Source organism: Castanea sativa, chromosome 2 (genome assembly GCF_040712315.1).
Source record: "Castanea sativa cultivar Marrone di Chiusa Pesio chromosome 2, ASM4071231v1".
Taxonomy (NCBI): Eukaryota; Viridiplantae; Streptophyta; class Magnoliopsida; order Fagales; family Fagaceae; genus Castanea; species Castanea sativa.
Genome location: NC_134014.1, coordinates 43973669 through 44045757, shown reverse-complemented (window position 1 = coordinate 44045757; position 72089 = coordinate 43973669). Strand labels below are relative to the sequence as shown.

At 37.0% G+C, this 72089-nt stretch overlaps 5 protein-coding genes across 5 annotated transcripts in view; all 5 read right to left on the bottom strand.

Moving 5' to 3' along the window:
- Positions 1 to 1578, bottom strand: part of LOC142623659 (pentatricopeptide repeat-containing protein At5g39350-like) — a 7462-nt gene extending 5884 nt beyond the window's left edge. The window contains exon 1 of the mRNA XM_075797097.1: positions 1 to 1578. This exon is cut by the window's left edge and continues 2368 nt beyond it. Within this exon, the coding sequence (XP_075653212.1) occupies positions 1 to 1511 (1511 nt within the window). The 5' untranslated portion in view covers positions 1512 to 1578.
- A 1419-nt stretch (positions 1579 to 2997) lies between these two features.
- Positions 2998 to 7951, bottom strand: LOC142625820 (putative calcium-binding protein CML20). The gene is made up of 7 exons (XM_075799544.1): positions 7801 to 7951; positions 6866 to 6986; positions 6748 to 6784; positions 6636 to 6663; positions 5943 to 6095; positions 5751 to 5853; positions 2998 to 3448 (listed from the first exon to the last, which is right to left on the bottom strand). The coding sequence occupies exons 1-7, from the start codon at positions 7801 to 7803 to the stop codon at positions 3384 to 3386; spliced, it is 510 nt and encodes a 169-aa protein (XP_075655659.1). The 5' UTR covers positions 7804 to 7951; the 3' UTR covers positions 2998 to 3383.
- A 4725-nt stretch (positions 7952 to 12676) lies between these two features.
- Positions 12677 to 19589, bottom strand: LOC142626472 (abscisic acid 8'-hydroxylase 4-like). The gene is made up of 9 exons (XM_075800300.1): positions 19402 to 19589; positions 18883 to 19204; positions 17537 to 17686; positions 17162 to 17410; positions 16968 to 17057; positions 16775 to 16853; positions 13991 to 14097; positions 13711 to 13829; positions 12677 to 12979 (listed from the first exon to the last, which is right to left on the bottom strand). Exons 1-9 carry the CDS (start codon positions 19587 to 19589, stop codon positions 12862 to 12864), a joined length of 1422 nt encoding a protein of 473 aa, XP_075656415.1. The 3' UTR covers positions 12677 to 12861.
- Positions 19590 to 36747: 17158 nt separating this feature from the next.
- LOC142626315 (red chlorophyll catabolite reductase-like) lies at positions 36748 to 52948 on the bottom strand. Its single transcript, XM_075800138.1, has 2 exons — positions 52543 to 52948; positions 36748 to 37455 (listed from the first exon to the last, which is right to left on the bottom strand). The coding sequence occupies exons 1-2, from the start codon at positions 52870 to 52872 to the stop codon at positions 36841 to 36843; spliced, it is 945 nt and encodes a 314-aa protein (XP_075656253.1). The 5' UTR covers positions 52873 to 52948; the 3' UTR covers positions 36748 to 36840.
- A 15065-nt stretch (positions 52949 to 68013) lies between these two features.
- On the bottom strand, positions 68014 to 70794 carry LOC142626309 (red chlorophyll catabolite reductase, chloroplastic-like). The gene is made up of 2 exons (XM_075800131.1): positions 70375 to 70794; positions 68014 to 68775 (listed from the first exon to the last, which is right to left on the bottom strand). Exons 1-2 carry the CDS (start codon positions 70726 to 70728, stop codon positions 68164 to 68166), a joined length of 966 nt encoding a protein of 321 aa, XP_075656246.1. The 5' UTR covers positions 70729 to 70794; the 3' UTR covers positions 68014 to 68163.
- Positions 70795 to 72089: the final 1295 nt, after the last annotated feature.

Sequence of the window (72089 nt, the reverse complement as noted above, 5' to 3'; positions counted from 1 at the left end):
ACAGCCTGTAGCTTGGAGCAGGCAGAAAGAACACTAATAATGGAGACTGCATCTGGATTGCATCTAGCTAACTGCATTTCACGAAATGTGGCCAAACTTGCATACCATTGCCCATTATGCACATAACCAGAAACCATAGAATTCCATGACAGGAGATTTCTATTGGACATCTGATCAAAAAGTAAGTACGCTGAATTGACATCTCCAAGCTTTGAATACATAGATACAAGGGCTGTTAACACAGGAAGTTGATACCCTGACCCATGCTTTATAACACATGCGTGAAGGGATTCACCAAACCAAAGGCTATTGGAGTTCTCACAGGATGGGATGATGGACACAAAAGTAACCAAATTAGGCTGCAAGCCAGCACGGATCATTTGCTGGAACATCTCAAAGGCATCAAAATTGTTTTGCCTCAGTGTATATGCAGATATCATAGCGTTCCAAATAGTAACATTCTTTTCCAGTATAGAATCAAACAAACTTCTAGCAATCAATAAATCCATGTCAATAGCATACATTGAAATTAAAGCAGGCACCAAAAAATTATTTGAAAAATATCCAGATTTGACAGCAAATCCATGAAGACATTTACCAATATTTAAACATCCCAAACGAGAGCAGACAGGAATTATGCTGGCAAAAGTGCTGACATTGGGCTTCAAACCCATCACAAGAATCTGCCTGAAAACCTCCAAGGCTTCCTGATCAAACCCATTTGAAGAATAACCAGCAATCAATGCATTCCAACAAACCAAGTCTGGTTGTGGAATTCTATCAATCAGCTTACATGCGTTCCCCATATAACCAGACTTCGCATACAAATCAATCAAAGCAGTCTGTATAACTAAATTTTGTTCAAACCCAGTTCTCAAAACAACACAATGAACCTCCTTTCCTGTCCATAATGCATTCAAAGCCGAACACGCCTTGATGACAAATGGAAAAGTGAAGTCATCAGAAGGACAACCTGAAGCCCAACACCTCAGATAGAGAAATAAGACTTCTTTATATAGACAATTATTGCATAGACACCTGACCATCAAATTCTGCAAGACCAAGCTCGGCTTTTCAATTCGTCGGAATAGAGAGAGAGATATATCTGGAGCACCCAGATAAAAGCAAGAACTAAGGAATTCTCCTATGATAAACTCGTGCTGAACTAGACCCTTCACGAATAGAACTGACATCATAGGCTTCAAGTCTTCTACGTTTCGGCAAAGCCTTATCTGACGAAGACATTCGGTTCCTATGGGATTGCTTGCATTTGCATAATGTAAAGGAAAGTTGTTCACGGATCGTTTAGCTCTTAAACGAGAGAGTTTTGAGGGAGATAGAAGCGTGGCAAAGAATCTGAAAGAGGGTGACGATAGACTTGGAAGAGAGAGTACAGGAAGAAAACTCAATGGAATAAGGGTCAAAACCAAGTTCACCTTTGCTGTCAACCATGGCATATGTTTTCTGGGTTTCCCACCATTTACTGTCCTTACCAACTGATACCTAAACATTTGCAATTTGCACTCATGGAATGGAAGAGTGGCCGCCAAAGAAACAATGTGAACTGTGTGAGTTTGTTTTATTTTTCTTTCCTTTTTTTTTTTTTGGGGGGTTAATTTAGAGGGCCATTAGAGTTCCCCATCTCTTTTTATATATCAAGAGGGATTTTTATAAATGGAACAGTGACTTTTCTCTTTTTTCTTTTTTTATATATGGATGGAACACTGACAATTGGTCCATCCTTCCAAGTTCCAAGTTGGCTCTTCATCAAATAGAAAGAAAAAAAAAATCCAAGCACCACCTTCTTTTATCCAATATATAAGCACCTATCTAGGTTGAGGAGTTTTGTTTTGGGTATTTGGGTTTAATTGGAACTTAGAAATCTAGCATCAAATTAGATTAGTATACATAACATGTTACGTAGAATTTTGCTTTAAAAAAATAGGGGCAATTGTTTTTGTTTATTTGTCGTTAATTACTTCCATGCAATTTAGTAGAAGTTGTATAATTGAATTAATCATTAGTTGAATGGATATGAATCGGGACAAGGAGTAAAATAACGTTGAGAAAATTTGTATCCTGAATTAACCATCTTTGTGGTGTACATGCATGTAAGGTATTTATTACAATTTCTTATCAAGATTGTTAAATACATTTTCTTTGTGTGGTTATAAAGATAGCATAGATGAAAGTTTCAAAAGTTAACGGACATTCCATGGGAAAGGGATATGGGAGTTGTAGAAGGCATTTAATTCCGAATAAGAACCAAGCCATCCAACTTAAGAGGTTACCATCACTTCAAAGAGTACTGTAGGATTAATGTAGACAAGAATTCACCAAGATGACAAAAAACTTGGAATCAAGAGAGCCTATACCATCATGACACAACACAGGATTTAAATCAACCATTACTTAGCTAACTTGTCAAATATTGATAAGGCCTCTAAGCAAAAAAGGGAAATTTAAAAAAGGGAAAGAAAAAAAAAAAAAAAACTCCAAAACCCCCCATTTGATTTCTCTATAAAACATTAAAAAAAAAACCCTAAAATTTTGGACATTACACTAAACCCCATATGTCTTGTTTTATGTGTAAATTGTTAATTGTGCTGCACTTGAACTCTATTAAGGTTATTGAGCGTAAAACAAGACAAATACTCCTTACATTTTTGTTTGTGAAAATTTGGACCTACATTTCACATAAAACAATATCACATAGGTGTTTGTGTTCTGCTCAGAAACCTTAGGAGAATTAAGTTTTATACCAGTGTCAACTTTGCATCAAACAAGTGAGGGTTGAGACCATACCCACAACCAATTGCTCTAGTCAGATTGCTTGCTCCATTTTTAAGGATTTCATAGGTATTAAATCAAATTTATATATATATATATATATATATATATATATATATATATATATATATAATGCATGATCTCAGAGGTTCTCTTAAACTCTCAAATTATAATGCCTAAGTACTAAACTAATTACCATATCCTGTCTTTGATTAAAATCATTCATTCAAGAAGAAAGACAAACAAACTGTCAGACAAACAAATAAAATGGCTGTTTAACAACAACAAAAAAGAAAAAAAAGAAAAAGAAAAAGAAGGCTTGGTCTACTTGACATTGCTAATTTATCAAATGTCCCGGAAGGAACTTTCATATTGCTAATATAAATTACACACGGTTGTAAATGATAGTCTGCCGTACCCATAATAAGTCTAATAAACCTTTTTTTCTTTTGAAGAGGGAAGGGGTCGAGGGGGGGGGGGGGGGGGGGGGGTGGGCGGGCTATAGTACATAAACAGCGACAGCATTGTCCAGGAACAACCCTTCTGCAAAGGATCAAACTCTCAACACAATCTCCCAACAATATTCTTGAGTTCTAAGGCCCATATGTAGTTCTCCTCATAATCCGCATAAACTCCTCAACACTAACTTCTCCATCACCTGTACATTTTAAAGGCCATCACATCCAAAATCAGCATTTAATAACAAATTCTTGAAAACAGAAATTTGACATTGTTAAATCTACAAAATTTCATAGTCTACCTTACTGTTCCACACTTCAAGCTCTTGCAAAGACAAATTTCACCCTTGGATTTTTATGTGTTATAAGTATAGAGTTGGTTCTTGCATTTTCAATTAGAATAATTAGCCCCTTGGAGATTATGGTTCCTTTCTTTTTTTTCAATTGGTAACACACCTAATGGATCTTGAATCTACAACCTTCCCTTCCGTTCCATTGTAAACAAGGGAGGAAGTGCCATTAAATCTTAATGGCGTTAACCACATTATATGTACATGAATTTGCCGTATCACTCATACTTCTTACATGATATTATATTCTAATTATCAAACCCATTTAAGTACCCAAAAGAGAGGAAGGGGGGGGGGGGGGGGGGGGGGGGAAATGGCACATAATTTGAGGGAAAAAAACATATGCAATAATTGATGCCACTTGGGGAAATTACGCTTCGTTTGTTTCAACGTAAAATATTTGCAAAGGTAAAATATTTTACATGCTAAATATTTTCATTTTACCGTGTTTGATTGCATTCTTGAAAATACACAAAACAAAACAAAACAAAAAAAAAAAAGTACATTGCAGCAAAATGAAAGAATTATACGATCTCACAAGCTCTTCCTTATCGATTCCCAACTCACCCATTCACTTTCAGGTACACCCAATAAATTGATTGTTAGGCACTGTGATTTTACACCCCATATAGAGCACTACAAAGTAATTGACAATACCAATAATTCATTCGAACAATTTCAATAATTTGACCTCCCACTAAGGAGCTGTGCTATCCATCAATTTAAGTTAATTGGTTGTGCCAATGGCTTATTCTGCCTTTTAAAAAAAGACCGCTTTGTACTATGGATCCCCTCTATCTGAAAATCTTTTACCCATCCTAAGCCTTCCATTAAGGCCACCCAACAACTCAGCCATCAATGGACCCACAAACCATTCCAGCCACCCACCGTAGCTCAAAAACCCAGCCACCCACCAAAACCATAAACCAGCCAAAAAGCCGAAATCAATAAACCCATGCAGTGGTAAAAAAACCAGATCTGAGAACCAGTGGGTGAGTTAGTGAAGGTGGAGGTAGATCCGGTATGATGTAGGATAAAAGAATCGGTGGAGTTAGAGCCAGTGTATGGTCAGACCAAAAACAGAATTGGTGGATTTGAGTGGTTGAACCAAGAATCGGTGGGTGGAGGTGTAGAGCCGACGATGGCAGAGGTGGAGTAGGCGACGAGACCCGTCGAAGACAAGTGGTGCCGATGAACCTGAGAGTAACTTGGTGGCTCTGGTTTGTAGGGAGGGAGAACTTGAGAATGAGAAGGAAGAGAGCGTGAAAGGGAATGACGTATTAGGGAGAGTGAGAGTATCGGGGTGAGAGCTTGAGAACAAAAGTAAAATATTTTACCAAAATTTTAAGTGTAAAATATTTTATATAAATTTGCCTAGTTGATTTGGTTGACTGAAAATATTTTACTGCAAAACAAACACGGTAAAATGGGAAAATATTTTTCTGAAAATATTTTATGCCAAAACAAACGGAGCGTTAATTTACAAAAAAAAATGCCCATGGGAAGATGCAAGGACTAAATTGAAGTTCAACATAAAGTCCGAGGAGTTATTGCTCAAATGGAAATATATGGACTAAATTGACATGATGACACTCACATGAAATCCAGGGGCCCCATATGATATTTACACAAACTAGAAGATCATCTTTTATATATAGAGATGTTCAAGTTATACCTAGTGTTCCTATGAACAGGGCTGTGTTATTTTTTTAATAAAATCTTTATGTTACTTATTAAAAAATATATATATATATATATATATATACCTAGTGTAACTTTCGCCAATATTACATCCCTTATAAAATTATATTGAAGGTGTCAAATCCACTGTTTGATATTGTTTCCTTATGCCATCCATTTTTGCAAATTATCAAAATTTAATAACTATCTCATCTATAAAATATTTATATTAAAATTTTTTTGTACTTTAAATTACACATAAAAAAATAAATTTATAGATCGGATGGTAAAGAACAACCGATTAATACTAACTATGACAAAAATGTTAAGACCAAAAAGAGCATGTAAAGGGTGTAGCATTATCAAAGAGTTACATCAAGGGTAACTTTATCTAGACCCTACAAATCGTAAAGCAAAGTGGTAACTGGTAATCAATAAAATCTACATCCAAAATATAAGTATGCAAACTTACGATCACGGTCAGCTGCATCAATCATCTCTTGTATATCATCGTTAGTGAAGTTCTCATCCAGCTCCTGTACTATGCGCTTAATGTCTTGGACAGATATCTTGCCCTGCATGCAAATGGGAAAAAGAATAAGTTAATGACAAGATGAAACAGAGAATTTTTTTTTATATATATAAAAACAGAACAGAACATTACATTGTTATCTTGGTCAATAATGTGGAATGCTTTCATGAGCTCCTCCTTAGTGTCCCTTTCTCCAATTTTGGCTGTCATCATGTGCACAAATTCATCAAAATCAATTGCTCCACTGCCATCCTTGTCCACATCTGCAATCATTTGATCGATTTGCTAGAATGACACAATACAGCATTATGTTAGCCATGTAGTCAAAACTAAAAAATCAAAATTTGATAGAAAGATGCAATATATGGCTATAATTTTATGGGCCTTTTGGCTAAGACCAAATGTGAGAGAAAACTATATAGTTCTCAATATAAGTCAAGAACCCCTCAAGCAACATGCAGAGATTCTCCTAGGACAACCTAAGGAGAACTAGATACATCACATTAGCACCTAAGAATCACCCTAAAGAAGGGAGTCCAGCATATGCCCCCGTCTAAATCAAGTATACTTACTGCTGCAACCAAAATTTATCAAAAAAGAGCAAATAACACAACATACAAGCACTACTGCCACAAAGAGAGAGAGTTTCAATGTCACCATTTCTAATCACCAACGCCTGTTTTTTTCTTTCTTCTAGAACTGTCCTTCAGATATAAACAAACCACACTGTTCAAAAACACATGCAGACACACTTGTACACAGACACATGCACTTGACCACACAGGAAAAAAAAAACAAGGGAATGAACTGGTGCAAAGAAACTACCTCTTCTGTCATTTCAAAACCAAGAGCCCTGTCAAAAGAAAACATCTCTATTGTAACGTTTCATGAGGAATCAACTTGAAAATTCTTAGTAAATTTGACATGAACGTCTTACCTCATGGCAACATTCAGCTCCTTGGCATCAATAGTGCCTAGACAACAAGGTCAAACAAAAATATTATTGGAAATTAAAAAAAAAAAATTACAAACACGACAACAGATAATTTCAATACCTGAGCCATCAGTGTCAAATAACTCGAATGCTTCCTTGATCTCTTGCCTTTTCTGCTGACTTAACCCATGATGGCGTCCTCTGGGTTTATCTTTCCTAGATGCCCCTCTATACTGAGTTGACTGATGTAAAGATAGAATATTTGGGAAAAAAAGAGTATCATTAACCAAGTATAGGTCTCTATAAGAGATCAAGAACGAGGTATATGGCTTTCTTAACATTTTAATAGCAAGTGTAATGTATGTATATCACACATGATCCAAAGTGACACCATGTTTTCAAAAAAATTTCTCAACATTCATCTCCTGCCTTCATGTGATCCTCCACAACTAACTAATACAAACGCAGTAAACTGAAAACCAAGCAAAACACAGTACCTTACATTTATTTATTTATTTTCTTATATAAGCAAAGAAAATGAAACCGAGAATATACCAATCAATTAGCAACTCCATGTCCCTTAAAATATCCTAAACATATTCGAAAAACAGCCAATTTCTTAATATATCATGACCTTATGGATTTCCTATGAAATTAAACTTAATATATCATGACCTGAAGGATTTCCTATGAAATTAAACTGACCCTACCTTCTTTCTTCTGATTAATCCTTGTTTCAAATGCCTTTAAGAAAAAAAAATCCCAATTGATAATTTTTTGCTTACTAATCCCAATTGATAATTATATCATATAATTACACTGCTACACATATGACCATATAAAAAATCACTTCAAAAATATTAGTCTATCAAGTAATTATCAACGATCAGAAACCAAAATCTAGCTCCAGAAATATTAGAATCATTAAGATTGACGGCGAGTATGGAATAAAATTCGGAAAGATCAAAACTTTTAATCTCGAAATATGACATTATCAAAGACAAAATCATTAAATTGGGAAATTAAACTAGGGGTTTCGTAAGGAGAACTACTTACCATAGTTTGGGTCGGTGAGTTCGCAACGCGTTAAGGCTGTCAAGGATAGTCCCCGAAGAAACCTGGGAAATCCAAAAATATGTCAAATGTCAATACGTTCTTCTTCGCTTTGAAGATTTTGTATATTTGGGATCAAATATAAATGTGTTCCAATTTTTTATAAATAAATTTTTTTTTAAAAAGTGTTGATTTGACGGTGACCTTTGACAAGTGGGCTCGAAGTGTTTGTGGACTTGGGTCATGGGCTGGGCCTGGGTTTAGTAAGTCTTTTTTGTTTTTTGAGTAACCGGGTTTTGTAAGTTTTGGACTCAGGCCTAGCCGGGTTGGTATAATGGCTTCTCCAAAAGCACAGGTGCACAGACCACCACCAACCACCCACAACCAAAAATTCAAATCATAGAGCCACAAAATAAAAAACTCCATGTACCCAGATAGGAAACCCAAAAAAAAAAAAAAATGAAACCCAAGAAACAAAGAACATAGGGGAAATTACACTTTACCCACCTGGTTTATTCAAAAAACACTTTACCTACTTGTAGTTTAAAAAATGACACTTTACCCACATGTGGTTTGATCTGTTAGCAAAACATTACCCACCTCTAACCCTGCCGTTACTCTAACACCAATTCACTCAAAAAAACAATAGCAATTGAATCAAAACTCTTTCCTTTGAGAAACCATAACAGAGCATGACTTGCAATTTCATAACAGAGCATATCTTGCAATTTCCAAACCAACCTTTACACACACAGACACTGACACAAGAAAATGTATAGCACAGATAACAGCAATAATTCTTTTTTCGTTCTTGGCAGAAAATGTATAGCACAGACCCAATTTCTCAACAAAAAAAAAAAAATCATTAACATGCTACACATTGAGATAACAACAATCATTGATTTACTCTGTTTTTGTACGTGTATGAAAAGTCAGAAAAGGTTGTAAATATGAGAAAGCGCCTTAGAAATGGAATTAGATGGTGAAGCACGACAATACGTGGTGGGTGGAGCACAAATATTGGATCAAAACTCCAATGAGAAGTTTGCAAAAATATATAGCACAGAGCAAAAAAATGTATAGCACAGACCCAATTTCTCAAAAAACTTTTTTTCATTAACACGCTACACATTAAGTAATCTACCACAAATTTAAAAAAAAAAAAAAAAAAAATCTACCAACAAATACCAAGACAAATTAACAACGTAATCTGCCAGTAAGAAAAAAAAACTTCAAAAACGTGATCTGCCAGCAATAAGCTGCAAATCTTCAAAACAGAACTTCAAAATAAATCAAAATTGCGGTAGAAATCTGCCAACAATCAAAAAAAAAAAAAATCTACCAGCAATTTTTGAAAAAGAAATCAAGAACCCTAATTATGAAAAATGTACCTGTGGTTTAAATCAAGAGAGAAAATCTTGAAGATCCTTCACATGGGTTATGATCGGGCTGCCAACTTCTCTTGATGTTGAGAGTTTTAAGTTTTTATCTTGATAGAGTGGACCACAATCTGGAATAGGGAGTGTACATGTACAGGGAAGTTTTTTTTTTTTTCAAAGGAAAGAGTTTTGATTCAATTGCTATTATATTTTTGAGTGAATTTTTGTTAGAGTAACAGCAGGTATAGAGGTGGGTAACGTTTTGCTAACGGATCAGACCACAGGTGGGTAAAGTGTCATTTTTTAAACCTCAGGTGGGTAAAGTGTTTTTTGGGCAAACCACAGGTGGACAAAGTATAATTTCCCCAAGAACATAATTTGAAAATCTAACCCAGCAAAGGCAAGATTAGGTAGCAACCAAAAACCCAAGACCATCAAAACTCGTTAATCGAACCCAAGGGTGATACAAGAGAGAAGAGAAGATGGGTTTGTGCAAGGAAGAGGCATAATGAGTTTGGTAGCGCCGGTGATGGTGGTTGACGTCGGTTAGTGGGTGGTCATCGGTGTGAGATTGGTTGTGCAAGATGGGTGGAGATGAGAGGGTTGTGGCCTTGTGAGTGAGAGAGCTGAGAGATGGAGAGGGGGAGAAGAACTCGAACATGGGAAGGGTAGAAACTGAGAAAATTTCGAGGAGTGAGGGGGAGAAGAAAGTGTAAAATGATTTTCAGTTTTTTCCTTTCACTTAAATTATTTATATACTGACCAATTATTTTAATGCAAAATAAACATAGTAAAACATGAAAAATATTTACTTAAAAATATTTTACATCAAAACAAACTGTATATGAGATTAAATTATATAATGGTCTAAAACTTAAGTTTTCGATACCTTGCAAAATAATAGACAACACAACCATATTTAATTAATTCTAATACTTATTTGAAAAATCAATTGTACTGGGAGTTTATTAAGATGTTATTAGGTATGGTAAGATGTATTAAATTTTAAGTAAAAAAATTGATATGACAATCTCTTATTTGATGTTGTAAAATATGAGTTTTACACTTTATTCCTACCAAATTCGAATTCATCATATATAGGACTCAAGTAAAAAATGTACTAGAACAGATAGTCTTTATTATTATTATTATTATTATTATTATTATTATTATTATTATTATTATATTTATTATTATTATTATTATTATTATTATGTATTTAAGCATACATTGTAAAGGACATGTATGGTCCCTTGGATAATTCATTTTTGTATTCTTGCATCTCTTTTTTCTATAAATGAGATGTCATTCAGTTGTATCAGATTAATTAAATGAGATGTCATTCTCTAAAAAAAAAAAAGATTAACGAATAATAATAGAAGCCTTTCAACAGTTCTTTTTCACTTTTCTTTTGTAATCCTCCAAAATCAAGCTCTTGGACTTGTTAGGAGATTGTTTCCTTAATTTGGTATGTTGATATATGAGGGTGAGTCAGTCACATTAGACATGATAAACTTGTGAGGGAAATATTGATCGATAGAAAAGAAGATGCCTTTGGGTGCATGGTATTGTTATCTAAGACTGAATGTCTGTCAAAGAGAAAGTAATGTAGACAGATGATCAAACAATGTCTAGCCACTGTATACCATGGACCATGGTGATAACCTTGGAGTTCCCCTAGGCTAGGGTTTAGGTTGGTATTTACTTCGAACTTGGTGTGCCTCATCAGGCCTATCCCATGGGGACCCAAGAATTGGGTATAGTTACTGCCCCTAAAGCTCCTTGGGACCCAGTCTTGGGCCTGCTAGGCTCAACTCCCTCTAGGCCTCCGCAATTGTACCCTGCCCTTAAGTCAAATGTTCAACACAATTTGGTAATAGTTGTTGACATAATAAATAAATCACTTTTGAGTTTATCACCTACAAAATTTTAGTGAATCAATTTAATTAATATAAAATTTAGGGAAAATTAAATTATTTTTTTATACTCAGTATCAGATTAGTTCTTATATTTTTACTTTTGTTAACTTAAGTCTTAAACTTATGAAATAGTTTCTATTTGAATTTTGAAGTATGTGCTCATTGTTATTACTCATTTTCGTTATTCTAAGCAATAATGCGGTAGAGAAACCCAAAAAACTAGTGGTGAAGCCTAATGTTTCACTTAGATAATAAACTTCTTCTTCTTTTTTTTGTTTTTGTTTTTTTTGTTTTTTGCAATTACTTTCCCACTATAAATGAAGTTTTTTTTTTTTCTCTGAATCTTCTTGCACAAATGGTTACCAGATTGATTTGTTAACAAGCAAAGTCAGATGCAGAATTTAATTCATATTTTCCTCTTTTTCTCAATTTTAATTTTGCTAAGAACAACATGAATTTGAGACTTTAATTAACAAAATTAAAAAGTTGGGACATAATTTGAAATATGGTATAAACTTATTGTCTTTTTTTTATGTAATTTTTCTAATAAATTATTACGTCCAATTGAGACTTTGACCATGACGTCATGTGAGAGGAGGATGGATTCTGCCAACTCGGCCTAAGAGTTTCACAAGCAATATGGTTGAAATTTATGAAACTTTTCTTGTGGTTCATTTGAAATTTGGTAGATAGTGTTATATTATTATTAGGTAAATAACATTACCAAAAATGAGATGGAATATATACAATATGAATTTATATATATATATATATAGACACATTGAGTATATTATGAATTTGAATAAAAAAAATTGGGATTAAAAGAATGGCAATATATATGTTATCTTTTTAATAACATTCCAAGTAGTAGCACACTTAAGTTAGCTTTATTTATTTTATAAGATATTATTTAAACTCAATTAATATTTTGTTTTTAAATTTTAGCTATGTTTTCAAGAAAAATAACAAGGGATGAAGGTGATGTTTAAAATAACAAAAGTATTTATTTTAAAACTGGTTTTCTTATTTTATTTAAATTCTAATATACATTCATATGGTATATTATAATGAAATCTAATCGTTCAAACTATAGAAAATTCTAAATAGATTACAAATTTTCAAGGTTATAATAAAATTATGAAAATGTTGATGTCTAATATTAAGGTAAATTACACCAACCTTATTTGAGGTTTATAAAATGACACACTCCCCAACCCCAAAGGCAAACATACAACAATTTAATTTTCACTAATGAAATACTCTATATTTTAAAATATTCATATAAATTTATAAATACTGCATACATAAGAGGAGTGTGTCATTCAACCACAAATCTTGAGGATGTGATTATCATTTGGTAAATAATTTAATATAAATCTTCTTTCAAATGAAATATTCCGTTTAATAACCGTTTGGTTTGAGAGGACATGGACTTAAACCTTTAACATTTTCCAATAAAGAAAATATTTAAAGTGTGCAAAATAAATACCTATTTAAAAATCATCTACTAGCTAGGCATACTTATTACTTAACCATCATATGTACGTACAATGAGTCGTTATAAAGACACAAACTCACTGCTTGTTACTTGCAAAAAAGGAAATCAATGATCAATCACTGTTCGTTGGAAGAAGATAGCTAGAAACTAGATGAGCTGTAGTAAAAGAGATAGCAGCATTAATTGTTGGACCCCTAGATATGGATATATGATCAATTGAATTAGAGGGGTCATGGTGTACAAGTGGTAAATAGTATATTATGCATGTTTAGTCTTGGCCACGCATATTGGCCGAAGATTCTTTCCAAAACTTTGCGGGAAGTCCTTGCTCAGGTACTGGAAATGGGGCATATTGTACTCCACTGCTAGACACCGCTACTTCCCACCTGCAAGTAAGACCATCAAAATTAGAGACAATGTGCATTTGGAGAAGTTGTTGCACAAAACGACGTTGTTTTGGTTTTAAAATGAGTATATATTAAAAAAAAAGTTATAAAGAGTTGTTGCGAAATAAATTTTCGAGTTTTAAAAACACTCTTTTAAGTTCTCAAAAATCAAAATGCCTAACTAAAAGGACCAAATATGTATAAATAATACAATTATATCGGAAGAGAATACAAGAGTCATCACGTGCGGATCATTGTTTTGTTATTGAAATATCCGAAATGCTCTATGTACACCAAAAATCTCCACAAATTTTTTTACTTTTACTTACAACTTACAAGCGTATCATAGTGGGATTTTTTTTTATATGAAATTTTAGTGGGATTTATCCATTTAGGTGTGAAGATTAATGAGAGAATGAAAATTTCGGAAAATTTACGTTGTGTAATATTACTCTCGAAATTTCTGGAAATATTGTTGATTTCAACCACTGGCAGAATAATGAATGGAATGAGGCAGAAAGAAATAATTAATTTTTTTAAGAAGGAAATAATTAAATTTTTTGTTTGCCATATATTGAGGAGACCAAAGACGTATTAAGGATAACAATTAATCATTCATGTTCACAAATCTTGTTTAATTATGCTATTATGATTTAATTGATGTCTATATCTTATTTCATTACTCTTTTTTTTTTTTTTGGTCTGAATTTCTTATTTCATTCCTTATATACCTGAACTTGTTGACCAAGTGGTGGATCAAAATGAGCATTTCTAGCTTGGCGACTTCATTTCCAGGACATGCATGAACTCCAATCCCAAATGGCATGAATGTATTGTGTTTTGGTCCAACCTTCATGCCAAAAAAACAAAACAAAGACACGCAAATTAAGACTTAAATCAACAATTTAAAAATAGTAACTGGAACTATAATATAGCTATATACACATTCAAAAACCTAATTATACAGATCAATAATCTTTACTTAGGATATAAATATAAACCGTCTCATACCTCAAACCTTGAAGTATTAAATGTTTGCGGCTCGGTAAAGAAATTTGGATTGTGATGGATATTGCGAAACAGAGGCAATACCTTCCATCCCTTTGGAATTAGGTATCCTGAAGAGTGTCCTCAACACTAAGTGAGTCTCTTTTTACGAGTAAGTCACAAACATTTCAAATAAAAATATCGTCAAGTCTATCTAAAACATTTTTAATAAATTTATTTTCACAAAATTTTTTCATAAACCATTCACCTGCTATAATCTGATCTTTGTTGATTTCAAAATTTATTTTTGGATTTGGCAAATTTAATAGAATAAAAAGGATGAAGATGAATATTTATAAATTTGATCTAAAAACAAATTGGGTAAATTGCATTTCAAACCTCCTAATTTAAGGACTATTTCAAATTATGGCTCCATTTGGTTTGTGTTTTTGATGGTTTGCGTCGACGTTTGGCTTCATTTTTTTTTCTTCTTTTTTTCACTAGTGCCGGGTGCAGTATTCATGGGACATGAACAGTGTATCAAGGCAAATGAACAGTATTTTTTGTGTTAATGGTAACTGAAAATTATTTTTTTATTGTTTTCAATTTTCAGCAAAATAAGCAGTATTCAAATGTACACTATATATCACATTTTCAAAATTTTCTAATTATTTCCTACCCTTTGAAAAATAGTTCAATTCAAACAAAAACCAATAACGACTAATGTCAATGCAAAAGACTTGAAAATTAAAGATGTTGTATGACTTAGAGTGAAATAATATCCATATATTATAGACATGTTAAAACAACCATGCAGTGTCATTTTGTTTAGGCATGTTTTATTTAAGGACTGCACCTAAAATGTACATATATGGTTTGAATTGAAACGATATTGAAAATGTATGGTTTAATTTAAAAGTTTTAAAATCATTTGGTTAATTTGAAATTATAGCTAATCTATAGGATTCAAATATAATATACCCAAAAAATCTGCAAAAATAATAGTAGTGCTGTAGAGATCAAATATATAAATAAAAAAGTTAAACTTTTACATTAAACCTTGTTTCGGATGCAAAGATGTGGTTCTTATGAAAGAATTGAGATCAAATGCAATATTCTATAAATGGTTGAGATTGATAGTTGCAAAAAATAACTCTTAATCTCAACCATTAATTAAAAAATATTATGAAAAATTTTATGAAAAGTAATAAAAAAAAAAAAAAAAAAAAAAGTAAAAAAAGAAGAAGAAAAAAGTGAAAATTTTTTATGAGACAAAGTTGGTAAATTGCAACCGGTATAATATTCTAAGTAGGACAAGGATTTCTTGCACACAAGTGTGGAGGAGTTGCTGCAAACAGGGTTAGGTGGCAACAATCTACAGTGACATTTGTCCTAGTATCATGTGAAATGCACATGGTTAGATTTTAGTTAACTTTCTCCATTAAAATTATAGCAGCACACTCTCTCTCAAAATCCAAATTGACTTTCTTTTTCACCCATCAAGGCATCAGATACCTTTTCTCTCTTCACCTCCTTCGTCCATCCCTTCTCTCTCTTTGCCATCTCAAGCGTGATAAATCTACCTTCATCTCAAGAAGCTTTAAATTAGTTTCATTCATCAAAAAGTACATTAATTTCAGTCTTGAATATTTTCTTGGCATCCAAACAGCAAGAATCCAAAATCCCAAAAAAAAAAAATCCCCATAAAACCCAATTGATTTAGCACCATATCTAAACCTCGATTTCCAAAAAAATTGCACATATCAAAGCCAAAATCCTCACTATGCACAAATCGATACATTAATTTCAGTCTTGAATATTTTCTTGGCATCCAAACAGCAAGAATCCAAAATCCCAGGAAGAAAAAAAATCCCCAATGATTTAGCACCAGATCTAAACCCCAATTTCCAAAATATTTGCACTTATCGGAGCCAAAATCCTCATTGTGCACAGATTAGATCTAAATTTTGGGAGGATTCCTTATTGCATGTTGGATCTTCGGTTTTAGGTGGGATTGGCAGCAAGAGTCTTTTATTATGGGTTGAGGTGGTTGTCGTTTCTGATGAGAGGAATGAAGGAGGAAGAGAGAGGAAGAAAGATATATAGAGAGTCTAATGATTTCGAAGTGAGAGGGGAAGAGAGAGGAGAGAGAGTGATGGTTTTTTTTTTTTTTGCTGAATGAGACTCATTTGGGAGAGAGGGGAAGAAAGAGGAGAGAGAGTGATAGTTTCAGAGGAGAGATGGATAAATTTTTGCGTGTTTGACGTTTGAGAGAGAGAGAGAGAGAGAGAGAGAACGTTGGTTAACAGAACATACAAACTAAAACTAATCATGTGCATTTTACATGATACGAGGACAAGTGTCACTATGGATTGTTGCCACCTAATCCTGTTTGCAGGAAATCCTTGTCCTTCTAAGTGTTGCATTGAATCCTAATCGCGTAAGGTACAAGCCTGCTTGTGGCCTATAAATACAGCCATAATTGGGCCATGAAAGTTACTGTGCACGACAAACCTATCTAGCTAGTTGATGAAAAAATAAAAAATAAAAGGAAACCATCGGTGTGGTCCTAGGCACCGAAGTTCTTGGACTGTCCTCTAACATTGGAGCCATGATATACGTTGTACGTGCATGGTTACCTTGGCTAGTTGGGTTCAGCTAGATGTGACGTTGCTAATTTTGAAAAGCAAAATTGTTATATAATTTGGCAAATTGTATTTCTTTTTAACGCGTTATTAAAAAGAAGGTTGAATAAAAACTGTAACCAACCGATTGAACTAAGCTTTTTCCATTGCTTTTATGACTTACCATTATATTCGACATCAGTAACAGCTTCCCTAAAGGTGAAAGATATGATGCTTGCCATCCTCAAGCTCTCCATTATAACCTGAATTAGTTTGACACTACCACTTAGTTCTTATGGTATGTATGAATTTCCTAAATATTTTGTGTGATATATACAATGAAATTTGTGCTTATGTGCATTGTGCATTGTGCATACCCTATTGGTAATAGGCATATTTCTGGTCTGAGCCCATGTCAAGGGCAGGTTTCCTCCATTGTTTGCTTCAAAAAATGGTTTTTGTTCTTTCTGTAACAGCAAATTGTTATTAGCTAGGCATCATATCAATAGCGATTTGTAAAATTAATTTGGAGATCAGAAATGAAGTGAATGAGGCAATACTAAGTTCTGACCTTAATAGCTTCTAGGAGTTTTGGGTCATCATGAATGTATTTGAGAATCCATGTTAGAATGCTAGCAGTAGTATCTTGTGCAGCAAATAATACACCAATGATGTTGTCAAGAATTTGATCATCTCTTAATATTTCTCCTTTTTCGTCTTTGAAATTCAATAGACTACCCAAGAAATCGTTTTGCACCGAGTACTTTTCTTTCCTCACTCTGATTATTTCAAAGAGAATTTCGCCTATCCTTTTCCTTGCCTTCAAAATATTAAACACAACCCCGCCCAAAAAAAAACATCTTAGGTTAAAGTTAAAGGCCTCGCTCCTTGTATTTTGACAAACAACAAAAGAAAAGAAAAAGAAGGCACTATCAATCATGCTTACCAAGACTGATGTATTGTATGAAGTACCAGGTAAGATTAATGGAAAAGAATTGTAACCTTTGTCTAATATGCAGTAATTTTTCCTCAACTTTTCTTTGATTGGAGAATCCAAGTCACCGAAGATGGACAAAACAGCGACATCAAAAGTGAACTGAAATCCCATGCATAAAAAAATAATAATAATAATTAAAGAAGAAGAAGAAGAAGAGAGAAAAGAAAGAAGTGAACTGAAATAAATAATAGAATGGCCCGCTGATAATAAGATTCATTATTTAATTAAAGGGTACGTAAGGAAACAAATTTAACTTCGTTTGGTTTTCCCCCTCCAAAAAAAAAAAAAAAAAAAACTTCGTTTGGTTTAAACTTTAAAGATGATAAATTCATTTTGTAAGACTTTATTAGTGCCCTTTAATAAATATTTTCTAGTCCAAGTTTTTCAAATAAAATCAATTCATTAATCACAGTACTAATAAAATCATTTTTTCCTCTCTCTCTCTCTCTCTCTCTCTCTCTCTCATAATCTAAATGCTTTCTTTTCTTATAATTAAATTCTTCCATTCAAAAAACCAACAAAATTAATAGATTACACAGTATTTACCACCAAAACCAAATCTAATCAAACACATAAATAAATCATGCCATATTTTTGTGGAACCTATATGATAACTATTAGATTAAAGGATTAAATTTCTTAAAAGTTTGAGGTTTTGAGTTAATAAATAATTCATCATAATATTAAAACAAGAGATTGTAGGTTCAAGCCATGCATCTGTCTTATTTCTCATTTAAACCATTTTCACATGTTAGACCCCACTTAGACACTTTCAAACCATGTCTTTGTCCTATCTCAAAAATTTGGCCTAGTTAAGCACTTTAGCAACATGCACAGTTCAACTCAACGCCGCCCATCCACTCATTGTTGAAATAACATTTATCATTTTTCAATTATCAATCACTAGAAAAATTATTAGACTTTAATAACATAGTACTCTCTCATCTCAAATTTATAGTGAATCTCATTATTAATTTATTTAATGAGATTCACTATAAATATGAGATAAGGGAACGTCACCTCATTCCTAAAATATTGAAAGTTAATTTGGAGATTAGCTAGCTGAAGTCATGCACTACAAGTAGCGGACTTGTTATTTATAATTTATTTAATTACCTAACCTTTTTAATTATTTGTCCTCTTATTACATGACAACAACTTTGCTCGACAAGTTTTTATCCTCAATTTCCCTGTTTAGTACCATCTTTAAAAAATTTTAAATTAAGAACAATCATTCACTGGATTAATGAAATGAAAATTTATAATTAGAGACGACACTATGAGATAAGACTAACCTTTTTTAATTCATAAAAAGTGTTAACAATCTTCCCACCACACCATGACTCCAAGGTAGAGATAGCAATGGCTTCAATGTCAGGAACTAGGTTTCTGATTATTTTCAAGGATAATGAGCCTTGAACTAATTTTCTCATTTGAGTGTGGTATGCACCTTGGTGGAAAAAAATTGCTGAGGGGCCTATCAATTGTTCCTTACTCCGTGGGTACGTGGGCTTGAACAAGTCTGCCTTTGTTACCAACACAAACCGAATGGCCTCAGGGCTAGCCAGCATTACACAGGGGTAGCCAAGGATATGTGTTTTGAATATTTCTCCAAACCTACACGACCATCATCATCATCATCATCATCATCATCAACATATTCAAAATCATGCAATTCTTTAATATTGTATAAATATATAACAAAGTGGATAAGGTAAAATGTAGAAACTAAACGAAAAATAAAAAAAGAAAAGGAGAAAGTAAGAAAGAAATAAAGAAAGAAGGTTGACATGTTAAGCGTACCGCGTACGTACCTCTTTTGCTTAGTGGCAAAGAAATCATCTGGATTTTGAGAGTATAGCTGGAGGGTTTCTCCTATATATGACCAGCCCATTGAACCAGGAGGCAGGTTTCCCCTTTGTAGTGGTTTTCCCCAGTGTTTTTTTAACAAAGAAAATAGAAGTAGGGCACAGAAGAAACCATAGAGAATAATAACACACATTTCTGCTTTCTCTTTTGATATCTCAGGGAAAGGAAAGTTATGTGAAGGATACTGCGGCTGTGGGAGAGTTGAGCGTGCTTATATAGATCTAGAGAACAACTACAAAGCTATGGTTTTGACCCCGGCCGGTTCTCTTGATTAGTCTATTCACAAAAATGTACCATCAAAAACCTTCTCACATTTCTCCATCAATGTTAAATTTTTAATGATGATGGATATTCAGTTTATTCACTGCAAATTCTTATATTGGCTAACATTTAACAGTGAGCAGAGGCAGAATTACAGTGTATATATGTACATATAGCTAACCTGCAGTGACGTAGCCACAACAAAATACGCTAATCAGTGATGTATCAGTTTCCCTAGTTTTTTTTCCAAAAAATAGAAGGATAAGATGCATTTACTTTTAAGGATTATTATTGACTTTAATTTTTATCTCATAATTAAAATTTTGTGTTTTAAATATTATAATTTTTTTTTTTGAGAAACAAATATTATAAATATATAATGTCATATTAAACCAAAAAAAATTGAAATAATTATTTTGATTTTGTATGCGTCATTTGGAAATGTTAAACTATCATTTATAGGAGATTTGACTTTATAAGAACACATAGTACTTTTCTTATTATTTGATTTGTTATAAAAGGCATGGTTTTGAAACTCATACCGTTCATTGAACCGTAAAATGAAAAGGTTCAAAGTTTTTAAGGTCGAACTGAGGTTGAACCGGGGTCAAACCGTGATGACGTCTGTGGGGGTAGAACGATTAAAACACGTATTTGGACCTTGGACCTGATATTAGTGGTATAAGCCTGTCCGAAAAGACCCTTAGAGGCCTATGAGTTGGATCTCCCTAGAAAGGATGGTGGTATTGTCCGAGGAGAGGAATCTCCTCAACGGAGTCCAGTAAAGATTATAGGGCACGTCATTGTGATTAGAAAGAGAATTCTGAAAAGTCTATGGGGTAAGGACATGTTCCATACAGTTATAGGAAGGAAGAACATATGAAAAATATTAAGGGAAAAGGCTGCTACCACCGCATTAAAGACCTTGCACCTACCTCTCTGACCACATTAATGGGGAAATGACCTCTGAACACTGGTGATCAGCCTTCCAGCTATTGTTTGAAGACTTCCAGAGTGTAGTGGATGAGACAAGTATCTAATAGGGTAATTTGTGCTACATGTGGAGGATGAAGGAAAGAAGAAGAATGATATAAAAGAAAAAGAAAGGGCATTGTAAGGGGGGATCGCAAAGGAACAAGAAAGAAAAAAGAGAAAGAAAGTACTGTAGACTTCACCTTCAATTTTAGGCTATTATTCAAAGAAAGAATAGCAATATAAGACTTCCTCGGCTTACGTCCGAGGAGGATTTCTCACTGTTTTCACCATTTGATTGTGTGTGAAGTGGCAATCTAGCCCTCCATTTGTAGTCCAATATCCATAAGACCTAGGTTTTAAGCTCACACTCTACAAATTTGATTGTATAAGGCCATTTGGGCCTGAACCCATCACGCGTTTGGGTCTGGGTACAAATTGTGCGCTTACAATTGGCGCCGTCTGTGGAAAACCTTGTGTTAGAGGAATTGGAGCACTATGGCAGGCTCAGGTCCACATCATGCCGAGTCTCAGGGGTCCTAGTGTGAAGATCAGTTCCAACGTCTCGAATGTGAAAGGGACCGAGAGGGTAGCGTACACACGGTGCGCACAGGTAGGAGTCGTTCGCGTGGTGGAAGTAGACTCCCCTATGAAGATGACGCCAAGGCCATGCAGAAGGAGATTGATCATCTTAAGAAGAAGTTACACCATGCGAGACGGAGGACACTATCTCTTTTTAACTCTTCTTCTGAGGGGTCCCAAGGCAGTAGTTACAGACCAAGGTCAAGAACTCCTCCTAGTGAAACCTTCTCATGCGAGAAGGACGATCTTCATGGTCGTAAGGGTAGGAAGTCTTCCGCCAGGGGCTTAGAAGATGATGTCATGAGTAGAGCGTTGCACCAGATCTCCAAATCACCTTTCACACGTAGGATCGAGAGAGGAGAACTTCCACGACAGTTCCCTCACCCACGTTCACCATATATAATGGCAGAACAGACCCAATGGAGCACGTGAGTCATTTCAACCAGAAAATGACTGTACACTCTAAGAATGAAACCTTAATGTGTAAAGTCTTCCCCTCTAGCTTAGGACCCGTTGCTATGAGATGGTTTAATGGCCTCAAAGCAGGTTTTGTTGATTCCTTCATGGAACTTACCAGGGCATTTGGGTCTCGATTCATTACATGCAGTAGAGTTCCTCGACCTTTAGATTCATTACTGTCCATGGCTATGAGGGAGGGAGAGACCCTAAAGACATATTTTGATAGGCACTAGGAGATGTTTAATGAAATCGATGGCGACTTTGATGAGGTGGCGATCAACACTTTCAAGGTGGGCCTTCCAACCGATCATGAATTGAGGAAATCTTTGACTATAAAGCCTGTACGGAGTGTACATCGGCTCATGGATCGTATTGACGAGTACAAACGAGTCGAGGAAGATCAGCAGCAGGGTAAGGGGAAGGCGAAGGTTATCCCTCAAGAGAGGAGGGAGTTCAGGTGAAAGAGGTACAATAATAATAATAGGCCGAGAAGAGACTTTGCTGGACAATTTGGCTCAGCCATTCCTCAAGCAGTCAACACCGTATTTTGAGAACCAGTACATCAGTTGCTGGAGAAGATCCGGAAGGAACCATACTTCAAATGGCCCCCCAAGATGGCTAGAGATCCTACAAAGAGGAATCAAAATCTCTTGTGTCAGTATCATTAGGACGTGGGTCATACCACTAAGAATTGTTAGACGCTATGGAACCATTTGGAACAGTTGGTTAGTGAAGGGAAGTTGAAGCAACATTTGTACCATCCCAATGGACAAGGAAGCCATACAGGTTCCAACAACCAAAGGAACAACTCATCCAGGCCCCTCTTAGGAACAATTAATGTCATCTTTGTTGCTCTTGGAAGGACTGGCTCATGTTCTACCAGGGTGATGTCTGTGTCACATGTTCTCGCTGAGGAGTCCGGCTTAAAGCCGAAAAGGATTAAAGGGCATATTTGGCCTGTTTTGGGCTTCTCGGATGAAGATAAGATCGAGACCATTCAGCCGCATGATGATGCTCTAGTGATTACATTAAGGATTGGGGGCTATGATGTGAAAAGGGTGATGGTTGATCAGGGTAGTGATGCAGACATTATGTACCCTGACTTGTTTAAGGGACTTAATCTGAAATTCGAAGATCTTACTCCTTATGATTCGCTGTTGATAAGTTTTAAAGGGAAGACTGTCATACCAAAATGACAAATTTGTCTGCCTGTGCAATCAGGTCCGGAAACAGTGGATGTGGATTTTATTGTGGTTGACGCTTATTCCCCATACATGGCTATCGTGGCAAGGCCTTGGCTGCATGCTTTGGGTGATGTATCTTCAACATTGCATGCCAAAGTGAAGTTCCCTTCAGGGGAGCAGATCGAAGAAATTCTCGGAAGTTAATCAGTGGCGAGACAGTATATATCAGCTGTGATATTGCGTCAAGCTGAGCTAGGACCCTCGGTCTCGGCAACGGAGGACTTATAGTAATTAACGTCTCTAGATGCGCCCAATACAGTGAAAGCAGAAGAGGCAACATGCGAAGAGCTGGAGAAATTCCTTATAGGCGGTGATCTTGAAAGGTTCTTTCAGGTAGGTGTTCAGCTGCCACATCAGGAGAAGATGGAATTGATCAAGTTTTTGAAAAATAATATGGACGTATTTGCATGGGATCCTTATGAGGCCCTTAGGGTTGATCCAAGCTTAATTTGCCATCATTTGAATGTCAATCCTGCCGTTGTTCTGAGGAGGCAACTACCTCGGCGTTCTTCTAAGGAGCATGCCGAGGCTGTCAAGGAAGAGGTGCTTAAGCTCAAAAGGGCTGGGGCTATCAAAGAAGTTTTCTACCCAGAAAAGTTGGCGCACACAGTGGTAGTAAAGAAAAATAACAGGAAATGGAGAGTATGTGTGGACTTCACAGACTTGAACAAGGCCTGTCCTAAAGACTCATTTCCAATGCCTCGTATAGATCAGTTAGTGGATGCTACAGTTGGACATCCTCGGATGAGTTTTCTGGACGCTTTCCAAGGCTATCACCAAATACCTTTAGCACCGGAAGACCAGGAGAAGACAACCTTCATTACTCTTACGGGAAATTATCATTATAAAGTGATGCCGTTTGGTTTGAAAAACGCAGGGGCTACCTACCAAAGGATGATGACCAGGATATTTGAGTGTCAGCTGGGAAAGACTATTGAAGTGTATGTGGATGACATGGTGGTGAAAAGCAAGAAGGTGCCTATGCATGTGAAAGATTTGGATGACACCTTCCAAATGCTCAGGAGGTACAAGTTGCGCCTCAACGCTTCTAAATGCTTCTTTGGGGTGGGCTCTAGGAAATTCTTAGGCTACATGTCACAGAGGAATAGAAGTAAACCCAGCCCAAGTCAGAGCAATCCATGGCTTACAACCACTTCATAATTCAAAGGAAGTTCAGAAGTTAACTAGGATGACTGCTGCTCTTAACAGGTTTGTTTCCCGGTCCGCTGATAGGTGCAGACCTTTCTTCCAGTTGTTGAATAAATGGAAGGGATTCAAATGGACCGAGGAGTGTGCTTTAGCTTTTCAACAACTTAAAGAGTATCTTTCTCGACCACCCATCATGTCTCGGCTTGAGGTTGATGAAGTCTTGTTTGCATATATAGTTGTGGTCATTCACGCTGTCAGTTTGGTTTTGATACGAGACGATGGTGGTATACAAAGACCAGTTTACTATGTGAGCAAATCTTTGCATGAAGCTGAGGTGCGTTATTTACTATTGGAGAAAGCGATTCTGGCTGTAGTGCATGCCAAGCGTAAGCTTCCTCACTATTTCCAATCCCACACGATTGTTGTTTTGATGTAGCTCCCTCTAAAGTCGGTGTTGCAAAGTGTTGACTACTTAGGGAGGATAGCAAAGTGGAGAACTATCTTAGGGGCTTTTGATACCAAGTATATGCCTCGCACCTCTGTGAAGGGCCAGGTCCTTGCCGATTTAGTGGCAGAGTTCGCTAAACCCTCGTTGGAAGAGAATGAAAAGGAGTTGCACATGGATGGAAAATCAATTGGCATGATTTCGTGCAAGGAACTTCCGATTTGGAAAGTGTATGTCGATGGGGCGGCTAACCAGAGAGGGTTTGGTGTCGGGCTAGTTCTTGTGTCTCCAGAAGGCCTTACATTTGAGAAGTCTCTAAGATTGGGATCCTCAGCCACTAACAATGAGGCGGAATATGAGGCTTTGTTGGTCGGGATGGATATGGTCTAGAAAATGGGGGGAAAGTCAGTCCATATGTTCTTGGATTCTTAGTTAGTTGTAGGTCAAGTGCTAGGGACATTGGAGGCTAGAGATCCAAGAATGATATGGTCCAAAAAATAGGGGGAAAGTCAGTCCATATGTTCTCAGATTCTCAATTAGTTGTAGGTCAAGTGCTAGGGACATTGGAGGCTAGAGATCCAAGAATGTAGGAATACCTGACCAGGGCTAGACACTTACAGTCCAAATTTGATTTCTTTATCTTGGCACATATATCTAGGAGTGGAAATACACATGCAGATTCATTGGCCACGCTTGCAACATCCTCGGCTCAGGGTTTGCCTCGAGTCATTCTCGTTGAAGACCTGTTGAAACCTACTCGGACGACTGTTAACGCCACCCACGTTCATTAGGTTAGGCTCGGACCTAGTTGGATGGACCCCGTAATGTCTTTTCTTAAGAGTGATGTCCTGCCTGAGGACAGATTTGAGGCAGATAAAGTTTGTAGAAAGGCACCCCGATTCTGGTTGTCCGAGGATCGGAAGCTGTATAAACATTCTTTTTCGGGGCCATACCTGCTGTGTGTACACCCTGAAGCAACGAAGTCACTTTTGGAGGAATTGCATAAGGGGATTTGTGGAAGCCATATGGGGGGAAGGTCTTTAGCTCATAGAGCTCTAACCCAAGGGTACTAGTGCCCAACATGCAGAGAGAGGCTCAGGATTATGCAAAGAAGTACGACCAATGCTAGAGATTTGCTCCTAACATCCATCAGCCCGGTGGTGTACTTAATCTCCTGTCTAATCCTTGGCCCTTCGCTCAGTGGGGATTGGACATAGTAGGACCTTTCCCAAAGGCTGTGGGAAATAAGAGGTGGTTGCTGGTAGGAACCGATTACTTTACCAAGTGGGTTGAAGCGGAACCTTTGTCAAACATTAGAGATGTTGATGCAAAGAAGTTTGTTTGGAAGAGCATTATCACTAGATTTGGGATACCTCATCTTGTTTCAGACAACGGCCTGTAGTTTGATAGTAAAGCTTTCAGAAAGTACTGTTGTGACTTGGGTATCACGAATAGGTACTCCACACCAGCTTATCCGCAAGGAAATGGGCAGGCTGAGGTAGTTAACAACGTTATAGTTAGTGGACTCAAGAAGAGGTTGGATGATGCAAAAGGAAGATGGGTAGAAGAATTGCCCTATGTCCTATGGACATATCGAACTACTCCACGTAGATCCACATGAGAGATCCCATTTTTCATGACTTATGGAGCCGAGGCAGTGATCCCTTTGGAAACTGGCTTTCCAACATTGAGAACAAGCTCTTTTAGTCCAAACAATAATGATAGTTTACTGGAGAAAAGCCTGGATCTAGTTGAGGAACGGCAAGAGACCGCCATGATTCAGCTCGCTTATTATCAACACAAGCTCAAACGAAGGTATGATACTCACGTAAAGTTAAGGCCACTTGCGCCTGGAGACTTGGTTTTGAGGAAAGTCATGGGTACCTTCAAGAATCTAGCATGACAAAAGCTGGGACCTACTTGGGAGGGGCCATATCGTATTACTACTGTAACAAGCATAGGGGCATATCGTCTAGCAGATTTAGATGAAAAAGTTGTACAACGCCCTTGGAATGTAAATAACCTACGAAGGTATTACTATTAATGAAAGTCACTTTTGCCATTTTTGTTTTATTATCATTGTGTTGCTTCTCAATTCGTTATTTCATAAGTATCAAACAAAAACTTGGCCATGCATGGCTCTTCGAACCACATACCTCGTGGAAATTGATATGTCATTAAATGTTAAACAGAACCTTAGTTACGTCAGATCCTCGGACCTTCTACTTTAGAGAAATTAACATTTCAGTTTCTTGCTCTAAGTATTAAACAGAAACTTGATCATACATGGTTTTTCGGACCACATACCTCGTGGAAATTGATATGTCATTAAATGTTAAACAAAACCTTAGTTACGTCATGTCGTTGGACCTTCTACTTTGGAAAAATTAACATTTTAGTTCCTTACTCTAAGTATCAAACAGAAACTTGGTCATGCATGGCTCTTCGGACCACATACCTCGTGAAAATTGATATGTTATTAAATGTTAAACAGAACCTTAGTTACGTCGGGTCCTCGGACATTCTACTTTGGGAAAATTAACATTTCAGTTATTTCTCTAAGTATCAAACAGAAACTTGGTCATGCATGGCTCCTCGAACCACATACCTCGTGGAGATTGATATAACATTAAATGTTAAACAGAACCTTAGTTACGTCGGGTATTCGGATCCTCTACTTTGGGGAAATTAACATGTCGTTTTATTTTTCTAAGTGTCTAATTGAGATTTGAATGAGCCTTGGTTTTAGGGCCATACACCATGGTAAATTTAATGGTTTATTATATGCCCAAATAAAATATCAAATCAAGTCTTAAACTGTGCTTCTCTTGTGTTAAGTTCAGGTATATTCATACATGTTTAACTGTGTGCACTTCGGATATTACAATTTCAATACATGAATTATCTGCTAGTGATTTAAGTTGATAAAATAAGTGCAATTTCATGTCGGATCACTGGTATTGACCGAGGCATTATAAAGATTTCCCTGTCATTATAGTCTTAGATTGATTATACTATTCATGTAATTTATATTAAGATAAAATAAATAAATATTTCAATAAAGGAAGTTGTCATTAAGTTAAGGAGCAATATTTTTAATTTTTCATTTATTCTGTCAGTGAGTACATTGGAAATAAAGTTATAAATAGAAAAACAAAATATAAGGTCCTGAAACAAAAAAGAAGTTAAAAAAGAAGGGGGTCCTAACTGGCCTATGCCTTGAATTTTGGTGGAGGGTCCTGTTTGGACTTGTTGGTAGCTTCTTTGGTTTTGTCCTCCTCCTCTGTTTGCTTAAGTTCTGCTTCGAATGAGGTCTGGACTTGTTTGTCTTTGTCCTTTGCCACTGGTGGAGGAACCTTTGGCTCGGCCTGCTCACTTAGGCGCTTCTCTACCCCATCACCTTGTTCCTTCTCTTTGTCAGAACCAATGAGTTCTTTAAGAGATGGAAGAGGTTCTTGAAATGGGGATGGTTGTGTCAAAGGCACTACCTCAGGTATAGTTGAAGAGGGAGGAATGTCTTCCATCACTTGGATATCCTCGGGAATCCAGATGTTCTCGGACTTCCTCAACGCAGAATCGGATGGAACTCCTGCCACGTTTAGGGCTTTTGCCCAAACTTGTTAACAGTACTCCTTACACAGTTCTGCTAGCTCCTCGATCAGCCGAGCTTCGGTTGCCTTAACCCCTTCATCATAAGAAGCCTTCTTGGCAGCTTCCATAGACTCCTTGAGGGAGTGAGCCTCTTCCTTCGCTCGAGCAAGCTCTTCCTTTAACTATGAATTTTCTTGTTGAGCTTTGGATAGGTCTTCGTCCTTTTGGCGCAGCAGTTTACGTTGCCCCTCCACTTGATTCTTGGTTGTTTTAAGGCTGGCCTCGGCACCACTTCTTTCTCTCTTCTCATCTGCCAACTTCTTGGTCAGATCCTCGTTGTTCGCCATGGCGTGGCCTAAAGCCTTCACGGTCTCGACTCTAACTTGGAGTTTGGCTGTAGCCTTTTTCCGAGAGTCTTCCACCCATTTCTCTACAGCAAAGACTTCTTGAATGGCCTGCGTTGAATTGTTGAACAAACACATTATAGTTGAAACAACATCAAAACACGTATGAACGACTTTACGCTAAAAGATAATGAAAGCAGTAAGATAGAAGTAATCGGAGGACACTCACCAAAGCCAAGTCCCTTTTTAGGGAGAGAAAGAGATGTGGCTGAGTCATCCTGTCTAGAGCTTCCATGTCCTTTGGTAAGAGAAGAGGCTGCTCCAGAGCGTCAGCTAGGTGGTAAGCATGTCCTTGCTGGAACGCCCTGATTTTGGACTGGCAGGAAATGGGGGCCCCATCTAGTTTCAGCGCAGGAGACCAATTGGCCTGTGCCCGGCGTACCTCGGCCAGGTCACGGCTTTCCCCACTCTCTACAGAAGAGGCGCGCGTTCTACCCTTGGCAACTTTCTGTTGTTGTTGTTGTTGCTTAAGTTTCTTATGCTTCCCCATCTCTGCCTCCTTGTCCTCGTTCTTCCTTTTCTTCTTAGTGTCAGGGGCGTGGATCTTAGGATCAGAAGGAGGAGGAGGTGGTGGCAGCTTGAAAGGGGGTTGCGACCCAACTGTGTCCTTTTTGGGAGCCTGTGTGCCCCTCCTAGCCATCAGCGCTCTAAGGCTAGACATGTCGTCTTCCTTGGAACTAGTGTCAGCCTGTGCTATTATTAAGCCTTTTATGCCAGAAGTTTCCATAAGCTCGTGTTCTTCGTCCGAGAGGATGACAAAGTGATCCTCTTGAGGTCTTTCAGCTTCCTCGAGGCGAAACTGATCAATTTCCTCTTCGAGCGATTGTTGCAAGGATGTTGGTTCTTCTCAGGTGGCTGATGCTTGAGAGTGTACAAAAGAGGGACGGCAATGATGGGCCGTGCGTAGAGGATAACTGAGGGATCGTCCGGTAGCTCATTTTTGTCGAGAAAGCTTGGTCTTGAAATATTTATCTGTCTGCGTCTTTTGTCACCCGCAATGATCGCGTTGCCGATGTCTTGGAAGTCCTCTGATAAAGGATCGTATCCCAGTATGAGGTGGGCTGCCCTCACTTGCAGTCTTCGCTTACGAACACCTCGGATTGTAGAACGCGATTGAGGTCCGCAACGCTGCAATAGCTTAGGCGGGGTCGTACGTGTTGTTTGTTTGCAAAAGTATCCGAGAAGACAAGCATGGTTAGATTAACTATAAATGCAAAACAAAAAGGTAATAGCAGCCAATGTAATAAAAAATGATAAAGTTAATAGAATTAAGTCACAGGTTTGGGAATCTAATTCCTATGAAGTCACACCTGGATCTCCCCATTCGACTAGGTAATGAGGACCGTTGTACCACATTCCAGAAGCAATAAGGTAGTCGTCCTTCATGCCTTTATTGGATTTAGGAAGGCAAGATATGAGCCTCACGATGCTAAACCTAGATTTAAGGTAGTATCCCACATCTTTAAGTTTATGACACTCGTAAATATAGACGACATCGTGCCATATGAGATTCAGACCCATCTGCTCGTTTAGAACATCAACACAGCCCAAAACTCTAAACACATTGGGTGTGCATTGATCTGGGCATAGTCTATGGTTATGGAGGTATTCACTGGTTACATTTTTTATGGGAAGTGTCATCCCACCCTCCAAAAAGGCGATGATGGGAATGACAACCTCTCCTTCTTTTCTATCGTTGGCTATGGCTTCGGGGGGACAATATCTCAAACCTACATCTTGGGGAATACAGTATTTGGCCCTAAAACCCTCCATACCAGCATCAGTATCTACCAGACACTTGAATCTACCCATTTGGTGATGGTGAGAGTAAAAATTTAGTGAAGGGAATGATATAATTGATAGCCGAGGACAATAGCCGAGGAGAAATGAGTTGAGAGTTGAAAACATACGGAAAGAAGGCAGATACTTCTTCACGAGCTTCTTGAGAGGAAAGAGAATAGCAAGTTTTGAAAATTGATTAATTTCTGAAGTGAAAGGTTGATTTTCGGTTTCCTAGGTGTTTTGGCGTGTGGAAGACGGCATTGAATGGGAGTCATCCCGCCCAAAAATTGAAAAAGGATCCGGACCGTTGGATGCGAATCTCACCGTTGAACGTGGGGAACAAGGTGTAACTTACAGCCATTAATGGGGGTGTTACGAGCTTCGAGGCATCAGAAGCAGTTTAAAAGTGGCGAAGTGACCCTTTCACGTGTTACAATTTGCTAAGCATGTGGAAGCTGCTGTGTCGGTTCAAAACTGCACTTCTCTCCTCGGATAGGGAGAAAAATGAAGTTTTGAGGGGCTATTGTGGGGGTAGAACGATTAAAACACGTATTTGGGCCTTGGGCCTGATATTTGTGGTATAAGCTTGTCCGAGAAGATCCTTAGAGGCCCACGAGTTGGATCTCGCTGGAAAGGATGGTGGTGTTGCCCGAGGAGAGGAATCTTCTCGGCGGAGTCCAGTAAAGATTATAGGGCACGTCATTGTGATTAGAAAGAGAATTCTGAAAAGTTTATGGGGTAAGGAGATGTTCCACACAGTTATAGGAAGGAAGAACATATGAAAAATATCAAGGAAAAAGGCTGCTACCACCGCATTAAAGACCTTGCACCTACCTCTCTGACCACATTAATGGGGAAATGACCTCTGAACACTGGTGATCAGCCTTCCAGCTATTGTTTGAAGACTTCCAGAGAATGGTGGATGAGACAAGTATCTAATAGGGTAATTTGTGCTACACGTGGAGGATGATGGAAGAAGAAGAATGATATAAAAGAAAAAGAAATGGCATTGTAAGGGGGGATTGCGGAAAAACAAGAAAGAAAAGAGAGAAAGAAAGTACTGTAGACTTCACCTTCAATTTTAGGCTATTATTCAAAGAAAGAATAGCAATATAAGACTTCCTCGGCTTACGTCCGAGGAGGATTTCTCACTGTTTTCATCCTTTGATTGTGTGTGAAGTGGCAATCTAGCCCTCCATCTATAGTCCAATATCCATAAGACCTAGGTTTTAAGCCCACACTCTACAAATTTGATTGTATAAGGCCATTTGGGCCTGAACCCATCACGCGTTTGGGTTTGGGTACAAATTGTGCGCTTACAATGTTATAATTAATTTAATAATTAATTAAAACCTAAATATAGATATTAAATTTATAAAACTAGTAAAATTGACTAATAAATCTATATATGTGAGGAAAATTTAATGATTTTCAAGCATATATTTAATAATTAAATAAAAAAGTTAATAAAATAAAATAATAACCATTAAAATATTAAAATTTATGATTAATTTTTGAAGTAAAGTTGAATATCTTTGAAAGATTTTAATTATAATTTTTTTTTTTATTCCTTGTAAGAGATGGATAATTTAATTAAGTATAATAGAATTGTGTTAAGTTGTTTTTATAAATAAAAAAATTGATCCGGGGTTGGATTGCACGGTTTGTGCGGTCCAACTCCGATTTAAGACGTTCACGAAATTAACAATAATTCCGGTTCTCTATGCTTAAAAATCGATTTTCATCCTCGGTTCTCGATTTTCACAGTTGGAACTCCCGGTCCGGTCCGAGTTTGAAAACAGTATTTTAAAGTCACATAAAAGTGATGAATAATATACTTTTTTTTTGCTGAGAAATATAAATCTATATATATATATATATATATATTGGAACAAAATAATTAAGCTTATACGATTTCTGAAAATAAACTAACATGGGGATCTCACATTCACATGGATTTTATTAGGTTCATAATCAAGACAAATGTAAGTATAATAACTGTAAGTGCACAATTGCACCTGGACCCAAAGAAAATTATGGGCTCAGGCCCAATGAGCCTTAAACAATAAAATTTGTAGAGCGTGGGCTTGAAATCTAGACTAAAGGTACTGAGAACTTGATAACAGACTTTAGCATGCAAACACTTGTAAATAATGAATGATAATTGCCGATGAACCTCCTCGGACGTGGGTCGAGGACTACTGCTATATTATTTCACTTTCTTTCTTTAAAGATTACAATTCTTAATTTCTTTCTTTGTTACAGACTACCCCCTTTTCTTTGGCCTTTACCCCCCTTTAATACTTCTTTTCCTAATACTTTTGAATAGTGACCAGAAGTTTCAGCTTTACCGTTCAGGGGTCACTTCCCCATTAATGCGGCCAGGGAGGTAGGTGCAGAGTCTTTAATGTGGAGGTGGCAGCCTTTGCTTATGATATTTTTCTAACATCGGTGTATCTAGAAGGTTCAGGGTTTCCCCCTCTTAATCAACAGTCTTTCCAGAGTTCTAGCTTGACCTTCGTAGTAAATCTACGAGTTTTCTTAGGTTTGTCCGAGGAGAAACTCACCCTCGGATGTGTCCTCGGACCCTCGGCGTATGGGCCGATTCGCAGTACTAACAAATTCTTAGCTCAAGAACAGATCGGCCCTCCTTGCCAGAGCCCAAGGGCCCAAATGCCCACTTGGGTCCTTTTACTCTCCACAATAACATTTCCAAACATACAGGTTCCAAGGTATCCAACTCCCAAAAATATGGATTTTAGATGAAATGTATTAGATTTCTCGAACTAAACATTACCCAAAAGTGTTTCTCAAAAAAAAAAAACAAAAAAACAAAAAAACGTTACCCAAAAGTGAGGTTTGGTAGGAACATAATGCTAGCATTAACTAAAATATCCAACTCCCAGGCGATATTTGCAACCAAACATAATGTTAGCATCTGAGCATTTAGAGTATGTTTAAGATCCGCTTATTTTTTTTGAAATTAAAATTTTTTTATTGAAAACGCGATAGATAAAAGTAAAAATTAGCTGAAATAATATAGTGGTACCCATGAATAGTACCAAAAAGTACAGTGAGGCCTATGAATAGTTCCAAAAATAAACTGAATAGTAAAATAAGTTAGCAAAATTAATCATGTTAAACGGACACTTATTAGATATATATATAACTTATTGGTCATTTTTAATCTGGCTGAGGTACAACTTTTTTTTCGGAATTAATGTTTTTTCACACATGGTTGTATGTTTACTCCACTCATTTTAAATAATTCGATAGGTACAATAATAAAGAAGAGAATTTTAAATATTTCTATTGAAAATACTAAAATTTCAATTGAGTTACAAAATTTTTAACATTTTTTTAAACAAAATAAACTTAAAAAAATAAGTTATATCAAATTCTGATAGAAATGACAATTATGACAAAACGCTTAGAATTAGTTATTTCAATATTATGTACCTCACATAATGCAGTGATTAAAAAGCAAGAAGTTATGTATAAAAATAGTGTCACCTTTAATTGTCATAAATAAAATTTCATATTTGTACAAATGTTAATTCTAGAGAAACTGAATCTGCCTAGAACCCACCATTATCCCAAATTTAATGATGGAGCTGCTACTTGAGTACTATTTGAAGCACACAACTTATGCTAGTGTTCTTTTATAACTTGACAAATTGGGTTTCTCACCAAAAATGCATATGTTTCATTGTGTACACTAGTAAAAAAAAAAAAAAGCATGAATTAAGATTTTTGAAGTTTTTAGGTTGTTCAAAACAAAATTCTTTAAAATATTATCTATCTGTTATGATCAAATGTTAATGTGTTAAGCAAATTCGAGTCAAAACACACTTTTTGACATATTTAAGTTTTAATTTACTAAAAAAAAAAAATATCAATTCAAAGTCCCATTTCAATTCACTATACTTTTCTAATTTGTCTTTTTCAATCACTATTAAGTCTTAACTCCACTATCTATCATTATCCTTATCTAGACAGAAATTTTTGCACACCGACCCTATGCTTAATGCAAGGTCCCAGTTTTTTGTTGGATAAATTTGATCAATGGTGAAATGGCTGTTATAAAATAAGAATAATAATAATAATAATTGATCAAATGGCTCTCGATCGTATGAGCTGTCGGGTGCCCACTGCCGACCCAAGTACCACAAGTCGGTGGTATATATTAGAGGATTCGAGAATGAGACCGTAGAGAGGCTGTCCTCCCGGTAAGTACTGAGTGGTTAATGATCTCAAAAGGTATCGATGAAAGGTGGCTGTCTGTCAAGCTACGTGTCGAGATCGTGATGGTATTCTAGAATAGAAGTAACAAGCTAGGGTCCCATATTTTACTCAATGATTCACATTGTTGCCTAGTGCCAGCTTTAATTTTGCCTCCAGAAAGTTCGAAAATCGACCTGCAAAGCAATGACTGGTTTTGAATTTGATCGAGTAGGACGATCATGCTTTTCAAAACCGAATCAATTCTCGAACTATTTTTTTTTTTAAATTATAAAAACAAAATGTAAACTAAGTAATTAATCATAATATCTAGTGGAAAAATGTCCTAAACCTATAAATCGTTTTAAATGAGTTTTTACTTTTTATGCCTCCCAATATTAAGAAAAGTGATGTTGTAAAATATTTTTCGACGTAAGATACTTTAATGCATGGTATGCTAGTGAATGATTTTTGAAAGCTAATTCAAAAGAGAAATAGTAGAAAGAAAATTTTTGATGATCCTTGTCAATACAACAAAATTAATCACAATTTTTTTTTTACAATTACATAAAGTGATAAATTATTATTAATGTAATATTATTCTCATTAATACTATTATTGACGTTACTTTTATTATATATCAATTATAATTAATCACCTCAATAATTATAAAAAGATGTAAAATTTGTTGCGTTAAACTTATTGGTTCAACAGGTTGGGTTCATGCTAGAGAGTAAAGCCCAACAAAAGTGCTAATTTGTTTCTGCCATGTCATAAGCATCCAGAAAAAGGTGAGAATTGTGAGATAAATCAATATGATACTTGTGTGATTAGTAATTTATAGGATAAAAAGTAAAACTCACTTTCTAAGTTTCACCAGAATTCATTTTAATTCTCTAACTTTAATTTTATTTATTTTAGTATTTTTTCAAGTTTATTCATTTAAGGCGTTTTTGTCAACTTTTGTTAAATATTGCGGTTAATTGTGCAAATTTTTAATTTTTTTTTAAATTAAAAAAAATCCAATTCATAATTGAAAATTATTTTCCTAATTATTTTTTAAAAAAATTAATAGAAGTTGAAAAAAGGCCTTAATTGAATAAACTTGAAACTTAAATAACTAAGATAGATAAAAGCAAATTAACTTTGGTTTCATTCATTTCAGTGTTTTAAATTTCAAATGTATTCTTTTAAGACATTTTTGTCAACTTTTATTAAATACTATGGTTAATTATCTAATTTTTAATTTTTAATTTTCAATTTTTTTAAATTAAAAAATCCAATTAATAATTGAATTTTTTTTAAAAGTTAATGAAAATTAACGAATAAACATTAATTGACTAAACTTGAAACTTAAAGAACTAAAATGAATTATGTTAAAACTTAGAATACAAATTTTGCATTCTAGCCTAATTTTTAGAGAAATGTTACGTCCACAATATTTTTACAACAAATCACAGGTAGTTAGTTGTTATTGGTTCAAATTTGAACCTAACGCTAAGATTACTTTTTTACCCCAATAATAACAATCAGTAACAATATGGTACTTACGATTTATTGTAAAAATGTTATGAAAATATTGTGAATATATCATTTCTCTAATTTTTATATCCACGTAGAAGACTGATAAGGGATAAGGTGACATTCTCACCTTGGGAAGGGACAAAGGATATTTAAATGATACTGCCAAACAAGTGGGATCCCAGTTTTTAAGACTTGCCGAGTAGTATGGCCATGTGCAGGTGTTAAGTTTTATTGATTTAATGCGATGATAGTTATTAATTAATTTAAGAGAGGCTCTACGTCCATAATATTTTTATAATATATTCACAACAAATCATAGGTAGTTAGTTGTTACTGATTCAAATTTGAACCTAACACTAAGATTACTTTTTTACCCTACAATAAAAACCAGTAACAACCTGCTATTTATGATTTATTATAAAAATATTGTACACGTATTATTTCTCTTAATTTAATTCGGGATCGGATTTGCTTAATATTTAGGGTAAAAATAATCAAAGGTTATTATGTTATGCAGGTTTATCATGTCCCAAGCTTTGGTAAGATGATCTTATTGGATTTTTTTGTATGGGACAATGGGCTACCATGGAGTTCAAAGAAAAAATATTTATCTTTTGATCTTATGAGACATCTCTCTTAATCCCGGAGACCACTTCATGAGATAATTGGTGCATTATACAAAGACAAATATAGAGTATTTACATATTCAATCGAGTGATTATTCTATAAGACAGCAAGGGTTAAAGTACATCATACGTTGTAAACACTTTTTATAACTCGCAAGACTCGATCTGCCACTTCTTGTCCAAATTGCTTGGGCATGCTAGAGCTCAAGTCCATCTGTATCGCCTTGCTTTTAATCAAGGTATCCCTCTTTTCCAATACTGCTCTCTCAGTTTCCCCTACCTCCACACCCTCACCAACACACATATCAATCCAAATTTTCATAATGTCGTTCGACATGGGAAGAACATGTTCACGTATAATTTCTTCCACACGTTCTGGTCCAGCACCATCCTCACATTTTATGCTAACCAAGATTCCAGTAGGCGATACCACACAACGAAAATATAGGGACGACGAGAAGTAGGGTTTAACCTCAGGGAGTTGGTCTAGTTGTTGCCTGAATTTTTCAAGTTGGGTATCTTCATAATAGGTTTTGAGGTAGTCAGGACTGAAAACAATGTCTTTGCGAGGAATCAAATCGAGGAAGAGGATAAGAAACGTGGGGCTGCATTTTACAAGCTCGAATTGGAAGTGAGGCACGTCTGTTGATGACTTGAGGTAGCCAGCGATGTTGGTTATGTCCAAGGCACCACCGGTTGGTTGCTCCAAGTGAAGCCAACTTGCTAGTACGAAATCAATCTGGACCATACAACATAAATTATATATATACTATTCAATGATATCAAGTATTTACGGCAGCAATATTGTTACTATGTCTACTCTAGTCTTGGCCCTTTGCGAGCAAAGCACAGGGGTTTTTGTCCACTCGTTCAGTGGCAGCAGAATTCTAAACGATATTAATTGGCAGCATGATAGTAATAGTATGGATAGTTGGGGCATTTTTAGTTTTCTTTTTAATATAAAAAGGGACAAATATTTGAGCCATGCTTGAGAAGTATAGTTAATTTTGCAGCTAAATTATAACTAGGAGTGTTTACCAAACCGCAAAAATCGTATCAAAATTACCCGTAAAATGACATAATTGCACCGCACCGCAAGTAACAGTGCACCGTACCGCAAGTAACAGTGCACTGCACAGCATGGTGCAGTTTGCGGTTTTATAATAAGAAAACCGCACCCTCTCTATATATTAATATATTTATTTATTTTAATATTAAATATATTATTAATACTTTAATAATCCTAGTTTTCAAAAAAAAAAAAAAAACCTTGATAACCCTAGATAGTGCTGACTAGGAAAGTCAGTTCAAAATAAAGAAAAACTAATTCAATAGTTTAAAACTTAACTCAAAACAAAGAGGAAAAAAAATAGTTTTGAGCTGAATAGGAAAAATCCAAAATTTCAAAAATATAACAACTTCAAGCCGTTCAAACCGCATCTTATACACTGTACCGCACGTATAACCGCAAAAATGAAGTACAATGCAGTTATGATTTTGGCTGAACTCTAAACCGCACTGCGCTGCATATGTGACCGTAAAAATAAAGTACGGTATAGTTATAAACTTATAATCTTAATTAAACCACACCTTCATGTACGGTGTTAAAAATAGCCTAATATCGTAATACCACGTTCCATAGTGAACACCCCTATATAACATTAGAGAAGAAAGAGAAGTTTTAACTAGCGTTAAAAAAAAAAAAAAAAAAATGAAGTATCAATGGCTGCCAGTTATTTGACTAATTTCATAAGTAAGATATTTGGGCTACTTGCGTAAGCAAGAAATTAATCATTATACTCACAGCAGTTCCACACCTTCTAGAATTCTTTTTTTAGAATGAAACACACCTTCTAGGATTCTTGATTTGAGATTAATATTTTTATAACGTATGCATTTTAATGGTTTATTTTTTAAATTTTTTTATGAAAAGTTGAAAAAACTATTAAAAAAATTAACTAATTTTTTCTGTTTTTCATAAAATATTTCCTAAAAGGTTTACTAGTATATACCTCAAAGTATTAGTTAGTAAAATCCATTTTTGTAATTTTTTTTGTGATTTGTTGTGAGTCATAGTATAACTTTTTTTTAATTTCATTTTACTTTGGAGGAAAATGACTAATTAATGTTATTTTAAAAATAGGTAGTAATATGTACTTATTTTAAAACTCGATTTTAACAAAATTAAATTCGGTGTAAAACTCGATATCCTCAAAACAAAATTCTATGTATATTTTTAAGTAAAACTTAACATTAATGACAAAATATACATAAAACTCAACATTATTAATGTCGATTTTCGTAATTTTATTAAAATCAACTCCTAAAAATAAGGCATCTTGTTAGATATTTTGAAAAAAGTAGTGAATATTTTGACACACATTTTAAAAATAAATAACATTTAGTAATTTTCCCATTTACTTGACTATTAATAAATACTTATTGCACGCATGAACTCTTTTTTATTTCTGTCAAATTCAAGTGATATATTCTAAAATAAATAAATAAATAATTAAAAAATTCAAATGTGTGTGACCTGTGTCAATCTTGCCAAACTTACCACACAAAAAGTATTTTTATTTCTATCACATACAATTAGTGATGTGTGAAATGTGTCAATCTTGCACTGTTTTCAGAACCGAACCAGACCGGGAGGTCAGACCGTGAAAACCGGAAACTGGGATGAAAATCGGTTTTTTAAGCATAAAGAACCGTATTTTTAGTTAATTCTATGAACCTCTAAAACTGGGGTTGGACTGCATGAACTGGTCAAGAACTGTGCGGTCCAACCCCTTAGCAATTTTTTTTTATATAAAAACAACTTAACACAATTTTATTCTACTTAATTAAATTATCCATCTCTTACAAGGAATAAAAAAAATTATTTAAAATCCTTCAAAGATATTCAACGTTCTTCAAAAATTAATCATAAATTTTAATGTTTTCATGGTTATTGTGTGCACCCAAGTATGACTATTGGGCCTAGGAGGTATTTGGGCTTACAATCTATTTATATGGTGGGCTTTCAGATTTCCTACAATGGGAGGTGCTTTACTCAGCGCGCCTAGCCCCCCAATTTCCCTTGTTCTAATTCCCTCTTTCTTTTTCTAGGACGACCACTTCCTTTCGCTCTAGTCCTTTTCGCTCTAGAATTGCCAACTACTTCAACTGAGTCTCTCTTGCCTATTTATAGCCAAAGATAGTGGAATGGTCATGATTACTCTTTTAATGGGTGGAAGGAGAGATCCAATTCTGCCTCTTCTAAGTGGATGTTCAATCGTGGGTGGGGGAAGGTAGCAGTGGTATTGGAACTAACTCCACTGCTAGACTCGATGCTCGGCAGGGGCATTCCCTAGGCAATGGAAAGAAGGTCCAATACCATTTCACTTAAGTGGACGTTTGGTTACTGGTGGGAGTGTGTGGCAATGGCATTGGAACTTATTCCGCCAGTAGGTATTATGCTCGGCAACGACATCCTTTAGTGATGCAGTGAGTTCAAAGTTCAACCTACTCGGATGACACATCCGTCGGGGACGGCGAGGCTTCAAACTTGCCGACCATGCCGTGAATGTTTTTACACGTGACTAGCATAAGGTCTTACACGCGTTATCACCACCATGGGCTTCTGAGTAAGTGGGCTTGAAGGAAGGGGACGCCCGTACAATAGCCCCCCCTTGATTCATGCTCTGCCTCAAGTGATTAATCAAGGATCCCAGTCAGGTCGTGGTGATGACTTCCCGTGAACGTACATTTCCTGCACACGGCTAGGGTAATCGTCATGGCAGGTTTCTTGAAAACAGCGCCGCGTCAGGTCGTCATATCAGTAATTAAAACTTTGCAGCTGGTGAACCGTCTGCCGGTTCGCAAATCGCCTGATGATTCGTAAACCGTGCCCACGCGTATGGAGAGGTTACCTAAAAGGAATTTGGGAGGTTTTTCCCGCTCTTGTCTCATTAAATGCCTCAGAGTCCTATAAATAGCCCATTATGGGCTCCCATTTCATTTTTCGCGTTCCTTTCACACCTAACCTCTCCTTTGCCGAGCATCCCTCTTCTGCACCAAAACTCTTCCTCAATTCTTCACTCCCTAGAGCCTAAAGTAAGTTCTCTCTGCCTCTCTTCTCCTTTTCGATTCTTTTCTGTTTCATACTTTAGGAATGAGATTTTCTCACCTTCTCACCCCTAGGGCTGCCTTGGCTAGTTTTAGAGAGACCTTTGGTGTCCCAAGGGATGTCGACATTGCGTACTGCAATGTGGACAGTATTGAACTTGAGAGGGCAGCTGATTCAAACGCAGCCTTCTTTCCATTGATGTCCCTACTTGAGGGTGGGGTTAGATTTCCTATAGACCCTCTCATCATAGGCACCCTAGGATTCTCTGGGCTATGCCCCGACCAATTTCCTCCTAATTTTTATAGAGTTGTCAGTTGCGTCAGCCGACTGAATCAAATGTTCGGGCTGTAACTGAACCACCATGACATTAATTTCATGTACAAATTGTGCGGTCATTTTACAACCGACTATTATTTAAGAGATATGCGAGTTCAACTTATCTCTTGTCTGCCCGACTCCAACAGAAACTCGGCTAGAGATTTTGTTTGGGTGCGCGGCAACTGGCTTGCCAGCGAGCTACTCTGCCCACTTTCGCCACGTGCAGTCGATCAGTCCCGAAAACCTTTGCTTGTTCCAGTTTTATATCTTTTCTTTGAGTTTAATTGATTGGTTTATCCTCAAATTTGTTGCAGAATCAAAAAGGTTCATGTTGGACTCCTGAGTCATCCACGCGCGAGACCTCAATTTTGTTATTAGGTCAGAGATTTTCGTGCACGAGGACGGGCAACTTCGGGCCTCCCACTTGATCCTCGGTGTTAACCCAGTGTACACCTGGCAAAACTTCAACCAGGCGCTCTTGGTAGACAATCCACTCCTATCGTACATAGATGTTCAGCACAAGAAATTCCTTCCACCTACACTTACTACTGGTGAAGCTCGACACCTCAGCCCCCGCTATACCACCGCACAGGACATTGCTCTAGTGAGGGACGATTCTGCCGAGCGAGTGTCCTGTAACCGAAGAAGACACGAAGCCATCGAACAGCCTGAAAATGCTGCACCAACAGCCGAGGAAGGAGCGGCCGAACCAGCAGGTACTTCGGGTACTAACTCCGACAACGTGGGAGAAATGGTGAGGCATAGGGAAATGACCCATGCTCGGTTCATACCTGATGCCGGACCTGTTTCTCAACCTCAACTTCCTCAAGGGACTGGTCTAACTCTTCCTGTGGGTGAAACCAGGAAGAGGAAAAGGGTCGTCGAGAAGAATACTCCTGCCCCGGCTGACGCCCTACTGAAGAATCTGCCCCGCGCAAGGGGTGGGTCTAGGATCCAAGTGACGCCGGTTGACACTCCACCAGCGGCTCGAGTCGGGACAAACGTGGCGTCTTCTGCCTAATCTGAGGTTGGTTGGCAACTCGCTTTTCAGTTTGGTGATAGGTCTTTACTGGCCACCGCCAGCGTTCGTCTGAGGGACAAGGGTGAAGGGGGAAGGGTAGCTCAGAGTTTGGTGCAAGGCCTCCTGCTGCCCGAGGACGTCCATTATTTTTCGGAAGGCGATGATGAGACGCTCGTCAGACGGCTACAATGGCACACCATAACTGTAATTTCCTATTCCCTTTACTGCATTCGTTGTAATGGATAGCTTTCCTCCCAGTTTCACTCTTCTGTTACTGTTCTATTTTCAGGCCGCGCAGTTAACTGGTGTTATGGACAAGAGGTTGAAAGATGCAACCGAGGCCGCTGAACGGGAGAAGGTGTTGAAGGACGTGGCTGAGGTTACTGCCACAGAGAAAGGGGAGGCTACCGCGGCATCAGAGAGGAAAGTAATAGATGCCGAGAAAGCCCGGCGAGCCGCCGAGAGTAAGCTGACCGTCTTGGAAACGAAGCTAGGCGAGATAGAGCTTAAGCTAGCGACGGCGGATAGCTTGAATCTAGCCCAAGCCAATCAAATTGCCGATCTGAAAGAATCCCTCGAAGCTTGCGAGGAAAAATGGTACAACATGGGCTTCTCGGAGGCTGAAAACTCTGCGGAACCGATCATTCACCAAGCTTAGCGCCATGGATTCGGGGAGGGGTGGTTAGCTGCTCTACATGCGATGGGAGTGGCTAAGGATTCTTCTTTGTGGAAATCCTAGCAGATCCCTTACCCAACCCCTCCCCTCCCCCCCGTTCTGAGTCGAGCCAATGCTACAGATGATGAGGAGACTTCGAGCATGAGGGATCTCGTGCAGGATATTGACGCTCACGTGGAGACAGCTGAACCGGAGGTTACGAGCAATATCCGTACTGGAGTCGACGCTGTTCAAGACCAGACCCCACCGATGATCCAGATAGCTGGGAGCGGAACTAAGCAGCCCATTACTCCCCCCGCACCCACCAACCCAGCCGTTTGAAAATCTAGCTCTGTTCTTTCTCTTTTCGTTGGTTTGTGTTTGGACCTAAATCGCCGGGCTGTGGCGATGGAACAATTTCATTATCTCTTGGATAACTTTGATTAATATTGTTTAAATATCACTTGTGTCTCCCTGCCGCTTGTTTGATAACCGTCAATTCTGCATATGTTTAAGGCTAGACCGCTCATCATACCTTACTTTCTCACTTTTGGGGGTTGGGAGTAGCCCTTTTGCCCTTAGGACGTGTTTGCCTAGGTTCTTGGTAACTCAGTGTCGCAGGCAGTGCCGAGGGTGAGTTTCTGTCTCGAGGAAGATGTAGTTTAAGGTTTCCACCTACTTGGTGATATAGATCGAACTGAGGACAAGTTTCTGCCCTTAGATGAAAATAGCTTAAGGTTTCCACCTGCTCAGTGATAGGGATCGAACCGAGGATAGGTTTCTGCCCTCAGATGAAAATAGTTTAAGGTTTCCACCTGCTCGATGATAGGGATCAAACTAAGGACAGGTTTCTACCTTTAAATGAAAATAGTTTAAGGTTTTCACCTGCTTGGTGATAGAGATCGAACCGAGGACAGGTTTTTGTCCTTAGATGAAAATAGTTTAAGGTTTCCATCTACTCGGTGATAAGGATTGAACCGAGGACAGGTTTCTGTCCTTAGATGAAAATAGCTTAAGGCCTCCACCTGCTCGGTGATAAGGATTGAACCAAGGACAGGTTTCTGTCCTTAGATGAAAATAGCTTAAGGCCTCCACCTGCTCAGTGATAGGGATCGAACCGAGGACAGGTTTCTGTCCTTAGATGAAAATAGTGGCCGTTTTTGCTGATACTCTGATAGCCGAATGATGGTCGTTTCTTGGTGTCCCTTTAGCAAGTTCAGCTGCTTTGCCATCAGCCTCTCGTTCTCGTCCGGGGCGAATCCCGCGACTTGGACGCTGCACAGGTTCACTTCATCGAGGATGACAGACTCTGCCCCGTAAGTTAGAGAGAATGGTGTTTCTACTGTGGATCTCATGGGAGTTGTTCGGTATGCCCACAGGACGCTTGGCAACTCCTCGACCCATCTGCCTTTGGTGCACTCCAATCTTTTCTTCAACCCGCTCACGATGGCCTTATTGGTTGCTTCTGCCTGGATGTTACTTTGTGGGTATGCTGGTGTGGAATACCAGTTCCGGATACTGAGGTTGTTACAAAACTCTCGAAAAGTCTTGCTGTCGAACTGTAGACCATTGTTCGACACAAGAGACTCCGAGAACCCAAATCTCGTTATAATGTTTCTCCATACAAATCTCTTAACATCAACATCTAGGATATTTGCCAGCGCTTCCGCCTCTGTCCACTTGGTGAAGTAATCTACCGCCACCAGCACAAATCTCTGGTTGCCTGTAGCCCGGGGAAAAGGCCCAACTATGTCTAGCCCCCAGCGGGCGAACGGCCAAGGGCTACTTATTGGGTTCAAGTTCCCGGCAGGTTGGAAGATCATCGGTATGTGTATCTGACACTACTCACATCTCCGGGCATGCTCAGTTGCATCTTTCCTCATTTGCGGCCACCAAAACCCTTGAGTCATTGCCCCATGCGCTAATGATCGACCCCCCATGTGGCTTCCGCACACAACCTCGTGTAGCTCAACCAATAGCTCTTCAGCCTTATTAGGACAAAGGCACTGGAGGTATGGTCCTTCGTACGATCTCCGATACAACTTTCGATCGGGAGATAACCAGTACCGAGCAGCATTCCGTCGTACTCCGGACGCCTCTTTCTCGTCTTCCGGGGATCAGCCCTCTGCAAGGAAGTCAATGATGGGGTCCATCCAGCACTTCTTGGCTATGGTTACCTGGGCAACTGGCGCTCTAGCAGCAATACTTGGTTCGGTCACTAACTCCACCCTGATTAGCTGAGGTACCATGTCAGCTATTGATGATGCCAGCGTTGCCAAGGAATCGGCGTGCCAATTCTGTCCTCGGGCCACCCATTCAATCTTGACATTCGAGAAATTACCTAAGGTCTGCTTTACCAGCCGCAGATATTCAATCATCCGAGTATCTTTAGCCTCGAAGTTCCCTTGCACTTGATTAACTACTAGGAGAGAATCCGAGTAAACTTCCACTTCTATGGCTCCCAAATCCATGACAACTCTTAGTCCGACAAGCAGGGCCTCATATTCGGCCTCATTATTAGAAGCCCTGAAGCCTAACCTGAACGAGTGCTCTAGCTTTAGCCCTTCTAGGGTGATGACCACAATTCCAGCCCCCGCTCCTGCCGCATTGGATGTGCCATCCACAAATACTTTCCATGGCCCGACCTCCACGTGGCAGACCATATTCGTACTTTTTTGCGAGAATTCGACAATAAAGTCCGCAAGTACATGTCCCTTCACCAAATTCCTCGGTTTATACCTGATGTCGAAGGAGCCTAGCCTAGTCCCCCACTTAGCTATCCTCCCTATAAGGTCAGATCTTCTCAACAACAACTGGAGTGGGTACTCGATCAAGACATGGACATTGAGGGCCTGAAAGTAATGGGGCAATTTTCGAGTGGAATGCACGAGTGCCAGCACCAGTTTCTCCAGTGGTAAATATCGGGTCTCGACGTCAACTAACGTCTTGCTGATGTAATAAACCGGGAGCTATACCCAACTATCCCTCAGTAGCACGACACTAGCCGCATGCTCGGATACCAAGAGGTACATATACAAGTCTTCTCCCGGTTCCAGGGCTGCCAGCGTCGGTGCCCGCCCAAGGTAGTCCTTTAGATCTTGGAAAGCTCTATCACATTCCTCGCCCCATTGAAACCCCTTCCACTTCTTCAAAAGCTGATAAAATGGTTGACACCGATCAACGAACTTGGAAATAAACCAGTTGAGAACAGCCAACATACCGGTCAAATTTTGAACTTATTTCGGATTACTCGGTGGTTTGAGAAATATCACGGCTTCAATCTGATCGAGGTTAACTTTGATCCCCCGTTTGGTAATCAAATAACCCAAGAACTTTCCAGATCCTACTCCGAAAGTGCACTTATCGGCGTTGAGGCGCAGCTGGTGTCGCCGGAGTATCTCGAACACTTCCTTAAGGTTGTCGATGTGCTGCCCTTCCTGCTTGCTTTTTATCACCATGTCATCAATGTATACTTCAATCATCCGCCCAATCTTATCCCTGAACATCCTTGTCATCATTCGTTGGTAAGTGACTCTCGCGTTCTTCAATCCGAATAGCATCACGGTATAGTGATAGTTGGCATCAGGTGTTATGAATGTTGTTTTCTCCTGATCCTCGATAACCAAGGCAATCTGGTGATAACCTTGAAAAGCGTCGAGAAAACTCATTCTCGAGTGCCTGCACGTAGCGTCCACCAATTGATCAATTTTCGGCATCGGGAACGGATCCTTTAGGCATGCTCAGTTTAGGTCAGTGAAATCAACACAAACCCTCCACTTACCATTCTTCTTCTTCACGACCACTGTGTTTGCGAGCCACTCTGGAAAGAACGCTTCCTTTATGGCCCCCGCCTCTCAACTTCCCAACCTCCTACCTGACGGCTTCTACATGCTTCTTTGCGGACCTTCTCGGTCTCTGCTTCTTAGGAGGGCATAAAGGATCCACATTCAGCTTGTGAACTATAAATTCGGGGTCGACCCCGGGAACCTCATATGGGCTCCAAGCGAACACATCCACATTTTGTATAAGAAAGAGCAGTAACTCCACCCTTTCCTCATCATTCAAGCTTGCCCCTATTAGGAAACTCCTTTCACCTCCCGGCATTATTTTTACTCTTACCAAATCATCGGCAACATTGGTCCCCTCCACATGGGGCTGCTATAATTGCTATAGGAGAGCCTTCTCGGTTAATCCCTTTTGCTCGGTCTGTTGTTGGCTGCGGCTACTATGCACTGTCTGGCTATCTGTTGATCACCCCGTATCACTGTAATCCCTTCTTCGGTTTGAAATTTGACTTTGACGTGCAATGTGGACGGCACAGCTCCCATGTCATGAATCCATTGCCTTCCGAGGATTACTGTATACGATGAGAAAGAAGCGACCACTACGAATGTCACCATTACCTCCTTACCTCCTATGTTGACCAGGAGTGAAATCTATCCTTCTAGAGTCACCATATGCCTATCGAATCCCATCAACGGTGTATCATACTTGGACAAATCTCCCTTTTTCAGATCGAGCCCCCTGTATAGGTCCGGGTACATTACGTCTGCGCCACTCCCCTGGTCTATTATCATTCTCTTTACTATGAAGCCTCTTACACGGGCCATGACTACTAAAGCATCGTGGTGCGATTGAGTGGTGCCTTCTAGGTCGTCGTCGTCAAATGTTATGGGTTGTCTAGTGTACCTCGGCTTCTTCCCCGGGGATTGCTCGCTCAAACAACCCTCTGCTGATACCACGGCCAATACCCCTCTCGTTGTGGGTGCTCTAATGCCCGTTGGTACTGCATGGATGACCTCTATTACTCCCAAAGGGGGTGGGAGAGGGTTTCGACACAGTCGATCTGCTTGCCCGGTCCCTTGATTCCATGTCTCCATCAGAAATTCTTTCAAATGTCATGCCTTCACCAATTGCTCCAGGTGATCTTTCAATACTTTGCACTGCTCGGTGGTATGTCTTTTATCTCTGTGGTGGTATGTCTTTTATCTCTGTGGTAGGTGCAATACAAATTCTGGTTTCTCCTTGATGGGTCGCCCGCCATCTTGTTCGGCCGCTTAAAATACGGCTCATTTTTTATCCTATCAATGATCCTGTGCACGGGCTCCTTGAACACCGCATTTACTCCCCCAATCGCTGAGCCGGGCTCTTGAATTCTCAAATCCTTCCTGTGTCTGGGGTTGAAGCCAGTATTCCGAGGATAATTGATAATCGGGGTCTTCCCCTTAGTCTGCAGCCGATCGTCTTCTAAGCGCTTGTACTCCTCGATATGCCTCATCAACTACCTCATATCCTCAGGAGGCCTCAGGGTCAATGATTCTCTCAGCCCGAACTCTTCGGGTAACCCCATCCGAAAGGTGCTCGTCGCGATCTTTTCATTGCCCCAACCGATCTCGTTGTACAACTCCCAGTATCGATTGGCGTAGTTGCAAAGGGTTTCCCCAGCCCCCATTTTCATGGACAGTAACGCGTCTACGGGCTGCGGAACCCGACTGCAAGTCATGAACCGCACTCCAAACTCTTGGATTAGTTCTGAGAAACTATGGACCAAACCTTTCTTCAATCCGTTGAACCACCTCAAAGTAGTGAGACCGAGGCTCGAGGGGAAAACCTTGCACATCAATGCATCGTTATGGGCGTATAAAGACATCATTTGAATATAGTGACTTACATGTTCCACCAGGTCTGTCTTTCCCATGTAGGAGTTGAACGGAGGCCGTGTGCACCTATTCGGCATAGGTGCGCTCTCAATGTCTCTCAAGAATGGAGATTGGGGGGCTTGGCGTAATGCCTGGCTCATGGCATCCATGGCCACATTTCGAAGTCGCCCCTCATCTAGGGAAGTCGATTCACGGTCCATATACTCCCGTGGACGCTCGCAGTGTCGACAAGACCTGGATTAATGGGATCTTGCTGCATGGTGATTCCCCACACTGGCCGACCTTTCCCTCCATTCGTCATGATCCCTTCTCCTACGTCTACCCCGCGCTTGCAGCTTTAAATCCCTCACCGTCCTACGCAGGCACTCGAGTTCTTGATCCCTCTACTCAAGCTCCTAGTCTCTTCTGTCGAGGTGGCCATAGCCCAATGTGTCAGACATTGTCCGGAGGGTTTGGTACGATCCTTCTCTGGACCCAGATTTCTCTGCTCCCTCATGTCTTCTGTCCTCCAGCCTCTTTTGCCTCCTTTCTCGCCATGTAGACCCCCGCGACGACCCTCCAAAGCCACTCTCTGCATGACTTCCCTGTCCACTCCTAAACATTCTCTCGTGTGCACTTAGATAGTACCACTGCTACGTAGGAGATTCCTGCAGACGGCGCCAATTGTGTGCACCCAAGTATGACTATTGGGCCTAGGAGGTATTTAGGCTCACAATCTATTTATATGATGGGCTTTCGGATTTCCTACAATGGGAGGTGCTTTGCTCGGCGCGCCTAGCCCCCCGGTTTCCCTTGTTCTAATACCCTCTTTCTTTTTCCAGGACGACCACTTCCTTTCGCTCTAGTCCTTTTCGCTCTAGAATTGCCAACCACTTCAACTGAGTCTCTCTTGCCTATTTATAGCCAAAGATAGTGGAATGGTCATGATTACTCTTTCGATGGGTGGAAGGAGAGATCCAATACTGCCTCTTCTAAGTGGATGTTCAATCGAGGGTGGGGGAAAGTAGCAGTGGCATTGGAACTAACTCCACCGCTAGACTCGATGCTCGGCAGGGGCATTCCCTAGGCAACGGAAAGAAGGTCCAATACCATTTCACTTAAGTGGACGTTTGGTTACTGGTGGGAGTATGTGGCAATGGCGTTGGAACTTGTTCCGCCAGTAGGTATTATGCTCGGCAGCAACATCCTCTAGTGATGCCGTGAGTTCAAAGTTCAACCTACTTGGATGACACATCCGTTAGGGACGGCGAGGCTTCACACTCGCCGACCATGCCGTGAATGTTTTTACATGTAACTAGCGTAAGGTTCTTACACGCGTTATCACCACCATGGGCTTCTGAGTAAGTGGGCTTGAAGGAGGGGGCCGCCCGTACAGTTATTATTTTATTTTATTAATTTTCTTATTTAATTATTAAATATATACTTGAAAATCATTAAATTACCCTCACATATATAGATATATTAGTCAATTTTGCTAGTTTTATAAATTTAATATCTATATTTAGGCTTTAATTAATTGTGACGTCATCACGGTTCGACCTTGGTTCAACCTCAGTTCGACCTCAAAAACCTTGAACCTCTCCCTTTTACAGTTCAATGAATGGTCCGGGTTTCAAAACCTTGCAATCTTGCCGAACTTTACAACGCAAAGTCATCCTTGCAAAATGACTAGTACACATTTAAAAATAGAGAATATCCTCACTTTTTTTTTTGTTGGGAAAATGACTAGTACAGAAGTTCAAAATTGTGACTTATCAAATTCAGGAGCTCTCTTGTAAAATGCTGCCTATGTGTTATGTGTAAACTAGATTATGCATAATAGACACTACATTAGAGAGAGAGAGAGAGAGAGAGAGAGAGAGAGAGAGAGAGAGAGAGAGAGAGAGAGAGAGAGAGAGAGAGAGAGAGAGAGAGAGAGCAAAACATTAGTATAATTAAAGATTTTTACAATTGTTGGCATAAATCATGATACATTATGATTAGGGCAAATTACAATTTACTCATATTTGGTTTAAAATTTAACACTTTACCCATCTAAAGTTGGTTCATTTAGAATTTCGTAACATATTTCTATTAAAAAATGGCTAAATATGTAATTTTAGCTCACTTTTATGTCTCTCTTCTCCAAAAAAACAAAAAACATAAAATTACAATATCAAATAAGATAAAAAATGATCTAGCGAAACACTTTTATCATGAAATTTAAAATTACAGGTAGGCAATTTAAATTTCGATCAAATTCCAAGTGGGTAAAGTGTCAAATTTCAAATCACAAGTGGACAATTTAAATTTCAGCCAAACCATGTGAAAGTAAGTTGCATTTACACTTATGATTAATGCATTATAAGTTTCAATGTGTTTGGAAAAAATTAAAAAGCCAGTTTATTTTACTATTCAGTTTATTTTTGTTATCATTCATGGATCTCATTACACTTTTTGGTATTATTTATGGGTCCCATCCTATTATTTCAGCTAACTTTTACCTTTATCTATAGTACTTTTAGCCAAAAAATATTAATTTTAGCAAAATAAGTAGATCCCAAATAGACGTATGATAGGTTAATAATAAAATTGATTCTAATAACAATTTGCAACTTTTCAACACCTAGGGGTGTCCAGACCCGCCGGACCGACAACCCCGCCCGATCTCCACCCAATTTTAGCTCAAACCGACGCTCTCGTCGATCAGTGATTGGTTTCCGCGCCCAAGACCCAACGCCGACGGGTCGAGTGGCAGGTTTTCTTCTCCAAAACCCGAGCCACCCGACCCAACCGATGTTATATACAAATCCGATCAACTCTAGCAAGATCAAGCTCAGATTCAAGGAGTTCTAGCGAGATCTCGACCATATTTGGTGAAATCCAGTAAGATCTCAATCATATTTCGTGAGATTCGGCAAGATTCAAGGAGATCCAAGTTGATTTTGGCGATTTTTGGTGTAGATCTCAACCATATTTGGTGAGATCTGGCGAGATTCGAGGAAATCCAAGCTAATTTCGGTGATTTTCGATGCAGATCTCGACCATATTTGCAGATTTTGGCGAATTTTTTGAAGATTTCGATGACGTTTGCAGGATCTGACAACTCTCTCCACCGACCAAACTGACCCGAACACCACCGGAACCTGAAAGCAACTCAACCAATTGACGTCGGCGGTCGGTTTTGGTCCCTCCGCCATCCACCCGACACCGACGGGTCGGGTCCAAGCTAGGTCCAAAACCAACCTAGCCCGTAGACAGCCCTACCAACATTAGCTAAAGAACTCCTCCTCCTCTTTCTATTTTTTCCCTATTTGGAAAGACAACTAATACATGGTTCTTTCTAACTTAATAAAATATCATTTTGACATAATTGCTAATTCCAATCAACTCAAACTAGCAAAACTTTGTTGCCTCCCTCCAGTGAGAGAGATCTATTCTATAGTTCCAGTTTAACAACCTCAACTAACATATGAAAATTGATTTCTTTCAACAAAAACAAGAAAAAGGAGAACTACTCTAAAAAATAAATTCATACATACTTTAAGTTGAAATTTAAAAAAAGAGAACGAAGTATGACAAAAATATAGTGGATATGCACAAGGTTTAAAAAAAAAAAAAAAAAAAAAAAAAACCCTTAAAAAAGTAATAATATAGGAATTATTATTATGGTTACCCACATATACCCTTGTCAAGAATACAAAAATTTAGCATTTTTCAGAAGTGATATATACATATATATATATATATATATATATATATATATATATATATATATATATATTCATCCACGACCCTTTCTATTTTACCAGAAATGAAGATTGTCCATTTTATTATTAAGATTTTATTCCCCAGCACTAATTTTAATTTTATACGCAACAGAAGTATCAAACAAACTTGAAAGCTATCACAAAATTCTGCCTTAAAAATCTTAATAAGCATATAAACATACTTTTTCTGTAAAAAAAAAAAAAAAAAAGAAAAAGAAAAGAAAGAGAACTTATAAAAAAAAAACCATCTCATCCTTTTTAGCAAGCAAGCATGATCATTATATGTGGAGATCTAGAAGAGACAGTACGTACAGGAGAGGAGTCGATGCCGCATCTAATGTGAAGAGTGCCTTGAGAAGTCCCACTCTCATTTTGGTAGTGTTCAACGTCAGGAGGGACCGAAGAAGGAAGAAGATGAGAACCAAGACGATTCTCCATGGCTGAGATGAGGTCCACCATGGTGTCCCTATGTGGGTCTGTTAGGTATGGGAATTCCATGAGTTTGGACCCTTTAATTAGCTGCTGTTTCTCCATCGATGATCGACAAGGAAACGATGGTCTTGTTCTTGATATTTTGGGGGCCAGAAGATTAATTGCAGGTGCTGGTGGATTTGCACAAGGTGAAAGAAACGTGTAAGACATTGTGATGTGAGACGCTCTTTCTCACTCTCATTCTCACTCTCACTCACTGACACGCACATATATGCACCACACAATTATTCTTTTGATGGTTTTTTGTTTTGTTTTTTTCTTCAATTCCTTCCTCTCTCTTTTTTCTAAACAGCTATTTACTTCAGGTGTCGTGTACGCGTGTGTGACTGGAATTGCCACATTGTCATTTGGTGTTCGTGCGTGACCTACTTTTCTTTGTAAGAGCATCCACACAGGAGATGTTATAAAAAAATATAAAAATCATTTTGTAACACTAAAATTCTACTTTATTATTTTACCACATTATTTTACAATATCTCATTTATCAGATTTGTAAAATTTAATTCTATACATTATATTAATATTTACTATACAATAAAATAATATATTATCTCTACCTATTATCATCAACGACGGCAACTACATCAACGTTGATCAACAACAGCAACAGCAACAACAGCAACAACACCAGCAAATTCCAAATCCAAAAACCTCAAAAAAAGAAAAAAAAAAAAAACTCAAACAGACCCAAACTCAAACAACGATCGGTCTAAACTCAAACAGACCCAAACTCAAACAACGATTTGAAGGTCGGCCATGAGGGCTGTGGATGTCGGTGGCGAGCGTTGGAGCATGAGGCGGCGAGATCAGCGGCGAGCTGTGGAGAATGAGGCAACGAGATCAGCAGCGAGGACTAGGGAGATCGACGACGAGGACTGGAAAGTGAGGCGATGAGATCGAGATCGGTAGGGAGGAGTTGATGAGGTGAGATCGAGATCGAGATCGGCAAGGATCGAGATCGAGATCGGCAAGGATCGAGATCGAGATCGACAAGGATCGAGATTGACATCGGCGAGATCGAGATTGACATCGGCGAGATCGAGATCAGCAGGGAAGATTTTTTAGTTTGATTTGAGGTGCAAAAAGGGAGAGAGAGATTTTTGGGTTTGATCTGATCTGAAGAGGGAGAGAGAGACCGGTTGGGAGAGAGAGAGTGAGAGACAGATTGTGAGGAGAGAGAAAAAAAATCAATTAAAGAAGTGAGAGGAGAGAGAAAACTCGAATAAAAAAATAATAAACACATTTGCCACATCCGTCTGTACCATGGCAAAAATGCAACATCACTGTTCACTGTTGCATAAATATGGCACATTTGACACATCTGATAATGCTCCGTTTTTGTGTTTGGTGTGTCAAATGTGCCAAATATTTGGCATTTGGCACATTTACAACGTCTGCTATGGATGCTCTAAGTACAACTGCACAGGGAATTTTCACACCTTGTTTTGTCCATTAAACAACACGACAATAATTTCTATAATATTTATTTTTCACACACCTAATTTTACAATACTTAGAGCATCCACAACAGTGAAGTTAAAAATTTAGCTTTTTAGCTCCACAAAAAGTTATTTTATCTATTTTACCTACTCACTTTACAAAACATGTTGTAGCAGTGGATCTATTTTAACTTTCAACACAATAAAATAATATAAACATCACAATAAAATAATATATCTACTACAATAAAATAATATATCAATTACAATAAACAACAATCACAACCACTCGCAGCCGCTACCACTACCGCCACCACCACCGACTCTTCCACCGCCACCACAATTGCTACCGCTGCCCACTGACTCTTCCCTACACACAGAAAATTCCCAAACTAATATTTATATCAAAAATTAAAATATTTAGAATTATAACAATAGAACATGATTATGCATAAATAATTAATTTGACATGTAGCTTAATCTCACTGATAAAGAAAACACACAACAAATTCCTGCAAACAGAAAAATCCCAATACATTGTCTATTCATGGATGCTCTGAATCAAAAGCCAAAAAAAAATGTAAAGTTTCCTGCACACAGAAAATTTCCAAATAAAAAATCCCAAGCATCCACATGAAGAAGACAGAAACAATTGACCTGAAGTGAAACAGAGAGGTAGGTCTGAGCTGATCGGTGGTGGGTTTGAGCTGACCAGTGGCTTAGGACGGCGGTGAAACAGAGGTGAGAGTTTGAGAGAGTGGGTCGGTGACGTTGAGAGAGTTTGAGAGCTTGGGACAGTGTGGGTCTGAGGCTGAGAGGGTTGATCGGCGGTGGGTCTTAGTTGGTGGGTCAATGACAGTGGGTCTTAGCTGGTGGGTCTCGGTGGCGGTGAGCTTGAAAGAGTTTTAAGAGAGTTGAGAGCTTCAGACGGCGTGGGTCTGAGGCTAAGAAGGTTAATCGGCGATGGGTCTTAGCTGGTGGGTCAGTGACGGGTTGGCGGTGGTGAGCTTGAGAGCATTTTGAGAGAGTTGAGAGCTTTAGTGGAGAAGAGATGAGAGTGACTGAGAGAGAGAGGCCTGAATAAAAGAATGAAAACAAATAATCAGCCTATATTATTTTAATCGGGAGCTGGATAAAAAATTAATTTTTTTTTTAGTTTTGAGCTATAGTGCTCATGTATAAATATATGAGCACTGTAGCAATTAAGCTAAAAATTTAAACTATACCTCCACTGTTGCAAGGGTATTTTTTGTGTTTTGGTGGAGCTAAAATAGCTATTTAGCTCCACTGCTGTAAGTGCTCTTAGACAATATTATTAGAACAATATTGCTAAATGTGCCCTAAACATTACCACATGTAATTGCCACAATGTCATTTGGTGTTCATGACCTAGGGGCCGTTGGGTAACGTTGTTTTAGTAACGATGTTTATATTTTTTTGAAAATATGTGTGGGTGAAAAAGTGTGTGAAAATACGTTTAATGTTGTTTAAAAACTAAAAACATGTGTTTAAACACATATACCAAATAGACCCCTACTATTCTTTGCAAGTACAACTGTACAGGGAATTTTCACACCTTATTTTGTCCATAAAACAACATAACACGTATTTTTATAATAATTTTTTTCCACAAACGTAATTTCATAATCCTTAAACAATGAAACTAGCATAACATTACCAAACGGGCCCTAAACCTATTGTGCTCTTAATTTTGTGTGGGCAATTACAATTCTCCAATCTTGAGCAGATCTCTGACTTTGAGTGTTTTTAGTCTCCTCTACCGTGAGTAATTCTTAAATACTTTCAAAGTACGAAGAATAGTGTTCCTTCTTCTCATATTAATGGGGGGTCCATTTATTAAATTCACGATGAAGTCCACACTATATCAAAATAAGTCTATTACATCAAATGTTAATACAACAAAATTAGCACAGTAGTATTAGACATAATATCACATCTAAAAATTAAAAGTCATTGCAATAGTAACTTAAAAGTAGTAAATTATTATATTCAAAATAATGGGTCATGCTAACCAATGCCCTTAGGGCACTGGTTAAGAATCCATTTTAAGAAAGTTTTGGCATCACTTTTATGGAAAATGAAAAAAACTGTCAAAACATTAATTACTTTTTTCCCATAAAAACGTTCTTTAAATGAATTATTAACCAATGCCCTAAAGGCATTCATTAGTATTTCCCTAATAATAATCAGTTGTAATAATTTATAATTTTCAGTTGCAATAAAGACATTAATACTAGATTGAATTTAGAAAAAAAATTTGCAATAACTTATGTGAGGACCCGAGGACCTAAGAACCCGAGGACCCGAAGAAAGAAAGACCAACATTTAGAATGAAAGATGAGGTCTCTTCGGGTGTGCCCGAAGATGAGGTGGCGTGGACGATAACTACATAAGGGACATGTTACAAATATCTGGATGTATTAGGCTGATTTGGAAGGTTGCATTAAATGCTTGGCAACAACCATTCTGGCCGCATTAATTAGCGAGCATCACCTCTATCCGTCGCATTAATGTGGACATGACCTGAACAGTGCGGGATGCAAAGTGGAATCTTGTTCCATCGCCGACGGACAAGTGTCACGGGAAAAGGACCGCAGATTGCAAGGTGTAAGGCTACGATGAAAACAGAGAATAGTATAAATAGGAATCAAGAGACTACGAATAAGGGCTTTTTGTTGTTGAACCCTCTCTACCAAATGTATTGTATGAGGACTCTTAAATGAATAAAGCAGCAGTAACGTTTGGAAGTTGATTTTATGAGTTTTTCGTCCTCACAACTTAAATCGAAGAAATCAATTTGTTTTTAATAACTTAAATTGAAGAAACTGTTGTAATAACTTGATACCAATTATATATTTTGCGATATATTATAATAGAAATTTCAAAGAGACGGCTTATTGCAACAAATTTAACATTGCAATAACTAAAATATCAATTATTTTAAAATCTATTGCAATGACAAATATGAAGCTGCAATGAATATATTATTGCAATGATCTAATTCCAATTATTTTACAATCTATTGTAAGAAAAAATATGGAAAAAATTATCTATTGCAATAAAGTAGGGGTGTGCAAAAAACAGATGAATCGAAAAAACCGATCGAACCAAGTTCAATTTTTTGGTTCGGTTTCAGCGTGGTTCGGTTTCGGTTTGAATTTTTGGAAACCGAATATTTCGGTTTCAGTTTCGGTGTTGGATTTTTTCACGCCGAAACCAACTGAACCGAACGAATAGATATATATATATATATAAATATATGTAAGTTTAAAACATATTAGATGAACTAGCTTAGTGGAAAATCGCGCGCGTCAGCCACCAGATCACTAGTTCGAGCCTTCTCCTCTCCATTCTGAGTTTTTTTTTTTTTTTTTTTTTTTAAAACCCTAGCATCTTATATATAAATTAGAACCCTAGCCGCCCCTCATAAGTTATAACCCTAGCCGCCCCTCACCCAATCCTCGCTGCCTCTCACAAAAACACACCCCTCAGTCCCTTACCCAATTTTCTCTCCCTCTCCAGCACCGATTCGGTCTCTTCTATGCTGTGACATGTCTTCTTCTTAATTTTGTCTCTCATCCCAAATCACCCGTGCTTGTACCAATTCGTTAGCATTTCCCTAATAATAATTAGTTGTAATAATTTATAATTTTCAATAAAGACATTAATACTAAATTGAATTTAGAAATCATTTTTGCAATAACTTAAATCGAAGAAATCAATTAGTTTTTAATAACTTAAATTGAAGAAACTGTTGTAATAGCTTGATACCAATTACATATTTTGCGATATATTATAATAGAAATTTCAAAGAGACGGCTTATTGCAACAAATTTAACATTGCAATAACTAAAATATCAATTATTTTACAATCCATTGCAATGAAAAATATGAAGCTGCAATGAATATATTATTGCAATGATCTAATTCCAATTATTTTTCAATCTATTGTAAGAAAAAATATGGAAAAAATTATCTATTACAATAAAGTAAGGGTGTGCAAAAAACCGATGCACCAAAAAAACTAACCAAACCAAGTTCAATTTTTCAGTTCAGTTCGGTTTTGGTGCGGTTCGGTTTCAGTTTTAATTTTTGGAAACCGAATATTTCAATTTCGGTTTCGGTGCTGGATTTTTTCACACTGAAACCAACCAAACTGATATATATATATATATATATGTGTGTGTGTGTGTGTGTGTGTGTGTGTGTGTGTGTGTGTGTGTGTGTGTGTGTGTGTGTGTGTGTAATTTTAAAACATATTAGAGGAACTAGCTTAGTGGAAAATCACACGCACGTCAGCCACCAGATCACTAGTTCGAGCCTTCGCCTCTCCATTCTGAGTTTTTTTTTTTAATTTTTAAACCCTAGCATCTTATATATAAATTAGAACCCTAGCCACCCCTCATAAGTTATAACCCTAGCCGCCCCTCACCCAATCCTCGCTCCCTCTCACAAACACATGCCCCTCAGTCCCTCACCCAATTTTCTCTCCCTCTCCAGCACCGATTCGGTCTCTGCTATGCTATGACATGTCTTCTTCTTGATTTTGTCCCTCATCCCAAATCACCAGTGCTTGTACCGATTCGTTAGCATTTCCCTAACAATAATTAGTTATAATAGCTTATTGCTACAAGATATTCAAAGTAGTAAATTGTTTATTGCAACGAAAAATATATTATTACATCAAAATGGACAGATGCAACCTTCAGTATTGTTGTTAAAATTCCATGAAGTGGTCAAGTGATCTTAAGGATCGTCAAGTGAATCCTTAATACATTTCAAGCAATCTATATCACTTTGGACAACATATCATCAACCGTGACCAAGCAACAACCAAAGAAAAAGAACTAAAAGAGCAGTAAGAGGTCTGCAACTGAGAAACATTTTCATCAACAACGAGCTACATATTTTTTTAAAAAAAATCACTTTACTATCTAATGCACATCAGACAGCTGAATCAAAAAACAACCAAAGCCTTCACAATATCATCACCCAAGATTACTATGTAATGCACATTGTTTTTGGTTGAGAGTAACGTAGGATGTGAAAGAAGGTTAAGGTTGGGGAGTATGGAGAATGTTATGCAAATGAGCTTTTCAGAGAAACAAAGAAAAAGGAAGAGAATGTTGTATCTGTGTGTGTGATAGTTAGACAGAAAGGGGTCAATTTTAATTTATAGTTTTAGAATTTTAACTAAAATGTGCACACACATGCACGTGAATGGATGATGAAAAAGCAAATAATAGCTTGTTGCTACAAGATATTCGAAGTAATAAATTGTTTATTGCAATAGCAAATATATTATTACTTCAAAATTTTCATTAAAATATTTAAAGTTTATTGCAACAAAATTTTTTTGTATAGCAAATCTATTACTTCAAATTTTATTGTAACACTTTGCATAAACTATTGCAATGACTTCGATGTTATTGCTATGACTTTTTTTCTTTTTAATAAACATTTTTTATTATATTGTCGTCATATATATGAGAAGATGGAGCATTATTTTTCCGTGCTCTGAGAGTATCTAAGAATTTTCCATCTATAGTAATCTTTCAAAAAAACAAAGGATGAGATGATCAAAGATTTGAAGAGAGCAATCGAATACCATATGAAGATGGAGAGCAGTGAGCAAAATAAAATTCTTCAAGAATCAAGATGGACCAATAGAGAGAAAGTGTGTTTTTTTTTTCTTAAGTTGGCCTTTTATTTTCAGTCAATAAATTTTTTGGGAAAATTTTTAATCTTGATTTTCATGTTTTTAGAGAGAGAGAGAGAGAGAGAGAGAGAGAGACTATTCACCTTATGTTGATTTGGAAAATTTTTATTGCTCTAAAAAATTTTAAACTAGAGTAATACTAAATGGTTGCAAAAAAAAAAAAAGAGAGGATAATTTTTTTTTAATAAATTTCATTTATTGGCTATTATTTGGACATTAATTAAAATTTTTACAATGCAAGATAGATTGACAGTGTATTTTATTAACTAAAACAGAGGTCTAAATTAAAATTTGTTTGTTGTAATTATGTGAGACAAATAACATATTCTAAATTTTTATTGCCTAAATGGCTTGGTGGTTCTATATATATCCTCCCTCTTTCATACATTCTGAGGGAGAATCCATATATTTAATACATGAGATATTTTCTCTAAATACAGAATTATGTGTCATTTGTTAAGGCTTAATTTATAAATCAAGTCAACATATTTTGTTCGATATACAATTTTAAAGCCATTGCTTCCTGGTTGGGGTGTCCAACTAGACCCGATACCCAACCAACCCACCTAACCTGGCCAACCCAATGTTAGGCGACTGGTCTCCATCCCCAAAATCTTATATCGGTGGGTCAGATGACGGGTCTGAGCATAAAAAACTGATTTTCAACCGATCCAATCGTATTTACACCAGAAAAGTAGTTGTTCTTCACCAATGGGTGTGTTTCGCTGGTTGTTTTAGTCCGATTAGTCGAGATCTGGCCTTATCTCTTCGAGATCCACCGAGATCTCGTTAAGAACTTGTGAGATCTTGTCGAGATTCGGCCTAATCTCTTTAAGATCTGCCGAGATCTCTTCAAGATCCAGCCAGATCTCAGCAGATTTGGCCCAATCTCGACCACATTCGATGGATTTCAACAAAATCTGGCATAGTTTTGAAAATTCCAACTTCGACTGGTATCCGAGGAGGTCCGACCACCCAAACCAACTCCTTTCACCGGTCGACGGCGGGTCTAGAAATGAGAAACCCGAACTGATCAGGTCAGTTCCAAGTTGGGCACAAATCCAACCTGGACCGACCCATGGACATGCCTACTTCTTAGATATATAAGCCTAGTCAAACTCAAATTATTTTCATCTCACTAAAATAAGTTATTCCAATATGTATGTTGTTTATTACAGCTTAGTTTAAAAATTAAGCAAACTTATTTTTCTACGTACACTTAATCAAAGCCTCATTCTTTCTTAGATATAGCTTACTCAAATCCAACTTAAAAAAAAAAAAAAAAAAAAAATCTCATTAGAATAAGTTGTACCAAAGTCACACTATGTTGTTGCAAGAGTTTAATTGTTGTAGGTAGAAAATTAACTATGAACAAGCATATTACTAATGAAAATGGACGGTTGGATTAATATAAAAATGTAATCAAACGTAAAAAATCAAAATGAAAATTTTGAAAGATAAATGATAAACTAGAAACAGCCTAAACTATGGGCCCAAAGTGTACATAATTTTTAGTTCAAGACATGATTTTGATCTTAGTTTAGTTTAGGAGCCCTAAACTTTTCCTTAGCTTACTAGGAAATAAAAACAATTAGGCATAGGTGTTCGCCTTTAAAAAATAAAAATCCTATAGTTGACGACAATTCCATATAAATGGTAAAATGATAAAGGACACACCCACACACACATCAGCCCAAAAATCTAATACACACATCCAAACATTCAAAAACATAGCCAAGTCTCCAGGTTTGATTGAGGGTTGGCACCGAAATGTCAACAACATTTAGGTTATGTTTGGTTGGAGGAGTGGAAAAGTGGAGGGATAGAAAATAGTAAGAGGATAAAAAAAATGAGAAGATAGAAAAGATTTAGTTTTCTCTCATATGTGTTTGGTTGAAGGGGATGGAAAAGTGGAGGGATGGAAAATTCTTTTGTTTGGTTGAAAAGAAAAATAAGAGGATGGAAAATGAATTTTGTATAAATTTACCATCATATCCCTATTAAATAAAACCAAAAGTAATACATTATGCTTTTATTAAAAAATTGTGTATGAATGAACACTTTATTTTTACTTTTTAAAAAGGTTCAAGAACCCAAAACTGATTTCTCAAAAAAACAAAAAACACGAAATAAAGCTAATGAGCAAAGAAACAAATGTACACCAAGAAAAAAAATATACTACACGGCACAACAAATAAATAAATAAGAAAAAAAAAAGCAAATAAAAATTATAAGACCCGTTGGTGTTGGTAGTATTGAACCTTTGTGTAGACACTCGATTTTGCACCCATAATTTAATCTTGGAAGATGACTAGAGTGACCATTCATATACCCAAAAATTCATAGTTGCATTATATACATTAATTCATTCATTACATATCATAAAAATGATTTTGAAACTCTAATGGTCGCGACGGTATATCTGATTTCCAAATCGGACCGTCAGATTGAAAGATATCACGAGGTCAAGTTTTCATGGTCTACGTGCATTGTATGGGGTGAAACCGATCACGTGTGATTAATTGAAATTAATTTTGATTGGTTAATGATTAAAATTAATTAAATGAATTTTTGTGATTGGTTAAGTATTTTTCTTAAAGTGAAATTTGTTGCATGGGATTAAAATAAAATAAGTTAATAATATCTAAAGACTGTAGATAATTAGGCTTTTGGAATAATTATATTCAAAATAATTATTTTAAAAGGCCTAATTATCACTTTAGAATGAGGTTTATCATGAAAATAACTCTAAAATTCATCCAAATACAGTTTTAGAGTTGGAAAACACTTCAAAAACGTGCTAATCAAGTAGCAGATTTCAGATTCACGTTCCAAGGCATTTTTGGCATAGTATAACTCAAAATTAGGACTCGGCTATTTCTAGCAAAGTTGTAGAGAATCAAATTTCCCTTAAGTATCATTATTTCAGCTTAATCTGAATTTTGAGTAAAAAGATATGATAAAAATACTGAAACTGGTTCTGATCTGAAAAAATCAGCTTACTCTCATCCAAATCTCTTCTTTTTTCTTTTTTTTTTAAGGATTTTCCCATACGTTTTTTGCTTATTTTTTTAAGCATCCCAACCTCTATAATGTTGGATAAATACATGTTTGTATCGCATACAAAACATTCGCATTGGAAAAATGACAGATCTACTTTATTCATAAATGTTAACATGCACTATGTAAGTTTCAGAATTTAGAACAAGAGAGTGTATCTTGGTGCGGTAAATTTCAAAACCGTAGATCAGAAGCACTTGGAAACACTTTTAATCTTCACTTTAATTCCACTAATGCCCAAGAAGTGTGGTCTCTCAATCAGTTTTCAAAGGAAGAATGTCAAAATGTCTAACACTTCTTACACACCATTTCACAATCGTGTTATATTTCTCACATACAAAAATTCTGCATGTTTCTTCCTTTGTATTTAACTGATTATCTAATTGGGCTGACCTTTTAGGCCTTTCAAACTGGGCTTAAGTGTGTGGCTTGGAGTGGGACCAAAAGGAACCAATAAGACACTAGCTCCAATGGGCCTTGGGCTTTTCTGTCAACTCTTGACAAGTCCAAAGTTACCATTAACTATATTTAATACCACTATATAAATATAGTTGCACTCTAAACCTTATTTTAAATTTTATCCTAAGACTTTATTTTACATGCAACCCCTTCATAAAATATTTGTAGTAGTACAAAGTCATGAATGTAGATTGTCACTTTGTAGATTACTACATTTTAATTCCTTGAGTACTCGGTTTAATCCTTTAAGTTATTCATTATATATTTATGAAATCCAATTCCATAAATATATACTTTAGTAACTTCTTACTAAAGTGGTTAGGCCTAACTCTCTGAATAACCAAACGCATTAAATTTATCTCAAGAGAATATTTTGTATCTCCGTTAAGAGAATATGAATTCCATCTTGAGAATATATGTTCCATCAACACTAAATGTGATTGCCCAACATACTGAGGTTTTGATCGTTTCTTTAGATCTCACTCCTAATATATCAAAGCAACCTACACCTCATGATTAAGTCCATTTTTCTCTCAGGATTAAGAGTTCACGCAAATAAAAGTCATGAGTTTATTATTAATTTGACAGTCGTTAGGAGAATAATAAATCTCACAGCGGTCCAGTTCAATATATTTTAACTCTTAAAACATATTAACATACCAACTAGAAATCTCCATTTTTATAATCAAGACAAATCATCTTAGTTGATACGTTATAGTCTTCGCAGATGAAATGCTCAATTTCACCACCAACTACAAACTAAAATTCTAAGTTTACAAAGAACTTGTGATTTATATCTTCTGTGACTAAATCACATATATCACATACTATGCATCTCATAAACTATATGATAATATCCGAATATTCATGTTACCATTATTTTAGATAATAATAAAACAACTTTATTAATTACAATATTAAGTCATACATAATGTCATACATAATAACATACTGAACATCATACAATAGGATTTAAGGGCACTAATCCTAACATATAAATAGGGGATGCCTCTCAAAATTCAGCAGACTTTCTGACCCCCTCTTTCTAGCTCTTCTCTTTTTTTCAATTCCCCTTACGTTAAAGACGTTCTAGAGGGTTTTGCTTTAGGAACTTCTTTTTTGTAAGTAAAGTATTTTAGGTTCAAAGAGTTGAATAACTTTCAAAACTTCTTTTTGTAAGTAAAGTATTTTAGGCTTCAAAAAGTTGAATAAATTTCTTTGAATCCTAAAATATTCTTTCATTAAGAAGAGCACACTCATGCAAGAGTTATTCTATTATTTTTCTTCTTTCTTTCCTTTCTCCACTAGTTTTTATCATTTGATGCATGATTGTGTTTGACATGATTTATTATGTTTTGTTTTTAGTATATGATTATTATGTTTTCCTAGAATTTTCTTTAAACATGCTCTTAGATGATTGTTTATTTTGATTCTTCTTCATAAATTTCAAAATCTGACTTCTTTTAATTCAAAAACTGATCTGAATTTTTCAGATTTGATTTTTTCTAATTCAAAAATTGACCTAAATTTTTCAGATCTAATTTTTTCTAATTCAAAAAAACTTATTTGTATCTTTAGATCTAATTTTTTTCTAATTCAAAAACTAATCTGTAATTTATGATCTAATTTTTTCTAATTCAAAAAACTGATTTGTATTTATCAGATCTAATTTTTTCTAATTCAAAAAATAATCTATATTTTTATTAAATACAGATCTGATTTTTTTTATTTTTTATTTTTCAACCCTAAAAACTGATCTGTATTTTCATAAGATACAGATCTGATTTTTTTTTAGAAAAAGTTTTCTTTATTACAAAATTGCAGATTTTGAAATTTAAATTAAAGGATTAAAAGTTAGGTTGTAGTTTTTTTTATATGTGACGCATGCATAATAAATTCATCTTATGAATGTGGATTAGGGCTGTCCAGACCCGACGGAGCCCGACAACCCAGCTAAACTGCCCGACCGGTGGGTCGAGTGGCGGGTTTGCATCTCCAAAACCTGAGCAACCCGAATCCAACCGGAGCTATAAAAAAATCTAGCCAAATCTGGCGAGATCTCGACCAGATCCAGCTAGATCTGGTGGGATATAGCCAGGTCCAGCCAAATCCCAGCAATTTTTAGCGAAAGAAATGCAGATTTCGGCAAAAAAATGCAGTTTCCAGCAAAAAATGCAGTTTTGACGACATTTTTTTAGATTTCAATGCCTTTTTTATTCCAGCGACCGACCTGGCCCAACCGACCTTCACCCTCACTCGAAACCGACTCGACCTATTTTTCCAGCAGTCGGTTTTAGGTTCCTCCACCCGATGCCGGTGGGTCGAGTCCGGGTTAGGTCCAAAACCAACCCGGCCCGACCTGTGGACAGCCCTAATGTGGATCCTCTTTCAAAAAGCCTTTTTCTTATTTTTTATTCATAAAAAACAAATATAATTTTCTTGATAAAATCACTTGTTTTTAACTTTATCCAAAAACAGATATGATACTTTATAACAAAATCTTATTTTTCATTCATAAAAAAATTGATATGATTGATTTTCTTTATAAAATCACTTGTTCTTAACTTTACCCAAAAACAGATCTGATTCTTTTAACAAAAATCTCATTCTTTCTTTGGGGATAGTTGGTTCAAATAAGGGTATTGGGTCGTTGGTTCAGCTGGTGATGTTGTCCAAGGAGATAAACCTTCTCGAGAAACAGAGTGGGAGCATGAAGTCCGACCATCCAAGAACTACTAGGAAGTAGACAACCATACTTGGAAGGAGGATAAGCTTTGGAGAGAGGAGAGTCAACAGAAAATTGAGAAATATCTGAGAATAAAGCTGCTACCACCGCATTGAATGCTCTGCACCTAACCAACTGGCCGCATTAATGTGGTAGTAATGCCTGAACAGTGACCTCTAGCCTTACAGCTGCCCACAAAGATTTCAAGAAAAGGACAAGTATCAAGAAGATAAGTTATTTGATCAACAAGTAGAGGGTTAAGATGAGGGAAGGTGAAGGACTATAAAAGGGAAAGGATTCCATTAGGAGAGAGGGGGAAACTACTTTGTAATCAAGAACTTGAATATTTGTATAAGTCTGAGAGCTAAATACAAGAACATACCATCCTCGGACTTGACCGATGAGTGTTTTCCTTTTCAACTTGTTATTCTTGTTCATTCTAACACTAAACTAACTCGTAATGATTCTTACTTGACTTGTTAAACATTCAATATTCAAGCTACTCTAACAAATTTATCGTTGTGGGCTTATTGGGCCATTGTCCAAATTTACTGGGTCATGAACCAATTAACGTCCTTACACTTTCTTTTACACAAAAACAAATTTGATTTTCTTGATAAACTTCTTCTTCTTTTTTTACTTCATAAAAACAAATCTGAATTTTCTTTAAAAAGAGGACACATCCATAAGACAAATTTATTTGAATTAATTTTGGTCTAGTGTCTGTCATGTACATTTAACATATTATTCACATCATGCAAAAAATTGTATATTGGTCATTAGAGTCTAAAAGACTGAACTCTGTCTGGGTAGAATAGGTGCCTAACATCTTCCCATTCCGTAATCTAGCCCCCGAGCTTAGGATTTTTTGATACATAGATTAGTGTTTTGTTTTTTTAATTTTGGTAGATTGTAACCAGGACCAAAAGTTTTGTATTTTTTTGCATAGATAGTAACTAGGACTCAAAGCCTTGCAAGGTTTACTTTACTAAGATTGTACTTATCTTTATTCAATCAATGACAATGAAATAGTTTGATAATGTAATTTGTGTTTATTTTTTTCTTATTTTTTTGTATAAAAAATAAGTGACTAAATTTTTTAAGGTGCCCTCACAAGCACCCAAATCTCTTTTTGAGGAGCGCTAAATTTTCATGGCCTCTCACACTTTGTAAAGAAAGAAAAAAAGCGTTGATTCTTGTAAGTTATTTTTTATTAGAATTCATTCCGGTAAGTTAAAGACAAAAGGATAAAACAAAATTAATGTTAAAGAGTCATGCAGTGCTTTTACTATGACAGTGAACTAAAGGGCAAAGATAACTTTTTGAAGTGTGAAAAAGAAAGCACAACTAAATATGTGGTAAGAGTTTTTTGTTTGGTTTTTTTTTTTTTTTTTAATTTTTAATTTTGGAAGGTAAATATATGTGTGGCCGTGTGAATGCTACTCGAGTTTTTGAAACTCGAATTCCACGTCAAACTCGAGTTCCAAAAATATGGTAGATAATTAAATATTTCTCAAACAGTGGTAAAACACTACATATTTTCCCAAATAGTGGTATTTGACTATTTTGTCCAACATATGCTAATATATACCAAGATAACTTTTTTAGTGTTGGGAGATAAAAGGATTAAATGAGCTAATATATACTAGGAACCTTCAGCAAAAAACCTGAAATTTTTTCCATTAACAGAAACTTTTCTAGTTTATACTAGTTAATGGTCACAAATGATATTAAATTACCGATTGTCCTAAAAGTGAAGGAGACAATGATCGCTTTGATACCATGTTAAATTACCAATTGTCCCAAAAGTTTAAGCTGTTGAGATTTGGTAAATTTAATCATTTAACCAAATAATTCTAACAAATGAATAAACCAAAAAACCTTGTTCAATAGTAAGATAAAACAGAAGAGCATATGTATATTCAACAATTGCATTATGTACTTGTTTTTTTGGTTAACAGGCAGATTATTTACACAAAATTTCGAAACACACATAATATACTGAACAAATTAGCTTCTCATACGGTGAAAACATCTCGTATGGCTCCCAAGACTCTGTCTGCTACTTCTGGCCCAAACAACCTCGGAAAGTTCGAGCCTATATCAACCTCAATTGTCTTGATCTTAATCAACCCATCCCTCTTTTCTAAAATAGCTCTTTCTGTGTCTCCCACTTCTCTCTTCCCACAAGCACATTGATCCAACCAGATTCCCAGCACCTCCTTTGCAATGGGATCCACATGATCTTTTATGATCTCCTCCACTCGTCCTGGCTGACTTGCCTCTGTCTCAATACGAACCATAATAGCAGTGGGAGAGACTAAGGAACGGATGTAAAGTGATGAAGAGGTATAGGGTTTAACCTCAGGAATTTTTTCAAGTATCTGCTTACGCATTTCCAGCTGGGTCTCTTCATAGAAAGTGTGAAGGTAGTCTGGACAGAGGACAAGATCTTTTCGAGGAGGCAAATCAAGGATAAGGATTAATGATGTTGGGCTGCTCTGAATGAGTTCAATAAGAAAATTTGGTGCATCTGTCAAAGGGTTCAGAAAGGCCGAAAGGCTTGTGATGTTCAATGCTCCTCCCGTTGGTAGCGTGCAGTGTATCCAGCTACCTAATATAAAATCAATCTGATAAAATAATGTTTAGAATTCAGACCCCAAAAAAAGGGTACGCCCTTTTCATAAGTAAAAAAAAAAAATTAAGGTGCATTAAATACAAAACATACGATATATATGTTTTTTCGCACCAATTGTCTGCACCAGAACATAGAAGAGAACAGATGATGCCATGCTCCAATACACCAACTCATTACAACTGAACCCAAATATAACTGGGCTAGAACTAGGTTGAGCATGGCAAGACCTGAAAACTATCGCCCATTCTAAGGAAGTTCAGACATTGCATTGTGGCTAACCAACAAGAAACACACTTGATTCAAACAGCTCGGGCAAACAGCATTCAGGCCTTGAAGAACAAAGGGCTGAATCAAATGGCTGTTTGCTCAAGCTTACAACAATCTGGGCTTGTTGATCATCATCCCGGAGAAAACACTGTTTGTTAAATTAACAACTGCAACCCAACCTAAATAATTTTGCAATTGCAAATGAAGTCCACGCCACAGACTTAAAAAACAGAATCCCATGATCACCTTAGTAAGGTAAAGTAGATGCCAATTTCCCCAAGACTAATCTCACAGTTGCAATCATAATTATGATATTAATTCCCATAAGCGAGCATGAAAAAAAATTACCTTGATTTTATTCTCCTGTGATATTACACTTATATGTTAAGATAAAGGTAGATTTGACTACTAGAAATGATGTCCATACAAGCATGAGCCAGTATAAGCTTATGGTACAAGTTTTCAATTTCTATATATACAATTCCCAGGAGCCTGAGCAATCTGCCCTACTAACTATACTCACTAATCGCCATAGCCATGGGATTTGTGTCCCAGCATATGATCCTTAAATCTAGAGCCACTGGCTCTATTGCTTCATATTAAACAAGCGCATGGAGATGAACCACTATGAAATCTATACGAGGGGTGGTTGATTTATTAGAAGATTATTGTAGTGATATATCTTTGGACCATCTAACTTGAAGGGTTCTCCATACACCAAAACATTTCAGACCCACGGGCTACTGTATAAAGTAACTTGCTAGCAATCTTTGGGAACAGAATTTTGCGTAATGTTGCTACTACTAATTCAAATTCTTATGCCATTTTCCCTGAACAACTTCAAAAATCGCACTCAGCATTCCCAAGAGAAGATGATCAAACACCCGTATTCGACTTGTCTGTCCTTGTAATTCCCCATTCAACATTTCCAATATCTTCAAAAGTCCAATTTCATGTTCAATCCAAACAGAATCAATTTCTCATTCACTCCTTAAATGGTTTGGGTAACTGACCGCACGACGTTAATCTCCTCATGGTGGAGAATACGTTGCAATTAAATTTGGCTCAAAATTAGCTAACCAAACACTTGCTAAATCCTATTTTTCCAACAAGTTTTGCATCAATTTACATTAATGCAAGAAAGTTTTCATAGTTAACTGTAATCTTTCGATGAGCAACCTTGTTGTCGTTTTCAGTGAAAAAAAAAATGATATTAGTGACCTAGCGGTTGAAACGATAACGAACACGTTGCCGTTACTAACAACTAAAACGGCATAAATTCTGTGCAGTTTATCAAAAGGAGTGAGGAAAAATGAAATCACACCTGAGAGTGGGAAGGCTTGTTGCCAGATCTGGTGTGAAGTGAAGCATGGGCGGACCCACTTTGGTTCTGGTAGTACTGTACATCCGGCGGTAGACTACAAGGGAGGAGCTGCGACCCAAGGCGATTCTCCACCGTTGATACAAGATCAACCATCAGGTTTCTGTGTGGGGCCGACAGGTATGGGAACTCCTTGAATTTTGTTAGCCCGAATTCGTTGTTCAACTCCATCTGAGATGATGATGCTGAGGAGCAACAGGAGGAGGAGGAGGAGGAGGAGAAGGTTTTAGACCTTGACCTTGAGGAACTTGGTGGGAAGTGGCTGCTGAAGAAGATCCCAGGCAGTGTCACAGCCATTTCTTATTCCTTCCACTCACCGCGCTGTCCCATGTCTATCTATATGTCTAATTTTTGTCTATTACATGCATGCCGAAACGGTGGGTTTTGTAGAGTGATTATAGGATACTGTTTGCATCAAAAAAAAAAATATATATATATATATATATTTTTTAAGTTTTTATTTTTTATTTTGTTATGAACAAAAAGGTTTTGAATACCATTTTGATGCCCATTTCGTTTCTTTATGGGACAGAATATTTCCCTACCGACTTATTTTGATGCACTATTTTGAGATTATTGTTAATATATATAATATGATATAAAGTAATAATTTTAAAGTGGAGGTTTAAAAAAACTTTCAATAAACTAAGTTGATTAGTTATTAAAAAACTAAAACAATTCGGTTTTTTTTTTTTTTTGTAAATAAACATGAATGTTGGGACATTTGTAAAATCATGATGGTACAAAAGGTAAACAAATCTAACAATACAAATTGAACAGAAATCATTATTCACCATAGTCATCTTATAACAAAACAAACACCAACTAAACCATTTTGATAAGGCCACTTGTACCACTATCGCATGTAGAAACTAATTGGCCCATTGTTATTTACTCCAAAGCACTGCTTTGAGTGTGCTAAATACTAAATTTTAGCATTTTAAAAAACCAAACACAAAAAAAATGACCTCTATTGGATATGTTAGATACCAAATAAAGAAAAAAAAATTGCCAGAGTGTACTACTACTAGTAATGCTACTTTGTTTTTTAATTCTATTTTCTCTCTTATTTCATACTTCTCTCCCCTCTCACCCTCTCTTCTCTCTGTCTCTCATTCTCTCAAAGCCATGTCACCAATCCCTCTCCTCTCTTCTCTAGTTGTGGCTTTTTATTATTATTATTATTATTATTTTTTTTTTGTGGTTGAGATCGGCATTGTTTACAGTGGTGGAGTTGTGATCAACTTTGAGTTTGCTACGGGTGTTTACGGTTGAGATTAGTGATTGATGATGGTTTGTTTGTTTGTTTTTTTTTGGTGCAATGATGGTGGTTAGGTGTTTGTGGTTAAGATCAGCTATGGTTGGTGGTTGTGTTTGTTTTTGCAATTAAGATCAGCAATTTTTGCAATTGCCCCATCCTCATCCTACCCCATATGATAGAGAAAAATTCTGCTTCATGTTAATTTGTCCCATAACTATTTACAATTTTTTTAATAAAATCAATTTCATTAATATAAATATACTTGAAATTAAAATTAAATTTATCCCATCAAATCAAACTAATTTTTAGCAAGAACCAAATGATATTATTCAAGTGTTTAATAAGACAATATCACAATAAAAACAAAATTCTTAATATTCATGCATTTAAATAAGCT

Coding starts and splice junctions, on each gene's coding strand:
- LOC142625820 (XM_075799544.1), bottom strand. Junction 6,096..6,635: donor GTTTTGAAATGACAGAAGAG/GTAGTTTCTTTG, acceptor GTGTCATTCTAG/CAAATCGATCAAATGATTGC. Junction 5,854..5,942: donor TTATTGACCAAGATAACAAT/GTAATGTTCTGT, acceptor ATTTGCATGCAG/GGCAAGATATCTGTCCAAGA.
- LOC142626309 (XM_075800131.1), bottom strand. CDS start 70,728: ATGGCTGTGACACTGCCTGGGATCTTCTTCAGCAGCCACTTCCCACCA. Junction 68,776..70,374: donor ACAAGCCTTCCCACTCTCAG/GTGTGATTTCAT, acceptor TTATTTTATCAG/ATTGATTTTATATTAGGTAG.
- LOC142626472 (XM_075800300.1), bottom strand. CDS start 19,589: ATGTGTGTTATTATTCTCTATGGTTTCTTCTGTGCCCTACTTCTATTT. Junction 14,098..16,774: donor TACTGATGTCGAATATAATG/GTAAGTCATAAA, acceptor GACACTCTTCAG/GATACCTAATTCCAAAGGGA. Junction 12,980..13,710: donor CACTTGGTCAACAAGTTCAG/GTATATAAGGAA, acceptor TCTTACTTGCAG/GTGGGAAGTAGCGGTGTCTA.
- LOC142626315 (XM_075800138.1), bottom strand. CDS start 52,872: ATGTCTTACACGTTTCTTTCACCTTGTGCAAATCCACCAGCACCTGCA. Junction 37,456..52,542: donor GCGGCATCGACTCCTCTCCT/GTACGTACTGTC, acceptor TGTATGGTCCAG/ATTGATTTCGTACTAGCAAG.